Consider the following 72,089-nt stretch of genomic DNA (forward strand, 5'->3'; position numbering starts at 1 on the left):
GACATCAAGCCTTAAGTTTCATACACATGTCAAGCCTTTGGTCAAAACACATACTAACATTTAGCTTTAAACATAAACATATACTTATAACTCAATTTAAACCACATTCACAAAACAACTAACAACCAAAGACATCCTAGGTACATGCCATTACAAAATTAAACATCACTACACTTAAGATCGAGATTGTTGTTGGATGCTGAGTCGGCGATCAAAAGAGAGCACCTAACCTGCGCATGGAAAACAAAACCACACGTTGAGTAAAACTCAGTGATATTTCTATAATCCGAACTTTTTAAGACATGATATGATACAAGAATGCTCAAATTGAATTATATCATCATACTACTATCTAACATATAATTACAAGATATCACCATTTCAATTTCATGCATTTTATCACATTATTTCATGCTATACTCAATTTTCACAAGTATTCAAATTTAGTTGGTTTGAACATATATCTCAATTCACATCACTTGCTATATAAATAGTTTTTCATAGACCAATCAACAATTTACTTATATTATGGCACAAACCAATCCATAGTAAGTAACTTCACTTATTCGAATAACCACAAGTATATCTAAAGCATTTGAATTTATTTCACAACTTTAATAATCTAACTCAAGAATATATCATATCTTCTAATGAATAAATGTATATACATAAGTAAATATAATCTTCTTTAGTAATACCTATAACCATCCTTCTTAGATGATTCATAAAACTTTGTTGTATAGTCCAGTTGATACATAACACTTGGTGCTTAGCAGATAATTCGTAAAAGAGTTTGCACCCAGCGCTAGTCAGATAAACCGATAAATGTGTTCCCAGCACTAGTCAGATTGTAACACCCCTAACCCGTACCCATCACCGAAATAGGGTTAAAAAGCATTATTGGAGTTTTCTGAACATTCAAAGATAATTCATGTCAAATACTATACATTTTTTGAGATTATTCATAACCCTTAAAGCCCAGTACAAGTATCAAAATCGAATCGGGACTAAATCGGGAACTTAGAAAATTTTTCGTGAAATTTCAAAAATTTTCCCACATAGCCACACGGCTAAGTGACACACACATGTCCTAAGCCGTGTGGTATATGAAAAAAGTCACACGGCCGTCTTCCAAGCCCATGTAACTCTCTGACTTGCAAAACATTAAGGTGCAGTTTTCACACGGTCAAGACATACGCCCGTGTCTTAGGCCGTGTAGCACACACGGCTAAGACACACGCTCTTGTCTTAGGCCGTGTAGTACACACGGCTAAGACACACGCCTGTGTCTCTGCTAGTGTGCTCAATTCTGAGCATTCTATTTCCCAAATTTAAGATGTAGGGGACACACGGCCAGTCTACACGCCCATGTGCATGGCCGTGTGTCACACACGGCTAAGACACACGCCTGTGTCTCTGCCCACATGGATGAAAATAGGCCATTTAAAGGCCACTTGTCTAACCCTTTTTACAATCAACCTAGATACAACATTTTCATATACCAATACAACCCAATCAAGCAACCAATACAAGCCAAAAATCAAGTTTTAAACCTAATATGTTATCACACAAAACATTTGCATAAAATTACTACATTAACTCCATTCATTGATTATTATAAGCTATTACTAAGTGCATGCATACAAACATACATATATGTATATGTGTCACTATCAACTATATTACAAGTTTACTTCTTTTTAATTTAAACCTATACATGCTATGCAGTCCTTAAAATGCATAACAAAATCTACCAGAGTTATCTGGATAGTGTGAAGTGATGTGTTGATCCGATCCTATGAACTTCTTGAAAATCTGAACTAGTTTGTAAATTTTGTTGTAGCTCAAGAACTATTCGGATAATTTGTAACACCCCTTACTCGTGTCTGACGCCAGAACAGGGTACGAGGCATTACCGGACTTAATCGTTCATAAACATGCAAAAATCGGGCTACAAAATTTCTTTTAATTCAAAACTTTTCATACACATGCATAATGTCTCATACTCGGGCCTACAAAGCCCTAAACATGCATTGAAAGTAGTTAGGGACTAAACCAAGAACCTTAGCAAATTTTGGAAAAACTTAAAAAATTTCTTTCCATGAGACAGGGTTACACGCCCGTATGGACATAGGGACACGCCCGTGTACCTTCGACACGCCTGTGTCCTCAGGCCGTGCAACTCTCTGTCTATGACGTCAGCGAATAATTTGAACCATATGGCCAAGCCACACACCATGTGCTAAGGCCGTGTCCCCCACACGGTTGAGACACACGACCGTGTCTTGGCCAGTGTCAACACTTAGGCTATTTTCCAAGCGTTCATGTTACCTATAAACCCTTACAACCTTATACATATTTAAACCACAAATCATGGCATCATTTTAGTGATTAAACACTCTTTATTAAAACATAGTCATAAAATTAACATGTCCTCTTCTAAGCAATGCATCTACTCATTCAATTCCAAGTCTAGATTCCTTAATTCACATTCATAAGACTTGTTATTTTGATGATCACTTTTACCATTATATTAGGGTTACCAACTTATCCATCAAGCACTCATTTTCAATCATTATCATGTTGTTTTTATAACGTCCAATTACTACAGGGTTATGACCACCTCAATTGGTCATAGAGCATATATCCAACACACATGTCATGTTACCAACCATGCATCGCAAACAAACATAATCACATCATCAACATTAGACATGACATGAATAGCTAGGTTTACAAGCCATAATGAATATGAGCCACATCTCATAGCCATATACATATAAATCAATATAAGCCAATACATTTGGCCAAAGCATAATAACACATGTCAATAACCTAGATCCCTATACATGCCACTCACTTGAAATTTCTAATATATGCTTCATTATTCCAAAGGTAGTGACTTGATAGTGTGATGCTGCTTCCGACAATCTCCAACCCTGAGCTAACCTAACCTGTCAACACTAAAGAAAAGGAAAGAAAGGGATTAAGCTTTATAGCTTAGTAAGACCGTATGAAAATAATAACCAATTTATCAACTTGCTTCTCAAGGTAATACAACCCTATTTGCATTTTTACTTATGTTCCAGTCAAGTTGTTTTCTCGAGTCATGGTCTCTAAATCATTTATATCTGGAGCTACAGAACTCCAAATGAAGATCTACTAATTTTCCCTAAAACTAGACTCAAATATCTTCTTATCATAAAATTTTTAGAATTTTTGGCCTAGCCAATAAATACAGTTTATTCCTTAAATTTACCCCTTCATTGCTGTTAGATAGTTTCGACCATTCTTCACTAAAAATTAATTATATCATAATACAGGACTTGGAGATGTTCCTGTATATTTTTTTTTGAAAATATATTCTAAGCATATAAATTATTACCCATAACTATTTTTTTACAATTTCCAATGATTTTCTCAAATCAGAACATGGGATTTTGAAATCATTCTGACTCTATCTCACATTAATTTAAATATTTCATAGTATGAAATGCCTTTGCTTACACCTTTTCTTCTATGTGAAACTAGACTCATTAAGATTTAATTTCATATTTTATTTAGCCTTTAACTCAATTTCCATAATTTTTGGTGGATTTTCAAAGTCGGACTGCTGCTGCTGTCCAAAACTATTTTAGTGTAAATTTATGATACTAAGTTTATCACCCTTACTAATTCATTCTCACCACATTGGTAAAAATACATGTTTATACATCTTAAGTATAGACCTATAATCACAAGGTCATCACAAAATCATTCTCATAGGCATGACTTACCTATTTATATCCTTACTAAATGTACATCATAAACCAAAATCATTACTCATGAGTTTGGCATACATACCTGAGTTACTCAACATGCTCTTATACTGACTCATATTCATTCCTTATTAATCATACAACATGAATTGAGTTCACATCTCATCAATTTCATGTAAGTACCTGTACCACTCACAACATGGTCATAAGTTCTCTTATTTCGATATATACCATAAATCTCCCGTTGAACCATTTGGAATACTATAGGATATTCAATAGCCCTAAACATGGGATAAGATGCCGACGCCATATCCCAAAAATGGTCTTATACTGACTAGCACATCAAATTCTATGTCATGTCCCAGACAGGTCTTACACTGACTTTCATATATCGAGGCCGATGCCGTGTCCCAGACAGGTCTTACACTGGCTCTCATCTATCGGTGTCAATGCCATGTCCTAGACAGGTCTTACACTGACACACAACAAGCTGACGCCATGTCCCAGACAGGTCTTATACTAGCTCGTATAACTCGAGGCCGATGCATGTCCCAGACATGTCTTACACTAGCTCTCGTCTCAATGCCGATGCATGTCCCAGACATGTCCTACACTGGCTCTCATAATGTGGCCGATGCATGTCCCAGACATGTCTTACACTAGCACACATATCACCCAATGTCATGGCATGAATATCCAAATCTATTCCTAATGTTCAACCGGGAGTCTTTATTACATTAATTTCTCATCATGCGTACTCATATTCACATTCAAAACAATTTATGTAATATCAATTCAATCACACATCATAACAATATGGTTGCATTATTAACATACAACTTACTTGTTTCAATGGAATGTCATACTCCATCAATATATAATTAAATACAATCATAGCAAAATAGATTTCAAGTATATTAACAATAATATGGATAACATGCTTATTTAGGCTTCATTTGGGGCGGCGGTGCGGTGCGTTTAGCTTACTTTTTGTCTCACGCTATAGTATCTAATCTCACCGCCACCGCTATTTTTACACTAACCGCAGGTAAACGCACCGTCCATCCAAACTCACCCTTAGTCACACAGACTTACCTCGGTAGTACAATCGGTGAAAAGGACTTATTCGTCATACTCTTTGTTTTTCCCCCATTCTAAGTATGAATCTCGTCTTCCTTGATCTATAACAACACATTTAATTTATTTACTCATCATGCTACTCAAATTAGCCCAATTTCACATTTTGGTAAAATTATATTTTTACCCCTAAACTTTGTCATATTTATGCTTTTTCCCCTAGGCTCATAAAATGAAATTCATTCAATTTCCTTACTACCCATGCCTAGTCGAACCTTTTTCATGCTTATAGCAGCCCACATTTTCATTTATTTCACATTTCAACCACTAAATTTACACATTTCACAAATTAGCCCCTAATTTGCATTTTCATTAAAAATCATTTAACAAAACTTGTATATCTATCAAAAGCATTCATAATCTATCAAGAAACTTCACAATACATGCTTATTCATCAATGGAATATTTTAAAATCTTTAATAGTTTAGAAATTGAAGATACGGGCTAACTAGATTAAGCTACAACGGTCTCGAAAACGTAGAAATTATTAAAAACTGAGCAAAAATGACTCACCAATTAAAGCACAAAGCTTGGCCGAATGTAACTTTCTCCATGGCTGCCCACTTTCTTTTCACATTCGGTTCAAGAAGAAAAGAGAAAAAGATGATGCCTTTTTACTATTTTTGTCTTATTATACTTATTAACTTAATTATCAAAATACCCTTTTATCAAAACATAAAAAACAAAATTCACTATTTCATGTTTTGCCTAACCGTCCACTCATAATATCAATAGGCTAATTGCCATGCAAGTATTCCACACTTCCTTTTAATAGCCATTGAACACTTTTAACAAATAGGATGCAACTTTTATATTTTACGCGATTTAGTCCTTTTATCAAATTAAGCACTCAAACAGTAAAATTACTTTTCGAAATTTTCACATAATAATTCCATCATGCTGCAAACCTTAATAAATTAATAAAATAAATTTTTTGACTTTGGGTTTGTGGTCCCGAAACCACTATTCTGACTAGACCCAAAATCGGGTTGTTACATAATTTCTCTTTTCCTCGATCTTCTTTGGACTCTTGATATACAGTAAAATATGAAAACCAGCTTCTTAAGGTTTCTTCAATGGTGTTTTTGGCTGAAGAAAAGTGAATATATCTCTAGAAATTCAATTTAATCCTACTTTAACTATTTAAATTTAGTTTATTTCCAATTTTTCCCCTTGTTCTCACTAATTCCTTTATTTTTTTCTGCTTATGCCGTCCAAACCTTTCACTTTAGGCTTATTTGCCCTGTTAATCCCTCCCATTTCTTATTTGAGCTATTTAGTCACTATTTCTTTAATTAAAAAGTTTTGCACATTTTTCAATTTAGTCTTTTTTAATTAATTAACTATCAAAACATTAAAATTTTCTAACGAAACTTTAATACTAATTCACTTCCACTCCGTAAATATTTATAAAAATATTTACAGCTTGGTTTATGAAATCGAGGTCTCAGTACCTTATTTTTGACCCAATTTACCTAATAAATTCTTTTAAATAACAAAATTCACTAATTCAAAAATAATTGTAACGCCCCAAATTTGTGTTTCGTCTTTTGCGATTTATTGACACAAATAACTATTTGCTTCAGTGGTTAAGTGTTTTGGGTGTGTGTGAGAGGTCCCAAGTTCAAGTCCTAGCTTTGGCAATTTTGGTACTTTTCTGAATTAAGCTTGATACTTGAGCAATGGGCTTATATTTAAGTATTTGTAATTTCATATCAGAATGGGCCAGTTGGTCTAGTGGTTAAGTGGAATGTGGGTTGGCTAGAAGTCCTGTGTTTGAAACTCCGTCTAACTGTAATGTTAATCTTTTTGTTTGGTTGTGGGTCAGAGTTTCAATTGTAGTTGGTTTCTGAGTAGTAGGTGGTTGAGGATGAGTGTTTAGTGGGGGTTAGGCAAAGTAGTTTTATCTTTTTGTTTCTCAAAAATCCTGTTTCCCTTTCCTGTCGAAATTCTGCTCAGAATTCTGACGTTCTTTTTGTTTTCTCCCATTTTCTTTTATCTTGTTGTTTTTCTTTCGATCGGCATCAACCCTTTGTTCTAAATTGTTGTTTTCTGCTCACGATTAGCGTACGTTGGTAAGTAGTATGCTTCGTTCGTATAAGTAGTTTTTTCTTTTAATCTATTGAAGCTGTGTGGATTGTTTGTTAACGTTAAACTTACGTCTGGCAGCGACGAATAGAGAAGATCACGTCCCTACTTTTGCAGAATCATAGACAATCGATCCGGGTGTTGGGGTAAATGTTAAACGCTCTTTATGGTCTTTTTTCGTTTTCGAGTTTTCATTCTAATCAAGAATTGTGACTGATGTTGGAGGGTTTTGATATCGATCTTAGGTGTCGGTCCTTGCGGGAGTGCCTTGGGCATCAAAACGAACCAAGTGTGTACCCAGAAACGTAGAAAACAAGGGTTTCGATGAAAGCTAAAAACCATTCTGTCGAAGCCACACCGCCGTGTGCCCTAACACAGGCATGTGATCGACGAGGCCAGGCCGTGTGCACTAGGCACGGCCATGTGATAGCCAGGAAGGCTGTATGCGAGACACGGGCTAGACTATTTTGGGTCGTGTGGGTCACAAGGGCATGTGGGCCCACACGGGTAAACCACACGGACGTGTGGAATTCTGGGCCAGGGCCAATTTGGGCCGTGTGGGCCACACGGGTAGGCCATATGGGCATGTAAGCCCATTGTTCTAAGAAATTCTGTAAGATTGCACGGATCTCCCAAATCGACTATGGACCTACTATAGGGTCGGTAAGCATTATTTAGACCCCTATCTATGTGATCTGATTGTATGATGTCTGACTGAAGTTGAATACAGAACTGATTGTATGATTTGATAAAATTGCATAACTGCATGACATTCTATTATTTGTTGCATTGCATTGAGGTGGGTTGACGATTTGTAGAGGAAATGTTTGAAAGGATCTTAAGCCTGTTATCTGGCAGCTCAGCTGCAAATTTCTATTTATGTGTCGTATTTCGATACAACATGGTGTGTAAAGATGGGTGGGTTGATTTAATCCTCACATGGTGTGTAGGGTTGGACGAAGATGGTGTGTAGAGGCTGGTGGGTAGGATTCTGATATTCTATTCTGTATATTGCATCTGAGATGAGCCAAGGCCTTAATATCTATCTAAAACTGTGATTGATTGGGCCAAAGCCCAAACTTACATTTGAGATTGGTTTTTATATATACTCTGATGTGTATCTATATATATGTTTTCTATGGGGATTACACACTGAGTTTGCGTAAACTCACCCTTTCTGTCTAATCTGTACAGGTAATCCCCAGACTTGACGGTTTGGTGCAGCGGAGGACTCGACGATGGCCACACCTATTTAGACAGTTTTAAACTCTGTTTCGGTATTAACCTCTCAACTATTTTTTTCTGGTTGTTTTGATGTAATTTTGGACTTTATGGACTGTTTTACTTTATTTGGATTTTTAAACTGTTTATGGGATTTTAGTCTAAACAAGGTTTTTAATCAAAATAATAGTTTTCTTAAATATGAACGGTTTTCCAAAGATGAACTTTATCAAAGCTTCTGTTAAAAAGACACGATTTTTTTTACATAACAAAGGACATGCCTTTTACTCCGAATTAAGACAAAGATTAATTAATTGGAACGGATTTAACTAAAAAATTTCATTTTTGAAATCCATTCCATGTGACACTATCAGATTCGGTCATAACGTCTAGGTTGGATTTGGGGTGTTACAATATTTCTAAAATCACACTTGACTCATAAATATTAATTTATTAAATTTTCGAACTTACTCGTCAGATTTAGTGACCTCGATCACTATTTTCGACACCACTAAAAATTAGGCTGTTACATAGATAAACTGGCAAAAGTTGTGGAGTGCTAGTAGGATAAATCGATTAATGTGTGCCCACCACTGTCAGATAAACTGACGAAAATTGCGACCACTGCTAGTCGGATAAACAGACGAAATAATTAGTAAACGCAGCTCTAGTTGGATAAACCAGCGATATTTGTGCTCAGTGCTAGTCGGATAAACCTATGATATTAAATGTGAGCCTAGCTCTAGTTGGTTTAACCAACAAATTGACACTATTTCATTCCACAATTTCCTCATTCATTAAATATCATCGTCATTCAAATATAGACAAAATATTGTATATCAAGTATTCAAATAACATTTAATAATAGTCAAATAAATAGACAATAGGTTAAGTTTAAGACTATGAACTTACCAAAATACGGCACATGCTATGAATCGAAGACGTCTACTCAGTGATCTTTTACTTTCCACGGTTGATGCCCAATCTATTCTTCTTTTGATCAAATTAGCAAATTAATTCCATTACTTAATTTGAATACCATACTTGCTTTTAATTAAATCAATTAACCTTAGATCATAATTTATACTTTTACCCTCAACAATTGACATTTACTCAACTAAATCATTAACATCAAAATTAGCTTGATTGCATCTTCATCTAATTTCCATAACTAACCACATATACATATAATTTATTAAAAATCCCTAAATTCTTGAATTTTATAACTTAACACAATGGTAGTTTAATTTATAGCATTTAACTCCTTGAAAGCTAATACTAATAAAACTCATAATACAAAATATTTTATTTGCTCACTAGACTTATTAATTCAACTCAAAATTTCTAGCCTAAAGAACAATCCACCAAAACAGTCCCTAGACTTCACAAAAATTAACAATTTAACCCCTAATTCTATCAAAACAACTTCAAACATTAGAGTTTTTCAACAATAGCAACTTCCACAAATATCATAATTTCTCTAAATTTCCACATAGGTAATCTACTGCATAATTTCAAGGTTCCAAAAATATAAAGTTTAATTGAAAATTATCAAATCATGCCAATAAAGTTAAACTTCAAAAATGAAAATTAAAGGCCGAATGGTGCTAACCTTTTTCTTCTCCAAATCGGCATGCAAAAGAGACGAAACTTTAATTTGTTCCTCTTTCCATTTTCTTTCCCCACTACTCTATTTGTTTCTTTTATTTTATTGATATTTTCATTTCATTTTCATTTTTATTATAACTTAACATAATTACTAATTTAAGCATTATTATACAATTAACATATATTACATATATATATATAATTCACTCATAATTATCCACTAACCATAACTCATCAAATTAATGGATTAATTATTTAAATAGTCCCTTATTCTAATCCCACTTTGAAATTTAATACTAATTACTAATTTATCACCCACTTATTTTAATTTAATAATTCAACCCCCAAGAATATTTATACTCAAACTTTTAACCCTTCAAACAAATTTCACATCTTTGCATTCAATATATATACCATTAAATCCTTAATCCAAAACCTCCAAATTTTAGTTTTCTTGAATCAATTCTCATGAAACCAATTTATACTATTGTCCAACATTCCCTTAATCACTACAAATCACGGTTTAAGCCATTCTATCATTTAATTACATTTTTACTTATTTGCACTCAACATTTACCCTCAATACAATTAAATCCTCAAGTATAAATCATATTATTTAATTAAAATCAAGGAAATCTCATTTCAACCAATTATTCCACAAGGTCCAAAACAACTCATACTTTCAATTAATTCACAGTTTAGTCCTTAAATTTACCATTTCCATAATTAAGCCCCTAAGCTTTAAAATCATCAAGAATTATTTAACAAAAATGTTTATTTAATTACCAAACTTAATATCCAATAAAATAACATCAAGAACTTAATTTCCCTACAATGGCAATACTTACAAACTTTACTAAATCTAAAAATTTGAACATGGGCACATTAACTCATGAGATTAAGACTTCAAAAACATAAATTTCATGTAAAAATAACAAAAATCTACTAACCAAATTAGTCATGCAACATTAGCTCTTGGCTGTGCATGACTTCTCTATAACACCCTTCACCCGTATCCATCGCCGGAACCGGGTTACAGAGCATTACCGGAGTTTACAAATCAAACAGATAGGAATTTCAAACATTTCATATCTTATAATATTTAGGTCAGAAACCAATCATACATATTGTCCCTTATTCAAGCCTTCAAGGCCCAAAATACGCATTAAAAACAAGTTAGGAAAAATTCAGAAACTTAGAAAATTTTTTGGAATACAATAAGAATTTTCAAAGCTGATGGGTTCATACGACCGTGTGGTCAGGCCGTGTGACTCACACAGTCAAGAGATATGTCCGTGTCTTAAGTCGTGTGGGCATTTGAAATAGGGACACATGGCCATGTCCTAGCTCGTGTTCATGCCCCTGTAACTATCTGACTTGGGTCACATGGCCAAGCCACACGCCCATGTGCTAGGTTATGTACCTTTTCGAAATGGCCTCGCACGCCCGTGTGCAAGCTGTGTGTTTCACATGGCCAAGTCACGCGCCCTTATGTCTGGCCGTGTAGACCTAAAATGTATCTTTAACAACAATTTTGTCATTTTCTACATACTTGGACATTAAACAACTCAAAAACCATTCATTTAACCATTTTAAAACACGATCAAACACATTCAAAACATGTCAAAACAATCATCCTAGGTGCCTAACCAATGTACCCTCATTGGTACCACATTTATATCATCAATTCATATCATCAAAGCATCATTCAAATCCAAATTATAAACAAACCAAATTCAATCCATTTTGCCTAGTTCATAAGCACTTAAACACCAATTTAAATTAACATGCACATATTTAGATTTGGTTCAATTTACCATGCCATAATATGGCTTCAAAAACAAACACATATATATATATATATCAAACCATTATTAAACTTTTAACCTCATTTACAATCAATCCACGAAATAACTATTATTTAAACACCCTAGGTACATGCCGACACAAAAGATAGACTTCACCACATTTGAGTCCGGGATCGTTGTTGGATGCTGAATCGGCGTTCAAAAGTTAAGTACCTATCTTGCGTATGAAAAACAAAACTGTATGCTGAGTAAAACTCAGTGGTATTTCTATAATCCGAATCTTTAAAGACAAGATAATATAATATGCACAACAGAATTTTAAGCACATATTAATGTCTAATATCATGACTATCATATGCTATCATATTTCATTTTTTGAGCAATGTCCCAATTCACACAATTGCTATATCAATAATTATTCATATATCAAACCATATTTATTTGTACAATGACATTAGCCATTCAATACTTAATTCATGAATACATCATTTCATACCATACTCAATTCTCATCACTTGTTAGACAATAGTTTTTCACAATTTGATTCACATATCATTTAAACAATAGCATTAGCCATTCCATATTCAATTCATGAGTATATAATCCATATATTCCATGTATTTACAACATATTTCACATTCTATTTTCAATTCACTATATCATTTCCATTTCTCACACCACGCCATTTCAATATCAATTATAAAATTTTATTATTTATTTACCCCTATTAACATGACTCGGACTCGAACGGATACATGGATCCAACCAACACACTAGTTTGGCACCCAGTGCCTCATCAGATAATTCGAAGTAATATGCACCTAGCGCTATATAAATTTGACACCCAATGTCTCATCGATTAAACCAAAGTAAATTGGCACCCAATGCCTCATCAACTCGAAGTCGAAGAAATCCCTGAACTCTTTCTATGCTATGGCATGCCATCTATATCCGACTCAGCCCGATATAGTTAATAGGGTTACATTTTACTTCTCAAATATAATCAATATTCAATATCAAATTTTCATATCATCACATATATACACATGAATTCAATTCAATTTATATAAATTCAATAAATTCATCACATATTGAAACAATCCATTTCAATTGTAAAACAAAATAGTTCTCACCTCTAATACTTACCATATGCAAGAAATCAAAATGCAATAATTTTACAACTTAATTCGGATTATAAAAATACAAACCAGGAATTCTGAACTATTCGATGTCCACTTTATCTTTCCCCATTTTAGTTAAGGATTCAAGTATGACGTTAGTTATGGAATTAAAACAATTAAAATTCATCAATATAACACAATTCAATTTCATATTGAATATTTAATTTTGACTCAATATTTGCTTAAATTTCAATTTAGTCCCTAAACCGAGACTAATTTTTATTCTTCACAATTAATTTTATATTTTTACACAAATTTCACTTTAAACTAATTCAACTTCCTATTTTAACTTAAACCCATAAATTTTAAATTTTTCACAATTTAGTTCCTATTTGATAAATGCCAAATTATACATATCTATACCCCAAATACTTAGCATATTTATGGATGTTTATTACTAGGTTTGTGGATTTTGGTGCTCTTAATTCGGTTATTTCATGTTTTGTACTCAGGAGAGCACCAAGAGTCGAAAGAAGTCAAAAACAAGCTAAAAAAAGACAAAACAAACCAAATCGAGAAGATGACACAGCCTAAGCCTTGCCACACGGGCATCTAACACGCCCGTGGCCTTCGAGGGTGTCGACCAAGGTTTTCACGATTCACACGGCCTGACCATTGAGTCCACACTGCCGTGTCCAATTCAACAGATCGAACACAGCCTGGTAATCACGTCACACGACCGTGGCACACAGGCGTGTCCCTTTTTCAAAGAGTTGTATTTTACACGGAAAAAGGGTACTCAGGGAGGAAGAAAGCCAATCCAAAGCCTATATAAACACCCTAAGTGTGACCTAGAAAGAGGCCGCTCTTTCCAGAACTTTTCTGGAATATAGAACCACACGCCAGGAATTACTTGACACCCAATGTCTCATCGATTAAACCAAAGTAAATTGGCACCCAATGCCTCATCAACTCAAAGTCGAAGAAATCCCTGAACTTTTTCTATGCTATGGCATGCCATCTATATCCGACTTAGCCCGATATAGTTAATAGGGTTACATTTTACTTCTCAAATATAATCAATATTCAATATCAAATTTTCATATCATCACATATATACACATGAATTCAATTCAATTTATATAAATTCAATAAATTCATCACATATCGAAACAATCCATTTCAATTGTAAAACACAATAGTTCTTACCTCTAATACTTACCATATGCAAGAAATCAAAATGCAATAATTTTACAACTTAATTCGGATTATAAAAATACAAACCAGGAATTCTGAACTATTCGATGTCCACTTTATCTTTCCCCATTTTAGTTAATGATTCAAGTATGACGTTAGTTATGGAATTAAAACAATTAATATTCATCAATATAACACAATTCAATTTCATATTGAATATTTAATTTTGACTCAATATTTGCTTAAATTTCAATTTAGTCCCTAAACCTAGACTAATTTTATTCTTCACAATTAATTTTATATTTTTACACAAATTTCACTTTAAACTAATTCAACTTCCTATTTTAACTTAAACCCATAAATTTTAAATTTTTCACAATTTAGTTCCTATTTGATAAATGCCAAATTATACATATCTATACCCCAAATACTTAGCATATTTATGGATGTTTATTACTAGATTTGTGGATTTTGGTGCTCTTAATCCGGTTATTTCATGTTTTGTACTCAGGAGAGCACCAAGAGTCGAAAGAAGTCAAAAACAAGCTAAAAAGAGACAAAACAAACCAAATCGAGAAGATGACATGGCCTAAGCCTTGCCACACGGGCATCTAACACGCCCGTGGCCTTCGAGGTTGTCGACCAAGGTTTTCACGATTCACACGGCCTGACCATTGAGCCCACACGGCCGTGTCTAATTCAACAGATCGAACATAGCCTGGTAATCACGTCACACGACCGTGGCACACAGGCGTGTCCCTTTTTCAAAGAGTTGTATTTTAAACGGAAAAAGGGTACTCAGGGAGGAAGAAAGCTAATCCAAAGCCTATATAAACACCCTAAGTGTGACCTAGAAAGAGGCCGCTCTTTCCAGAACTTTTCTGGAATATAGAACCACATGCCAAGAATTACTTGAAGAAAGCCAGACTATCCATCTCAAAAGCCGGAGCTACTCCAAGACTGAAGATCTCTATCAGAATTCCTTCAGGGGTTTTAGAGTTTTCTTTATGTTTTGTTATTTTCATACTCTTGAGATGTACTCTTCTTTTATTATGAACTAAACCCCTTAAATACCTAAGGGGGATAAAACCTCTGATGGATCTTGTTATTATTATCTGAACTGTATGATAAATACTAGATTTGTTCTTAATTATGTGTTCTTAATGCTTGAGTTAATATTCCGGGTATTAATTCATGATTTGATATGCTTATGCAGAGGAGGAATAGACCCTGCCTAAGAGTAGATTTGGCATAATTAAGTGGAGTTGATCGAAGGCCTTGAAATAGGGTTACGAGATTTTACCGGATTAGGGTGAAACTTAATATGGGAGTCCATAGAGTGATTTACTGCTTCCCTAGGGGTTTTAATTAAGAAAGAAATTTCGATTAATTCAACTGAGGGTTAGACGTTATTAGTCTCGAAAGGGATAATAACATAGGTTAGGGAGTCTCACGGATCAAGTCAAGTGAATAAATCATCCGGTTCAGAGTCAGATAACAAGTGAAATCTAGGTGGATTCCTCATTGGGTGTCGTCTTTATCAATTGCTTTTCTTCGAGTCTTTTTCCAAATTTTCTTTTTGCTTTAATTAAATCAGTTAATTAGTTTAAATAATTAGTTAATTAAAACAAACCCTTTTATTCTTAGGCTAGATAATAAAAAGATAGTTATTATTAGTACTTTTGGTTCCCTTGGGTACGATATCCCGGTCTTGTCATTACTATTCTATTGTTCGATAGGTGCACTTGCCTTTTCGTCGTGATAATAGTTAGTCTAAGTTTGATCTTCATTATAAATATTTATTACTTGTTACGAATCACGTGATCAAGTTTTTGGCGTCGTTGCCAGGGAACTGAAATATTAGGAACACTAAATTTTTATTACTTTAGCCATTTATTTTTCTTGCAATTTTGTTTTATTTTATTATTTATTAATTTACTTTTTCTCTCTCTTAGCAGGTTTTTATAGTTTATGACTAGAAGAAACCCGTCAGGACCATTACTCTTTGACAAAGAAATCGATCGTACAATTCGCAAAAATCAAAGAGAAATAAGGCGTAATTTACAATACACGGAGAACGAGCAAGAAGACAATACTCAACCCCCAACCGAAGAGATGGTTGAAAACCCAAGCGATCAGCTGCCTCCTGCAATTGCAACTAATCAAAATCCTTCTCCACGTACTATGCATGATTATGCTAAACCTTCTTTAACAGGAACTAAGTCTAGTATAGTTAGACCTGCTATTGTTGTGAATAATTTCAAACTAAAACCTAACATAATTCAGATGATATAGTGTTTGATGGTTTGCAGGATAAGGATCCCAACACGCACTTGGCAAATTTTCTTGAATTTTGCGATACATTCAAAATTAATGGCGTTTCTGATAATGCCATTTGTTTTCAGTTATTTCCCTTTTCACTAAGAAACAAAGCTAAATAGTGTTTGAACTCGTTACCACGAGGGTCTATCACTACTTGGGAACAAATGACCGAGAAATTTTTACTAAAATATTTTCCGCCGGCTAAAACGGCTAAATTGCGTAATGATATTTCTTCTTTTGTACAGATGGATTTAAAACACTTTACGATGCATGGGAGTGATACAAGGACTTACTGAGAAGGTGCCCTCACTATGGGTTACCGCTTTGGCTGCAAGTTCAAACGTTCTACAATGGTGTGAATCCCTTGACAAGACAAATGATTGACGCAGCTGCTGGCGGAACCATCAACAATAAAACACCGGAAGATACATATGAATTTATAGAGGAGATGTCACTGAATAACTATCAGTGGCAAGTTATGAGGACAAAGCCAACGAAAATAGCCGGCGTCTATAACATCGATTCAGTCACCATGCTCTCAAATCAGGTAGAACTTTTCAATAAAAAGATTGATAGTTTTCTTGGTTCTACGCAGGTACATCCAGTAATGAGGTGTGACTCAAGTGGAGGAGGTGTGCATACAGAATATCAATCCTTCAATCCCACAACCGAAGAGGATCAAGTCAACTATATAGGTAATAATAACTTTAGATCTCAAAATAACCCATATAGTAATACTTATAATGCATGTTGGAGGAACCACCCAAATTTTTCCTGAGGAGATCAAAGAAATCCAAAGCCACAAAATCCTCAGGGTTTTCAACAGCCACCTTATCAACAAGAGAAAAAACCAAACCTCGAAGGGATGCTTTCTAAATTCATCTTGGTGACAGAAACCCGTTTCCAAAATACCGAGACAGCACTTAAGAATCAACAAGCATCAATCTAAGGACTGGAAACTCAAATAGGCCAGCTGTCCAAACTAATCTTCGAACGACCATAAGGTAGCCTACCAAGTAATACTGAACCTAATCCGAGGGAACAACTCAATGCAATTAGCATTCAAGATACGGAAGGATTCATTACACCTAATCCAGAAATACAGCAAGACAACGCGATGAACAAAGAACGAGAAGAGGTAAACAATAATGATCCCAAACAGGTAAGTACAAATCATGAACCTCGTGTGCCATATCCTAAAGCGATGACTAAAGACAGAACAGAAGAACAATTCAGTAAGTTTGTCAAACTCTTAAAGAAATTACATATTAACTTACCCTTTATTGAAGTTCTTTCGTAGATGCCCAACTCAGCAAAATTCTTAAAAGAACTTCTGAGCAATAAAAGGAAATTAGACGCTACATTGCATGTGGAACTCAATGCAGTCTGCTCAGCTATTCTAAAGAATGAGGTACCTAACAAATTGAAAGATCTAGGGATTTTTACAATTCCTTGCTTAATTGGTAGTCTATCTGTGAATAATGCTTTAGTTGATCTAGGGGCAGGTATAAATGTTATGCCATATAAAATGTTTAAAAGACTAGGTCTCGGTAAACCCAAACAGACTAGGATGAGCATACAATTGGCTTACAAAACAGTTAAATTTCCTAAGTGTATTATTGAAGACGTTCTCATTAAAATTGATAAATTTATTTACCCAGTAGACTTCGTTGTCTTAGATATGGATGAGGATAACGAGGTACCTCTAATTTTAGGACGACTATTTTTAGCAACTGTCAGAACCATTATTAATGTAGGCACAGGAGAGCTAACAATTCGTGTAGGTGACGACACAGTAACACTCCAAGCACGCGACTCAGTCAAAACCTCTAAGACTCAAGATAATGCTATAAAAACTGTCGATAATAAAACTAATATTCAATCGTCCTTGCAGGAACTTCCTTGAACAAAGACAACAGAGATAGTGCGCTACTATCATGAAGAGAACAAAGCCGTCCATGAAGAACAAAGACTACAGATAGAGGAGCTAGACGAACAGCGAGAACACATGATAAACCAAAACTATATAAAAACAAGCCCGATACCTCTCCTAATCAACTTCAGGTCGGCGATACAGTCTTACTAGATGCCGTTGATCCTCAAATTGTCACTACCACGCCAAATAAGGAAATCTCTCTTACGGTACTTAGTATTTTTCCATTCGGTACAGTGGAGGTGAGTCATCCCAAGTTCGGCACTTTTAAGGTAAACAACAACTGTTTAAAACCTTATTTTAAAATTGACAACAGGAATGAGGAGTATAAACTCCTCGAACCACCATGATCATTCAACGGAGAGGTAAGTCGAGCTTAGACTATAAATAAGCGCTTCTCGGGAGGTAACCCGAGCACTAACATATTTTGATTTCTTTATTTTTATTTTTATTTTCTCACACTTCGAATCAATTAACTTAATCTTTGAATTGCAAAGTTTTCAGCACACACGGCTAGGCACACGGGCGTGCCTAAAGCAGTGGCCAAATAGGGGAAGAGACACGGCCGTGCGATAGGTCGTGTTGAAGTAGGATATGATTTCCCCAAAACACGGGGTACGATAAATCCGTGCAACATGGTCATGGGTGAACTTGATAGGAATACACGGGCATGGGAATGAAAACCCACGGGAGTTCTAGGGACAAGGCTCGATTCTATTTCTTCGACGCAGGTGTGCGACACGCTCGTGCCATTCAGCATGTACAACAATACTCGGGCATGCTACCATAACATACGGGCGTGGGAGAAGCGAACAAAGCTAGGCACGGCCGTGCACCATGGCCGTGTGCCACACACGCCTAAGATACATGGGCGTGGGACAGTAGCCGGGCACGACCTAAATTGAAAATTTCAAAAAATACGGGCTCACCCTCAAAGTACACGGGCGTGGCCCTAGGCCGTGTGACCCTCTCCTATATAAACAAACCATTGTTCATCTTCTTCCCCCTTTCAAAACCCTAGCCGAAAACTCCTCCTCCCCACTCCCTAATCCTTATTCTAGCCACCATTTCCAAGATTCTCACTTCCCCAACCCTCAAACCACCCTAAAATCCATTCCCCTTGCATTAATCTTCACTTTCCCCTATCTATATCCTCCATTTTTCCTCCACACGACTATACCCCCGCGTCACGCGCCCGTACTCGACATCAACAGGCCCGTGCGCCGCCATACAGCAGCCTTTGGTTCCCTTTCTCAACTTTGTTTTTCCAATTTGTATTGCTACATTAGTGTTCTACATGCTTTACATAGATATTGTAATATTTTGCTTTAGACAAGTAATATAATTTGCCTTAGAATTTTCTTTATTTGAATTATTTAAGCTACCAAATAGCATATACTAGTTTTGGGCCACTTGTTTAACTACTGATGTATCTTGGATTCTATCAATGCTCATATATTTTCAGGTACATTATGTCGTCATCAAGAGGAAAGAAGGCTACGGTCCCATCCTCAAAGAGACGTAGAGGACCGAGTTCTTCCTCGGTGCGTGCTACAGCTGAAGTTCAGCACCCGTTCCCTAAATTTCCACAAGGTTCGTAAAAGGAGCTATTTCTGATACTATGCGTACGACCCATCACCATAGGTCGCTGCATCGACTGGGCTGCCGTAGAGCAAGCCCAGCTCGCTGACGCCATCCGCACCCTCCTGTCCACAGACCCATGGAAACGGTTCTTCACTATTACCGAGCCCACTTATTTAGAGCTAGCTTTAGAATTATGCTCTACTTTTTATTTACAGGTGGTGATGACGACCAATGACGACTCAGACACCATTCACTTTCGATTAGACGGTCGAAAGAACTTTTATTTACAGGTGGTGATGACGAACAATGATGACTCAGACACCATTCACTTTCGATTAGGCGGTCTAGTTCTTTCGATGATTGTCCCAGAGTTTGGAGTTGCTCTGGGACTTTACACCGATAAGTTTATGGAGGAGGAGGACATGAATGCACTACCACATAATATCCACATCTCCTCCTCCTTGTGCTGGAAGGCTTTGGCACCACTCTCTTTCACCTACGACCCCAGCCGCTCGAAGGCTTCAGCTCTCCCCCCTTCCCTACGATATCTTCATGTTATATTGGCATACACCTTGACCGAAAGGAGAGAGAGCACTGGCGTCGTCACCACCCACGACGCCTACTATTTATGGTGTATGGTGAATGCACACGTGACCAACTTAGCATACTTTATTACTTTTGCCATTCACCATCAGACCGAACGGCATAGGAAGGGAGTGATCTCTATCGGCCTTGCCAGATACTTCGGCCTCCTCAGCACACGGCCCAGTCATCAACGCTTACCCTGATAGGTCAGATGTCCCCACAGGACATCACGACTATGTTACACATGAGGATGATCGAGCGTCAACGTGGGACCGATCCTCCTCATTACCGTCTCTCGCATGCCATTGAAAAGGATGATCTTGAGGACATCCCTGATGATATTCCCCCACAACATGAGGAGCCTTCTACCGTGCCACTTAGGGAACAACTAGCTCATGCGGCTACTTCATTGGCACACCTTTCCGACCGACTCGCCCATTTCGAGCAGTATTTCTTTACACAGTTCGAGATGATCCACGAGCGAGATCGGCGACGGGACCGACAGATGGACGATATGCAGGCCATGATACAGTAGCTGTGCCAACACTTCCGCATCGCCACTCCAGCACCACCACCTGAGGGCTCCACCGACGAGGATCATTGACTCCTCCTATTTTTTTATTTATTTTTATTTTTATTTTATTTTATTTTTATTTTTCTTTTGATTTTTATTTTCATTTCAATTTTATTATTTTATTTTGAAAGACATATCTATATTAGTAAATATTACTTTTCTATTTTTTGGTATTTCTAACAAGTAATTCCACTACGCTCTCTTCCACACTAACTCTTAATAAACTCTTCATGATTCTACAGACTTCCAAGCAAAGCTGCTAGGAATATTTTACGGAATGAGGAAACAAAAGGGAAACAATACCTCACGAGTGCCATGTTCAACGACCTAATTTCTTCATCTAGCCAAGAACAATAGCAGCCACCACTTTCCCCGAACACTTCATCCTTAGAATCAAGCTCCACATCCATATAACAGGGAGTTTCACCTTCTTTCCTCTTATGATTTTCTTTATTTTGAATAATATATCTTTGTACATTGAGGGCAATGTACATCTTAAGTGTGGAAGGGGTAAACATGAAACCTAACTTTTTGCATTATTCTCAAATCCCTGAATTTGGTCTTGTGCTTAAGTGATTTTCTCATAATATTGATAGAATAAATTCTGATTGATCTACAATTATTGTTGATATGTTGTGAATTAGACCAAGGGAATTATGCATGATTATTTGATTATAGGACCTTAAAGAATCGAGCATGATAAGTTGATATTTTGAGAACTAAAATTTTTTAGATTATTTTCCTAAATTGAGGTATTATCTTGAAATCTTAAGTATACATTAATGACATCAAAAACCCAAATTTTTTGTGAGATTTTTTAGCCTTTTGAGCATATAGCTTTCTTTCTTGCTCACTTCTTTTGTGGTTTGAGTGTGTCAACATTGAACTGTTATTCTAGAACTTGTTTCGATTATACATATCGAAATCACACGTATGATTTGATATGCTGAGATGATAAAGGCACTTAGGATTTAACCCATTTACTCCATAAAAAGCCTTCTCACATAATTAAACCCTTAGTGAAACCCCTTGAGCCTACTAACCCTTTTTCATTGATTAACCCTCATCATTAACCCATTATTGTTGAAATCCTCCTACTGAATTTGACCCTTTTTATTGAGATTGAATTTAATATTGTTACCTCGCTATGTTCACCATTTTTTGTTACTGGATCATGAAGTATGATTTCTATATTGTATCGATTTGATTTGTTCTTAAAAAAAATGTAATTCTCAGTAAGCTAAAGTTGTCATGAACTCATGTAAAATAGTTCTAGATATTTGTTTGTGGTTCAGTAATTAAGTTTTTGATAGTGGGGTAATATATTAAAATTATCTCGATTCTAACCTTTGTCTCTTCAGCTTGTATCCATACCTGTAACCTAAACCCCGTTACAACCATGCAAAGACCTTTTTGATTAGTGTATCATATCAATTACAAGTGGTGGAGATTTGATTTTCATGCAAGCCTATGGTAATAACTTTTCATGTTAGACAATCGAGTGCTTAATCTTGAACCTTAAACACTTTGAGTGATTTGAGTGAATCTTTAGTAAGGATGTCATCTCTTGTATATTTAAGACTGAATTAATTACTTAGAGGAAGGAGATTACCTATGATTTTATTATCAAAATATTCGATTTAGATTGTTTGAGGCTTTTAATGCCCTTATAGTTGAATTCTCACTGTATGATTTTCTGTGGAATAACTTGTAACATTATCAGTAACGATTATGTGATTGAGAAGAATGAATTCTAGCAGTAAATGAGAATTTTGCTTGAGGACAAGCAAATGCTTAAGTGTGGGGTATTTGATAAACGCCAAATTATACATATCTATACCCTAAATACTTAGCATATTTATGGATATTTATTACTAGATTTGTGGATTTTAGTGCTCTTAATCTGGTTATTTCATGTTTTGTACTCAGGAGAGCACCAAGAGTCGAAAGGAGCCAAAAACGAGCTAAAAAGGGACAAAACAGGCCAAATCGAGAAGATGACACGGCCTAAGCCTTGCCACACGGGCATCTCACACGCCCGTGGCCTTCGGGGGTGCCGACCAAGGTTTTCACGATTCACACGACTTGACCATTGAGCCCACACGGCCGTGTGCAATTCAACGGATCGAACACGGCCTGGTAATCACGTTACACAGTCGTGGCACACGGGCGTGTCCCTTTTTCAAAGAGTTGTATTTTACATGGAAAATGGTACTTATTGAGGAAGAAAGCCAATCCAAAGCCTATATAAACACCCTAAGTGTGACCTAGAAAGAGGCCGCTCTTGCCAAAACTTTTCTGGAATACAGAACCACACGCCAGGAATTACTTGAAGAAAGCTAGACGATCCATCTCAAAAGCCAGAGCTACTCCAAGACTGAAGATCTCTCTCAGAATTCCTTCAGGGGTTTTAGAGTTTTCTTTATGTTTTGTTATTTTCATACTTTTGAGATATACTCTTATTTTATTATGAACTAAACCCCTTAGATACCTAAGGGGGATAAAACCTATGATGGATCTTGTTATTATTATCTGAACTGTATGATAAATGCTTGATTTGTTCTTAATTATGTGTTCTTAATGCTTGAGTTAATATTCCGGGTATTAATTTTGATGTGCTTATGCAGAGGAGGAATAGACCCTGCCTAAGAGTAGATTGGCATAATTAAGCGAAGTTGATCGCCTAGAAATAGGGTTACGAGATTTTGCCGAATTAGGGTGAAACCTAATATGGGAGTCCATAGAGTGATTTACTGCTTCCCTAGGGGTTTTAATTAAGAAAGAAATTTCGATTAATTCAACTGAGGGTTAGACGTTATTAGTCTTGAAAGGGATAATAACATAGGTTAGGGAGTCTCACGGATCAAGTCAAGTGAATAAATCGTTCGGTTCAGAGTCAGATAACAAGTGAAATCTAGGTGGATTCCTCTTTGGGTGTCATCTTTATCAATTGCTTTTCTTTAAGTCTTTTTCCAAATTTTCTTTTTGCTTTAATTAAATCAGTTAATTAGTTTAAATAATTAGTTAATTAAAACAAACCTTTTTATTCTTAGGCTAGATAATAAAAAGATAGTTATTACTAGTACTTTTGGTTCCCTTGGGTATGATATCCCGGTCTTGCCATTACTATACTATTGTTCGATAGGTGCGCTTGCCTTTTCGTCGTGATAATAGTTAGTCTAGGTGTGATCTTCATTATAAATATTTATTACTTGTTACGAATCACCCGACCACTATTACTCAAAATTTATAATTTATTCTATAATTTAATCATTTTTTCATTTCTAGCTTAAAAATCTATCAATTTAATCCCTAATAATAAGATTATTTAACATTAACAACCTTTAAAAACTCAATCAATGCTAAAATTTTGACATGGTTTGGGTAATACTTAACACCAGGATTCCAGAAACATAAAAATTACAAAAAAAAGAAACTAAATTAACTAACCAATTAAATTTTGAACGCTAGAAATCCCTAAACAGTGCGTTGACCCTTCTTTCTTCCTTTCTTCTTTCTCTTTTTTTTCTTTTTTTTCTTTTTTTTTTCTTTCTTTTCTATCTGTTTCGTAAGGCTTTCTTTCTTTTAATACTTTTTTGTTTTATTATTATTATTATATAATATATATACTTAATAATTAAGCAAACATATTATAATATATATTTTAACTTTGATATTATAATATATATAAAATAAATTTACACATGTAAGTTACTAATACCTTCCACTTAATGGAATAAGGTATAATTGCTTCTTTAGTCTCTTTAATTATTCTTTAATCTATAATTCAACTTTCACTCTATATGCAATTTAGTCCTTAAACTTAATTACTTTTAATTCAAGTAAATTTACTTAATCGAAACCTAATTAATTACACAACTAGCTTAAATATTTACGAGTCCGATTTACGGGAACAGAGTCCTGGGAATGCACTTTTTTTTTAATTTGGTCATTTTTAATTCATTAACTATCAAAACGTTAATTTTTTTCAACAAAACTTTAATACCACCTTAATGACACTCCGTAAATATTTATAAAAATATTTACGGCTCGGTTTATAAAAACAAGATCCCAATACCTCATTTTCTAAAACCACTTGAACTTAATAAAACACGTATATAACATAAATTATCAAATCAAAAACCTTTTGTAAAAATCACACCTGTCTCGTAAATATTAAATAATAATATTTACAAACTTACTCGTCAAATTTAATAGCTTCAAAACCACTATTTTCAACACCACTAAAAAATTTTTATTAGATTCTCCCCTTTCCATTTGTTTCGGAAAGAAGAAAATTAAAAGAAAAATATGCTTGGCTTCCTTCTCTCCACTCACTAACATCTAACATTATTATTAACATTATAATTTTTTATAATACAATTATAATTTAAGTATTATAATAACTTAGCATATAATACTTATAATATTACCATAACCGTCCACTATCACATGCCTATATAAATAATGGTTCATTTACTTAATAAGTCATTTAACCTAAATCCACCTTTTAATTTCGTATTAAATCCTACTTTTATCACTAGTTTGATTTAGTCATTGTACTCAAATTACACACTAATTCAATGAAATTATTTAATTGAAATTCAGTTTGTTTCTAAAATAATTTCGTAAATATTTTTATTAAATATTTACGAGTCTAGTTTACGAAAACGAGATCCCGATACTTTAATTTTTTTAAGCCATCGACATTAGGACCGAGATACTCGTACCCTATCTAACTTCCAAATAACCAAAATTATTAGACCAAACTTCAATATAATACTGTAATATCCTCGTAAATATTAATAAATAATATGCATTGATCCTATCCTTGGAAAATAGTATTCTGAAACCATCATTTCTGACTCCATTGACTTTCAAGTCGTTACAAATCCCTAAACTCAAAACTAATCAATTTCACTTTATAAACTAGTCCTTAATAGTATCTAAGCTTTCAATAAAATCATTTAACACTAAAAGCTTCAAAAATCATCAATAGAAATATTTTAAAAACTTTAACAGTTTTATGATTTATTATTAGGGTTAACTTATTTAAATTACAATAATCTCAAAAACATAAAATTTACGAAAAACAATTTTGAAAATCTTACCATGCAATGGCCGAAGAAATTGAAGCACACAATCATGGCTTCTCTTTTTTTGTTTTAAGCATTCGGTGAAGATAAATGCGAAAGTGAAGATGCCCACTTTCATTTTCTTATGTTTTATTATATTTTATCAAAATTTTAATTTAATTAAAGCATATATTTTGCTTAAATAAAGACACTAATCGCCCATTAATATTAAAAAGTGGTAAATTGGCACTTAAAACCTTAAATAGTTACTAGTTATGCATTTTAGCTAATAAAATTCAATAGTGATTAACTTTTATGATTTTTACAATTTAGTCCTTATACCTTAATTAATCACTAATTTGACAAAATTATCTAACCAAAATTCAATTCACTTATACAATAACTCTTTAAATATTTACTAAAAATATTTATTGGTTCGATTTACAGCAATGAGGTCTCGATTTCTTATTTTCTAAAACCACTGACTTTAGGATCAATACACTTGTACCTAAGATAACTGTCCACTTAACAAATTCATCATACCAAAATTCATTATAATAATATAATTAACTCGTAAATATTAATAAATTATATTTACTAACTCGATCATAGGAATACGAGGTTCTAAAACCGTCATTTCCAACACCACTGAAAACTGGGCAATGACACTTTTGATATTTTGTTGTAAAATTAACTATATTACGATTTGACATGACTCATACATATTTAATTGTATATTTTTAAGCTTCAGTTTACGCACACCGAGACGCGATCAATTGGCATGTGATTAGCTATGACATTATTTGCCAAGGATAACCAAATTTTATACCAAAATGATTAGTAGTTAGCATCTTTTAAGTGATCAAGGTAAGCATAGTATTTACATTTGAATTTACTATGCATTTGTATGCTTACTCTAGTTGCCTCTCTACTTGTAGATCATCACCTTGAGGAACTCACCAAGTCGGATTAGCGTGAAGCACACACTATCAAAAGACGATAGAATTATGTTCATTTTGAGTCCAAATGTTGTGGCATGTATATAAGGGCACCTTAGTGTGCATATAGTCATTTTGAGTTGATAGTTATGTGATAAATGAGGTAATGGTTGATATTGTATATTAAGTATTGCATGTGACTTAATTGATGCATGGTTTGGCAAAGTTTGATTCTATTAAAAATGATGATCTTGAACTTACTTAAGCTTAGTATGTTTAAGGTTGCAAATTGAAATGGTTAAAATACATAAGTTGGTGAATGAATTGAAAATGGTAAGCTTGAATGTTAAGCATGATATATATATAGCTTAGTATGTCCATTGTTAGATTCATGTAAAGACCATTTAGGTGCTTGGTTTCCATATAGCACAAGTTTGATATTTTTGAATTAAAAGATGAAGTTAGTTGGTATACTTAGTTTAATAAATGAGTTGGTTATACTTAAATGATCAATACTTGTTTGTATTATATGGATTTTTGATTTTAAATGATCATAAGAATGAATTGGTTTAAATTGTTATGAAATGATGGTATTGGATTGTGGAAATATGTATGAAAGCATTTAGGTGATTGTTTGAAAGCTTGGAATATGTACCAAAGTGTTAAGTTGCTAAAGCAAGGGCAACATTAAGACCTCGAGTCCTCAATGTCGTGACATGAGCCAACAATGAGTAACGTCGCGATGTGACTTATTGATTGACGATGTCGCGACATAGAAGTCATGATATTGCGATGTTGATTCGAAACTTTGAAAACTTTACATTTTGGTCCTAGTTTAATCTCGGGTTAGTAAAAGAGCTTTTGTAAGCTTGTATGAGACTCGAAAATGTTTATATATTATAGAATGAATGTGAAATAATTAAATTGCATGTGTGATTGGTTGTATGATGTATATATGACTATAATTACTCCGACAACGATAGTAACAATCCGTAACTCAGACCCGGCGACCAAATCGTGTATGGGGTGTTACATAACCATTTTGATAAGGCAATCATCACATCACCATTAATACATTTTCACCTCTCTCCTAGCTCCAATAATATCATCCCCTTTCTCACCCAACCTCCATCACCTAAATCACACGGCTCTTCGCTTGTACAAGGTGGAGTTTCACTCATTTTGATATCAAGAATATGAAAAACTGATTTGATTAAAAACAAGAACATATTTACAAGTAACTTAAATAGCTCATTTATTTAGACTGTAACTCTTAACTACAAAACAGGAGGTTTTAAGCCAGTCTATGTAGCGATTATGGCCTTGTAGGGGAATACATGAAAATGTAAAAAGTCAGCGGCTGTTGTGGTGGAGCTCTTTGCATCCCCCACTCCACTGAAATCATTTCAACCTATGCTTTAAATGGTTTGCCTAGGCATTAATTTCACGTTTGGCATCATTATTCATTGGAATAGCATGTCCTTCCACTGGAAATCATGGCGTTCGATTCCGCTGGCCGTATCGTATTTCTGACTTCCTCCCTGGTTTCTTGAATTCATAACCTAATAATTTTATTACATTACATTTTAATTTTAATACCACCGTATTTTAGTGCAAATATATATTTTTTTCAAAATTTTACATCATCTGGAGAAATGAAAAATAGAACAGCTTTTCTCTACAAGAGAGTTGAATTACTCGTATTAAAAGAAAAATTAGAACAAAATGATGCCTACTGCATCAAATTTCCGCATAGCAGCCTGATTGGACAAACCCAGAGAAACTCATCAGGGACAGTGAGTTTCTCCAATTTACTATTTTGCCCTTCCTTCATTTCCACCATGTAATACCCATGAGGTCCACCTTGATACCCCGACCCCGTAACCAAAACCCGCCCTCCAAGCGAGATCCCACATGCTCCGACCCGAACCGCTGGGTTCAACTCTGCCCAATTCACCAATTTCCCATCTTTCCCCATCCCCACGCACGACCTCGGGCACCGACCAGGTTCCCAAACCCCTTCGACCCGCCTCCACTGTCCCGATTTTAACCCGTAGACGTTGGCACTCCCATCAAATTGACCTTGGCTCTCCGTTCTGTACCCACTCACGACCCAGAACTCGTCTTCCTCAATCACCACTCCTTCACACTCGTCTCGCTCTTCACTCATCTCCCCCAGCTGACTCCACTCGTCCTTTCTCAAATCATAAACCCACGCGCTTCTTAACGCGTTCTTGTTCTCGTCGTGGCCGCCCGCTATAAAAACCCGACCTAAACATGCTCCGATTGCAAAGAAGGATCTTTTTGACGGCATATCCTTCCCTTGTCTCCATTGCTGAGTCATGAAGTCGTAGATAAAAACGTCAGTAACCGGATCGTAACTCACCGGGTCCCACCCGCCCATCACCACAAGCTTCCCCTCACAGCTTGCTAATTGACAAAACAAAGGCAAGCCATTTGGGTACCTGTAAACCGGGGCGAGTCTATCCCATCTCTGATTCACCGAGTCAAACACAGCAATCCCGTAACTCGGTGATACACCCGGTTTTTTAGGTCCATTCACGGTTCCACCATTAAAATTTAAAACCAAGCAAGCGACTTTTTGGGTGTAGCCTAGTTTCTTGCGATGGTAATAAAAATCAGGGCTTTGAAGCAAATCCCGCCATCGATGACAAACTCGGGAGACAAGTCTGTGAGATGTGTGAGGTAGCCGAGATAAGCACTCAAGACCGAGTTCTTCAGGCAAACCCGGAAGCAATTCGGTTGAAAACTCAAAAATTTCCATTTCTTGAAACTTTCTCGAAGGTTTTGGTTATATATAACAGACGATGGCCGAAAAGGGCATTACTCTATGGATGAGTGACACATGTACGTTTCGCTAAATTAAATTCATACTGAAGGAGATATTTTGACTGGTTGTTGTGGCAGAGAGGATGAGTGCAAATTATGGGACCACATGTGACAGTTGTCTGCTTATGATTAGTATTAGCGGGACCCATTTTCATCAGATCTACCGGTTCTAATTTGATCAGGTAAATGAGAAAAGGAAACCTTGTTGATGATGGTCTCTCGCCTCTACTGACGTGATTCCAATTTGCTCATCGTGATCACAACACTTTTTTTTTAAATATATTTTATAATATATCATTATTAGTTGCAAATAAATTTTATAGGAATATCAAATCAAATAATTCACAAAATAATACAAAAAATTCAACAAAATCGTAACCTTTTTGTTTTTTTCCCTACATTTGTTAAATTTTCTCTAAAATTTGATACTTTTTCCTTTTCCTTTTCAATCCATTCTCAATTATTGACAAAAATGATAATTGAGAACAAAACGATTAGATGCCGACCATACGTAAAATCTTCTAGAATACCAGTTAGGGATATCAAAGAAACGACAATTTGCCAGACTTGATGGGCAATGACACTGATTGGACCAATTTAATTTCTCTTTTACTTGTTTACTTTTTTTAAAATATGTGCATTTATCACATATTTAAATAAATATGCTTTTCTAATAGTATGTTGATGTCAACAATACTAGAAATAAAAATATTAGTCAAATTTCTCTACTTCATTAAAATTTTATTTAAATCATAATATTTTATTAATTTATTAATAATTTAGATAAAATATATTATCTATGACCTCACTCGATCCACAATTAAATTATTAAATATAATTTATTATTATATTTAATTTCAATTAATTTAAAATAATATATATTAGTTACTTAAAAATATTTAAAAATTTTATTTTAGAATTATCATAATAAATTAGTTACATGTTATTATCAAATTTTATTTTCAGTATTATATATAAAATAATTTTAATTTGGATAAGAGTAATTATACAACCTTGTGAATCACTAATATTTTTGAAGTTTCAGGATTCTAGTTTGTAGATAAGTTCTATGCAACTGTTTTTTGTTGTCAAATCAATCAATTTAACAGTTGCTCACAGGAAGCAAAGTAACACTCCAACTTTGAATCTGACGCGTTTGTATTTTATTCACCGTTTATCATGCTTCCTACCTATTTTCTATCAAACATTTTAAGAGGCTTCTTTATGATTGTAGTTTCTTTTCTAGGGTTGACGAAGTACAATGCATTTAAATACATGCTCTAACACTTACTGACGGCGAATGCTAATTTTTAATATTATTTTTTCAAAATATGATACATTTACCATTTTGCTACTTTAGCTATTTCTTTTTTCATTTTAACCCTCAAGTTGTCAAATAATTGGAAATTTAAAATTTTAGTGACATTGACATAGTAATTTACATGACAATTTATGTATATTTTATTACTGATGTGAATAATTTTTTTTTAAAATAATGTACATTTTGATTTTTTGTTAAAATATTTTATATTCTTAATAATTTTGTTTAATTTTTATAAAATACAGATACACAATTATACGAGCTGTTAATTGTTATTGAAATTTTAACAGGTCAATTAACTTTTTCAACCAAAAAATAATAATTTGACTAAATTTAAGAGAATGAGGGTCAAATTGATTATAAAAAATTAAAACCAAAGTGACAAAAGAGGTAAATATTAAAAGTTAAATTTATCTTTATATTTTTTGGCTCGATGGTGTAAAAAACCCTTAAACTTTTTTAAAAAAAGCAATTAAGTCCTTTTTTTTGCACTAACTGGGGTACCTGAATTTTCATAATGCATAAAAAAAACCCTTAAATTTTTTTCAAAAAAAGCAATTAAGCCCATGCTTCTTTTTTTTTTTTACATTCAATTGGATACTTGAACTTTCAAAATGCACTAAAAAGGCCCTCAAACTTTTTCAAAAAGCAATTAAGCCTCTTTTTTTCACTCAATTGGGTACTTGAACCAACTTAATTTTTTCAGTTAAAGCTATCACGTGTCACAACCACAGCATGGCATGTGACAAATAATTATAAAAATAAAAATAAAATTTATAAAATGATTAAATTTTAATAAAAAATATTTAAAAATTTAAATTTTATAAAATTATAAATATATAGAAATATAGAAAAAAATTATAAAATTTTATAAAGTTGTAAGAAAATTATACAAAATATAAATAAATATAAAATATGTAAAAAATTATAAAAATGATTGTACTAAAAGAAGCATTTTATAATTTTTCTATAATTTTTATTTTTTTTATCATTTTTTACCACAAGTCACACTGTGTTGTGACATATAAAGGCTTTAACTGGAAAAAATTGGGGGTCGTTAATTTTAATGGTCAATGGTTAAAGGGTTTTTTCGATGCATTTTATAATTTTTATAAAATTTTATATTTTTAAATTTTTTATATTTCAATTAAAATTTAATAATTTTATAACTTTTATTGTTTTTTATTTTTATATTTTTTTGCCATATGTTGCGCCTTGGTTGTGACACGAGATGGCTTTAACTGAGTTAAAATTAGGGCAATTAATGTTAACGGTCAACTGTTAAAGTTAATAGTCAAAAAGCCTTTTCAATTTTTAGTAAGTTTCAATGTGGGCTTGGGTGAGTGGAAAAGTGGAAGGATGAGAGGAGTGAGTAAAAAAAGTAGAAAGAAATAAATTTTAAGTGTGCTTAGTAGGAAAGAAAAATAAAATAAATGAAAATAGAAAAAATAAGAGAAGAGAAAATGAAAAAGATGTGTATCAAAATTATGCATTTTTTAAATATTTTATTTTTTTCCTTTCATTTTTCAGCTCTATAAAGCAAAAGAGGGAAAGAAAATTACTTTTTTCTTTCAATTTCTTCATCTTTCCTACCAAGCATGCTTATAAAGAGAAAAGTTATATTTTTCATTCTTCTAGTTTTGTACCCCTTCAACTTTTTATCTTTCCAATTTTATTTCTACTCTATCAAACAAAACCATAGTGCTTAACTCTTTTTAGTCTCTTGTTTACTTACTTTAAGTATTTTACGCTTAATGAATATATATTTTTAGCTCAAAGTATCTATTGAGATAGGTAGAGACATTAATATGGGTATTTTTTGTGTGAAAGATGATAAAGCATTTTTTTTCTATTTTTTCCTTTGTAAATGTTCTTATTTTATCCTTTTTTTTATGTATCTTTATTCAAATGAAACATGAAAAAGAAAAGTGAAAGTACTTATATTATTGAAATTTTACTTTAGTTGATTCTTTTTGTATATCCTACTTTATTTTGAGGGATAGAGAGATAAAGAGGTATCAAAACATAGTGAAGTCGAAAATGAGTTGAGTGCTTAATTTAAGGAAGTTAAGGAATGATACTTTTAGCTAATATTTGATCCATAAATAACTAGTGCGTGGGGTTTGGGCCTAAATTGACTTTTTATCCATACTTTAGCCTTAGCCAACGTTACAAACCGAATAAAGTCCTATTGAACTTTGACAAAATTTTGTCTTGCATTAGTGAGGAAATAGATTAAAAGGCAAACGTACGAGGCCTTTTCGATAATGTTTACCTCAAAGTAATTTTATTTAACTCGATTGCTAAGATTTCAAATATTCCATGGGGTATCAGTTGTAGGATGAAAATAAAAATTTTAAGTTTGTTTAACTTGATTTTGATTTCAGATGCTGAGGCGATTTTTTAGAATATTTATTAAAGTTATTATTTTTTTTCTTTTTGATAAGGACTAGCAAAACTCTAAACTTGGGGTGTGGTAACTTTAATAACTTACAGTTATTTGTCTTCTATTTATTAGGATTTTAAAATTTTTTTCCCAAGTTTTTAGGTTGTTTTAGTAGATTATATGAATTTTCTTTTCTTTATATTTAATTTTTATTTTCGATTAATTATATATTATTAGTGTTAGTTTGAACTTATTTTTCAATGTCTTGATGTAGGTTCGATGAAGCATGAAGAAGGAAAGCATAATGCAAGAAAGACATTAGTTTCGCTTTAGCGAATGCTACCTCCATTAAAGTGTGCGCATCACCTAAATAGTTGTAGACAGTTTTCCACTACAGAGAAAGATTGATCTGCTAGAGCAGTGAGACTAAAAGATAATTTTTTAAGGCTACGAATTTTTAAAGACTTTAAAAGAGAAAAAAAAAAGACATAACCTCAAGAAGTGTGTGTAGTAAAATAAAAAAAGTCACCCAAACCTTCAAGCATCAAGAATTGACGGAAACTAATAAGAAGACTAAATTTCTTCATAACTTTTCTTCTTTATTTCTTTTTCCATGATTAATTTTTGTTTGTCCTTAGAGATGCTTCTCAATAAATTTATTTTCTAGGATTGCAATGGATTTCATGTTTAGTTAATTGAATATATTCTATTCTCATCACTTTTTATTTTGGATAGAGATTCGATTATTTATTCGTTCTTGTTTTTTATTAATAATAGTCTAAACAACTATTAATCTGACAAAACCTAAAGAAATTGGAAAAGGCCTTTTCATTTTAGGTCTAGAATGAATAACTCTTAGTCTAAATTAGATGGGTCAAATATTTATTCATAGTTAGGATAGGAATAAACTTGATTACCTTGGATACCCATAATTGAGTTTGTTCTTTATCAATTCAGTCTAAATTATTGGCATAAGAATATAACACAATAATTAGTTTAAGTTAGTTCTTTGATTGCTTGGAAGATAATTAAGGGAAATTTACTATCCCATGTTAGTAATCATGTAACGACCCGAAAGTTAGTGGTGCCGAAAAATACGATTTTGGAATCCTATTACCAATGATTGACTCCGCAGATATTATTAATTAATATTTACAAGTCTAGTATTATATCATATTGAATTTTAATTTAGAAATTCTATCGAAAGAATAATTAATTAAGGTATAAGGACCAAGTCATAAAAGTGGTAAAAGTTAATCACTATAGATTTTTAGTTGCTAAAGGGCTTAATTAATAATTGAAAAGGGCTTAAAATGGAAAATAAGACATTTTGGTTAGTGATGAATGGTTGGAGGGGTTTTATTAAGTAAATAATGATAAAAACTATATTATAAAAAATATTAAACAAAAGTTAAAACATAAAAACTAAAGAGAAAGAAAAGAAACAAAGAAACAAAGAAAGTATCATCTTCTCCTACCTTTCTTTATCATTTCTCCATAGCCTAAAAAAATTGACACAACCAGAACCGGGAAAAGAGTTTGTGGTTTATAGCAACGCCTCTTACACAAGGCTTGGATGCGTACTAATTCAATAAGGGAAAGTGATAGCTTATGTTTCCAGACAATTGAAGGTTCACGAGCATAACTACCAAACCCATGACTTGGAGCTGGTAGCAGTGGTGTTCACACTAAAGATTTGTCGACACTACCTATATGGTGAAAAGTGTACCATATACACTGATCACAAAAGTCTCAAGTATTTACTTTCACAGAAAGAATTGAATCTATGAAAAAAAGGTGGATTGAGCTGCTAAAGGACTACGATTGTGTGATTGAGTATCACCTTGGTAAGGTAAATCTTGTAGCTGATGCTTTGAACAGGAAGTCCGTGAGTGAGCTGCGAGCTATGTTCGCACAGCTAAGTATGATGAGTGATGGGGGACTGCTCGTGAAATTGTAAATAAGACCAACACTGTCATAGTAGATTAAGGTGAAGCAAGTTATTGATAAGAAATTGGTGAAGAGAGTTCGCCAAGTGGAACAAGGAGTGCAAGGCGATTTGCACTTAATAATGAAGGAGTGCTTTGTTTCTATGGAAGGCTTTACGTGCCCAGTGATGAAGAGCTTCAACATATGATACTTAAAGAGGCACATAATAGTCTTTATGCGATGCACCTAGGCAGTAATAACATGTATCATAACCTCTGCGAACTGTATTGGTGGCCTAGTTTGAAACGAGCTATTACAAAATTTGTAGTGAAATGCTTAACTTGTCAGAAGGACAAAGCCGAGCACTAATTTTCTTCAGGAATGTTACAGCCATTCAAAACACCTGAGTGGAAATGTGAAAGAATTGTCATGGATTTTGTGACTAGGTCGCCAGTGACTGCAACCAAGAAGGATGTAATTTGGGTAATTATGGATCATTTAACGAAGTGTTCGCACTTTTTAGCTATTTGTACGAGCTATTCTTTGCAATGGCTCATTGAGATTTTGTTACTAAAATAGTTTGTTTGCATGGTGTGCTAGTTTCTATAACTTCATATTGAGATCTAAGATTCACATTGCAATTTTGGAAACTTTGTAAGGAGTTTTAGGTTCGAAGCTTCAGTTCAGTACTGCTTATTATCCTCAAACAGATGGCCAATCTGAGAGAGTGGTATAAGTGTTGGAAGACATGCTACAAAGCTGTGTTTTGGATTTCATAGAAAGTTAGGAACGATATTTACCGTTGGTTGAGTTCGCTTATAACAATAGTTATCAGGCAAACATTCAAATGACACCCTTTGAAATACTGTCTGGAAGGAGGTGTCGAACATCTTTATGTTGGGTTGAGTTACATAAGAAGAAAATCATTGGACCTGAATTGGTTCGCAAAATAGATGACAAGGTGAAACTAATTTGTGAAAGGTTTAAGGCTACTTCAGATGGAAATAAGTCATATGCTGATTTGAAATGGTAAGACATAGAGTACCAAGTGGGCGAGCACGTGTTTCTGAAGGTATTACCATAAAAGAAGGTCTTAAGATTTAGACGTAAAGGCAACCTAAGCCTAAAGTTTATTAGTCCTTTTGAAGTAGTGGAGAGAGTTAGTCCTGTAGCCTATTGACTCAAGTTACCTTGCAAACTCGACAAGATACATGATGTTTTCCATGTGTCTATGTTAAGGAGGTATCGCATAGACCCATCTCACATAGTAGCAGCAAATGAAGTTAAAGTACGACCTGATTTAACTTACGAGGAAAAGCTAGTGAAGGTTATGGATAGCGAGGTGAAACTTTTTTGAAACAAATGGATCCCTTTGGTCAAAGTTTTATAACGAGACCACAAGACTAGTGAAGCTACCTAGGAAAAAGATAAGGTAATGAAGAAATAGTATTCGCATTTATTTGAAGATGAACATTTCGAGGACGAAATGCCTTAAGTAGGGGAGATTATAACATCTTGCAAATGGGCCTAGGAGTTTTTTCCTCACAAGTGAAGGTTCGCCAGTGTTCTGGTGAATTGGGTGTTTGCTAAGGGTTAGGCGAGCTGGGTGATTGCTAAAAGAATATCAACAACGGGGTTCACCAGCTAGTAGTGTATACCTAAAGGTGTAGTAAAGGGTTCGCTAAATCCATTACCAATTTGAGTTGCCAATTTCTCAGTGAGGTAGGTTGGCTAAATGTGTTGGTGAGCTGGTGTTCACCAGTTTATTGGCGAGTTGGGGTTCGCCAGTCTTATTGTGACCTGGGGTTTGCCAGTCAAGGATACAATCATAATCAAATTAGGAAGAAAGATTTAGTGAATCTAGGAATACTTTACATACAAGTAACAACTTTCCTAAGTCATGTAGAGTATCCAAAGATTATAAGTACTCTTAGGTCTATAAATATGACTATTAATTCTATGAGTTCTTCATTGAATATTCTATCGTCAAAGTCTCTATTCTAAGTTCAGTTTGTAGCCATCAGGGTAAGCCTCTGTCTTGTTGGGTGTGATTATCTAGGTTCGCATTGCATGAATTATGTATGTGTTATTTTACTTAAGTAATATGTGTGTATGTTTGTTGCAAACCAACCATATCATTTACCAGTAAGGATAAAGGCAAAGGTAAACTTGTTTAAGTTTCTTCATTTTTCGGTGAGTGGTTTGGAATTATTTGGAGTATGTTAACATCCATGTTGCTCAGTTTTTACTGATATGTTTCTTTAAGAATTATGTTTTCAAAACAAGTTTCAAAAGTTAGTTTTCTAAAAAGATATGTTTTAAAGCTACGAACCTCTATTTTCAAATACGGTTTGAAAATATGATTTTCAAAGTACGGTTTTGTACGAGCTTCTATGTGAGCTAAGGTTTTAAGGAATGTTTTCACAAATGATTTTACAAGCTATGTATCAGCAAAGCTCCCCTCGTAAGCTTATGGATAAGTTGTGTATCAGCGAAGCTCCCCCATGAGCTTATGTGATAAGTTGTGTGATCAGCAAAGCTCCCTTGTGAGATTATAGATAAGCTGTGTATCAACGAAGCTCCCTACGTAAGCTTAAGTGACAAATTGTGTATCAGTAAAGCACAAGCCAGTCTTGTGACCTAAGGCAGACTCTACTTATAAGTTTGAACCGATCATGCGAGCTAAAGCAGACCTTGTTCAAAGAAAAGGTTTTTCCTAAAAATTACAAGCTGGCTTCATGATTTTAGGGCAATTCTAAACTCAATTTTTAAAGGTTTTTGATAAACGAAATAGGCATTACGATTTTAAGGTGGGCCCTATCAAGAATGTTTAAAGAAAAGGCTAATGAGTTTTTAAACACTGTTTTTAAGCATAACCTAATGGTTTCTGATTAGTCATTGCGTTCTTAATGAACTCACCCACTTTTCTCTTACTTTTTCTTAAATAAGTAGGTCGCAGATTAATATTGGCGAGGTCAATTATTGGGGAAGGACATTCCTGAGCCGATATTGGTGAACCTAGGTTAAAGGCAATGGGATTATTATTATGGGTTTAGAATAAAATGTTATATTTCTGACCCTATGAATATGACAATATTATTTGAAGTTTAGATTATTAATTTATAGTGTATTGGTTTATGAACCCTATTTAAAGTACTTGTTATTTCATAAATAAAATTGATGTTATCCATGCATGAGTTCATTGTGATTTATTTTGCGTGCCATATTTACATGCGTACCCCTGTAGTGGTTATTTTATTACATGTGAACCATTAATAAGATATGCAAACCTATATATGCACACGAACCCATGATTACATGCAAACCCTATTGAAATATAAAAATTCTTATGAGATTTCATGTGAAGTCTGATAAGCATATGAACCTATGCTTTAAACTGAATTGTGAACTCATATGCTTTCTTGTCATACGAACTAAGTTGTAGTTCGAAAAGTCTAAGTTGTGCTACGAACTCTTATGTATGTTGTTAAGTATGCAAACCTGATTATGTTTGTTTTAAAGCTCCCATGTTTACATTTTTATTTGCTGCTAAGTTTTGAGTTAGCATAATTAATGTTAAAGAATTATGTGTTGTGTTGGAGTTTAGGTTGGGAGTCAATGGAGAGACCTTTCGGTGGCTAATGTAGCTCACCAAATTCGGGTCAAAACTTCTAGGTCGAGTTTAAGGTGTGACAATGTACATTTATAGGCGTTGTATTTGTGGAAATTTTTGATTGTGGAATGGTTAAATTGTGGCTTTTAGTATGTTTTGAATTGGTTGTATGTAAGTTGGAAGTCTGCTCAAAGCACCAATAGTTTCTTCTTGATTTGAGCATGAAAGGTACTAAAATGTGAAATTATTTAAACTACTAGAAGAAAATTATCGATACTACATGTAAAGGTATTAGTACTTTACCAAATTACCATGATTTATAAACAGTAGAATGCTAATTTGGTATCGACAACAGTTGTAACAACCTATTATTAGTGGTGTCAGAAATAGTGCTTTTGAGACCAAAATTTTGACATGTGAGTCTATAAATATTATTTATTCAATATTTTCGAGGTCATTATAATGTCATATTGAAAGTTGGTCAGGTAATTTTTTTGTTTAGTTAGTTAATTAAGGAAAAAATGATTAAGTCGTAAAAGATGTAAAACTTAATCTTTATTGATTTCTATTAGCTAAAAGGCATGATTAATGTTTGTTTAAGGATCTAAATGGCAATTATACCCTGTTTAAGGTTATTGGATAGTTAGTGGAGCAAATTGAATTAAAAATATGTGTTTTATAATATTGATTTTAAATTAAGCAAAAGCTAAAATAGTAAAACAATGTCTTCATCTTCTTTATTTGCTCTTCCACCGAAAAACCAAACATAAAACACCATGAATAAGGCTTGAGGTTCGACCAAGTTAATATCCATGCATGTAAGTGAATTTCTAACCCGTTTTTTGTAAATTTTCTGATTTTGAGATCGTTGTAGCTTAGTTTAGCTAGCCTAGGGAATATTTTGAAATACTTTCAAAGTTTTGAAAATGTACCATTGATTATCATGAAGATTTTTAGATGTTAATGCTTGAGTTTAAAGCTTTATGATGAAATATGACTGTTTTGTAAAGTGTTTTTAATTAGTTTTTAAGTTTAGAGATTCAATTGAAAGTATGTTAGATTTGGCATAGACTTCTTATAAAATTTCAATACTTGAGAGTTGTTTAGGGATGATAATAAATTTGAAAATATGGTTTTATTCTTAATTATGAAAAATAAGTTTATTTCGGTTTTAGGGACTAAATTGAATAAAATATAAAACTTTATGGAAATTTTGAAAATGTTAATAGGAAGTCATATTCATCAAATTGGATGTTGTAATGAAATTGAGACTGATAAATTGAAATAAAATTGTTAATAGGAAGTCATATGCATCAAATTGGATGTTGTAATGAAATTGAGACTAATAAATCAAAATAAAATTACTGCATAGATTAAGAACCGGTAGGTAATCTTAGAAAAGAGAAAATTGCAAATTAGTCCCTGATATTTTGGTAATGTATTTATTGAATTCTGTATTTTGTTGATATTGAATGTAAACTTAAATGTTACGATTGATACAATGAGAAAATGGATTGAAATGGAAAGTGTTATACGATTATATGTATCAAGCTCAAATGAACATAAGATAAGATACAATTCGTATGCCAATAGGTTATTTTGCACACTATAGGGGATTGATATGTGATGAGATGATGATATATGACATGATACAATGAATATACCTCTTGATTTTGTATTTAATGATCTTGTATAGCTTGAATGGTTATATGACTTGTATATACTGAATCCACCTGTTGAAATGGTTGTGATGACAGTATTAAATGTAGTTATTTGTTCTATTATTTTAAACCTTGATTATAAGGTATGTTACATTTGTTTCGACCTATGAACTTACTAAGCTCAATTGAAGCTTACTCTATCTCATTTCCCTATTTTCTTGTAGATATCATTTTACGGAACTCGAAGATTGGATCAACTTAAAGATCACACTACCTAGCCATCTATTGGTAGACTTTGAAATCACTATAGTTTTGTTTTGTGGCATGTAATAGGTGTACTTGGTATATGTTCTTATGTGTTCATTATATATTTTTGATAGCCAAATGGTAAGGTTGTTCAAGGCTTATTATGGAAATCTTGAATGTGGATTATGGATGGTATATGATTGAATGAGATGAAATGTTGATAAATTGTAACTTGTATGGAAAGAATGATTGGGTGATAGCTTGATTGGATGTTGTGGTAATATGATTGGATATGGGATTTGGATGTCATGAAATGATATGTGCATTGGTTTTTTTTTCTATAGTAATGGAAGTTAATTGATGAACGAAACTATGGCATTTTGACACTTTACATGACATTGTTTAGTTAAGCTTGAATTTGATAGACAATAAAATTGAATTTTAAGTTTGAATGTTGTTTATGATTATGCCCTATGACATATTGGTTAGAACTAGGCAAATGACATGTATATTGGTACGTTTTTGGTGCGTTTTGAATAGGTTGAATGAATGGTTAATGGCATGCTTGTAGCCTAAAGAAGCACATACATGTATGACTTGCAATTTAAGGTTTAATTTAGCATACACGAGTTGTCACACAGTTGTATGTCAAACATGGGCAAATGACACGATCGTGTGCTCTGTTTGTTTAGGATGGTTATGGTTCCACACAGACACAATTAGTTACACGGTCGTGTGACTCAGACATACACGTCATCAGCCTGTTACACAATTTGGGGACACAACTGTATGGTATTGCACCACACGGCCTCAGCCTGCCACACGACCGTGTGACCCCTATTTAACCTTTTTACCTATTATTTTGTAAAATTTTAAAATTAGTCCTGAATTATTTTCGGATTGGTTTAAGAGCTTCATAAGCTCGATTATGGCTCGATTTTGATTGTGAATCATAATAAACCTATGATATTGAAGCTTGTTTTTTAATTGCATAATTAAGATGTATTTTTACATATTAAATGTTGTTAATGGTCGTAGCATTTTATCGCTCGGGTTTGATGACCAAACCTTGTGTAGGGTGTTATATTTAATGGTATCAGAGCTATGATTTAATCTACTCTTAGACTGAACGTAACATGTTTGGAGTCTAGAAATTACATGCTACATAAACCCATGATAATGTGATGTTATTTGATCATATATGACCTTGTTTTTTTATATAGATTCATAGAATATTGGCAGAATTCAATCATTTTATCATAGATAAAGTAGACAATAATGTCCCAACTTTCAAATAGGAAGTGAGTCATAGTCTGTTTGATCCAAAAATGTCTGAAAATAAAGTTAAAAATACCTTTTTCGGCATGATAAGTTGATGGTTCTTGGAATTTCTGCGAGCCAATCTTGCATCTCAGCAACCTCTACTCTTTATTATGCCTCCTATGGCATCCCCGTGTCCTCAAACTACTAAAACAGTTCGAAGACCCCCGATTGATAAAATCAGAGAGTGTGGTGCCGAAGAATTTAAAGGCAAGATAGATGATGAACTAGCTAAGGTTAAGTATTGGCTTTAGAATATTCAAATAGTTTTCGATGAGATGGCCTTTTCACTTGATGATTATCTCAGATGTGTTGTATCTTTTCTTAAATACGAAGCTTATAACTGATGGACAACATTAACAACTGTGGTATCGAGAGACAAGGTTAACTAGCATTTCTTCATATCCAAGTTTAGAAAGAAGTATGTTAGTAAATTATACCTGGACAGGAAGAAGAAAGAATTTCTTGAATTGAAACAGGGAAATAAATTTTTAGCTGAATACGAACAAGAGTTCGTGAAACTTAGTAAATATGCTCGTGAAATTGTGCCAGTTGAAGAAAAAATGTGTATCCATTTTAGAGACGGGTTAAATGATGAAATTAAAATGCTAGTAGGCACGATGGAATTGCGAGAACTTGAAGTGTTATTTGACCGAGCGTAAAAGATGGAAGAAATTTGCAACAATAAGAAACAAGATGAAAGAAAAGCTTGGGATTTTGGTAAACAAAGTTCATCTAGATCGTTTTCTACTTCTTTTTTAAAGAAATTAAGGGAAGCTTTCAGTCAATTTAATTCACCATCTGGGTTCTTGGGAAGAAGTAAATTGAGGCAGAAAGATTCGAGATTTCAGTTTGTGCCTACAGATAGTTTCAGAAATGTCTGTAATGCCCCTAGACCTATCTGTGAACATTGTGGGAAATTACATGGTAGTGAATGCATGACCAAATTGAGTGCATGTTTCATATATGGTTCAACTGAGCATTTCATGAGAAGTTGCATGAGAAAAGCGTGAGACATTGATGATCGGAGTGTAAAACCAATACCTATGCCTCAGAAAGGTAGACGTCCTGGTCAGAATAGTAATACTAGAGTTAATCGCAGTGGGACCAAAGATACAAGTTTCAAATTTGAAGCTAGATCACCTACTCGAGCATATGCCATACGAGCTACGGAGGAAGCTATCGCACGCGCTGTTATTGTTGGTACATTCTATCTCTTTGATGTTATTGTGTATGCACTGATTAACCCTGGGTCAACTTATTCATATATTTGCACTGCATTAGTAACGGATAAGAATATACCTATTGAGTCAACCATGTTTGATGTTCGAGTTACAAATCCATTAGGTTATAGTGTGATAGTTAACTTAATATGTCAAAAATGTCCGTTGAGAATTCAGGGCTATGACTTTCCTGCTGATCTGATGTTGTTACCATTTCACGAATTTGATATCATTCTGGGAATGGACTGGTTGATGTTACACGATATTGTGGTGAATTGTAGACTGGAACGAATTGATCTGAGATGTTAAATTGGTGAAATAATTATAGTTGAGTCTAATAGATCAGATTGTGCTACTAAATTTATTTTAGTAATATCCATTTGGAAATTTATTTGTAAAGGTTGCGAGGCATTTCTGGCATATATACTTGATACTCGAGAACCAGGAATGAATATTGATCAGGTACCGATTGTAGTTTATTGATGTGATTCTTGAAGAGTTGTCAGGATTACTGCCTGAGCATGAAGTTGAGTTTTTGATTGACTTAATGCATGACACTATTCTGATATCAATAGTACCACATCGAATGGCACTTGCTAAAGTAAAAAAACTTAAAGCATAGTTGCAAGAGTTGTCAAGTAGAGGTTTTATTCGACCGAGTGTATCTCCCTGGGTGGCACCTGTGTTGTTTGTGAAAAAGAAAGATGGGTCAATAAGACTGTGTATCGATTATAGGCAATTGAATAAAGTTACTAAAATGAATAAATATCCCTTACCCTGTATCGATGATTTGTTTGACAAGTAGAAAGGCACTACAATATTTTCGAAAATAAACCTTACATCTGGTTTTTATCAGTTGTGAGGTAAAGATATCGAAGTGCTGAAAACTACTTTCCGAACTCGTTACAGCCACTATGAATTTCTGGTAATGTCATTTGGATTAACTAATGCCCTTACTGCGTTTATGGATTTGACGAATCAGGTTTTTCAACCTCACCTAGATAGGTTTGTTGTGGTGTTTATCGATGATATACTAATCTATTCCAAAACTGAATCCGAACATGCTCAGCATTTGAAAATTGTGCTACAGACTTTGCGCAAGAAACAATTGTACGCAAAATTCTATAAACGTGAGTTTTAAAGCTTAGAGAGGTTGGATTTCTTGGCCATGTGATTTATGCAAGCAATATTTCTGCTATTTTGAATTGAAAAGCTCCAAAGAATTTTTCAAAGGTATGTATTTTTCTGGTCTTAGTTGGTTATTACAGATTTGTTAAGAATTTCTCGATAATTGATTTACTAATAAAAAATCTATTATAGAAAAATGTTGATTTTGTTTGGTCGGATAAGTGTTAACAGAGTTTTGACCAGCTAAAAGCATTAATTACAGAAGCTCTTGTACTGAATTAGCCTAAATACAGAAAATAATATGTTGTATACAGTGATGCATCACTTAGTAGGTTAGGTTGTGTATTGTTGTAGGATGGAAATGTTATAGCTTATGCTTTCCGACAGCTAAAACCACATGAGAGAAATTACCCGACTCACGATTTAGAACTAGCCGCGATTGTTTTTGCTTTGAAAATTTAGCGACATTACTTGTATGGTGAGAAATGTCACATTTATACCGATCATAAAAGCCTAAAATATTTGATGACTCAAAAAGAACTAAATTTGGGACAACGAAGATGAGTCGAGTTTATAAAAGATTATGATCTAGTAATTGACTATAACCCGGGAAAAGCTAACGTTGTAGCTGATACTTTAAGCCAAAAATCTCTGTTTGCGTTGAGAGTGTTAAACGCTTAGTAGACCTTAAATCGTGACAGCTATGTTTTAGCCAAATTGAAAGCTAGAGCGTTGTTTGTTTAGAAAATTTGGGAGTTGCAAGATGATGACCCGAAATTGCTAGCTGAACGACAACATATTCAAAATAGAATTTAGTTTCAGTAGTGATGATACCTTATATTTCCCTAATTGAATGTGCATTCCGAATGATCTCGAATTAAAATGAGACATACTGTCTGAGGCCCATAGTAGTACGCATTCAATCTATCCAAGTAGTACTAAAATGTTTTACAACTTGAAATAGATGTATTGGTGGCTGGGAATGAAATAAGAAATTTCCAAATTCGTAGCTAAATGTTTGGTATGTCAATAGGTGAAAGCTGAACATCATGCTCCGTCTAGGTTATTATAGCCTGTTATGATTCTTGAATGAAAATGGGAGCGAGTCACGATGGATTGCCTATCTGGACTACCTTTGGTGCTAAGAAAGAAAGACTCGATATGGATTATTATTGACAGACTGACAAAATTGTCTTATTTTATTTCGGTTAAAACAGATTATTTGCTTGAAAATTTGGTTGAGTTATATGTATCTTAGATTATCAGACTGCACAGAGTGCCATTACTTATCATTTATGATCGAGATTTCTGATCGAGACCTGAGATTCACCTCTTGATTTAGGGGTAAACTTCACGAGGCTTTGGATACTAAACTTAATTTCAATAAAATGTTTCATCCGTAGACAAACAGTCGGAGTGGGTAATACAAATTATGGAAGATATGTTACAATGTTGTATCATCGAGTTTGAAGGTAGCTAAGAAAAAATATTTATTGTTGATCGAATTTGCTTATAATAACAACTATCAGTCCAGTATTAAAATGACACTGTTTGAAGCTCTATATAAAAGGAAGTGAAGAACTCAATTATATTGGTCAAAATTGAGCGAAAACAAGTTAGTTGAGACAAGCTTGATTCGAGAAACTGAAGAAAAAGTTTATGTTGTTCGAGATTATTTGAAAGCTGCCTCTGACCATTTGAAATCATTTGCAGACTTGGAAAGAAAGGATATAGAGTTTTCTTTTGGCAACAAAGTGTTTTTGAAAGTTTCTATGTGGAGAAAAGTGTTAAGGTTCGGTAAAAAGGAAAGTTAGCTCGAGGTTTATTGGGCAGTATGAGGTTGTTGAAAGAATCAACCAGGTCGCTTATAAATTAGATTTACATCTTGAACTCAAAAATATTCACAACATTTTTCATGTTGTGATGATGAGATAGTATAGTTCAAATCCTTCACATGTGATTTGTCCCAACGAGATTGAATTATAGCCTAATCTGTCATAATCAGAGGTGCCAGTGGAGATTTTAGCTTGTGAAGTAAAAGAAATTTTTAATAAAAGGGTACCGCTAGAAAAAGTTATGTGGCATCGACAAGGTATCGAGGAAGCTATATGGGAAACCGAGGAATCGATGAAGTTGCAATACCTGAACCTATTCTCAGGTAAAAATTTTGATGACGAAATTTTTCAATGGGAGAGAGTTCTAACAACCCATTTTCATTGATGTAAAAAATAGTGGTTTTGAGACCACAATTCGACATGTGAGTCTAAAAATATTATTTATGTAATATCCTGATTTTGGGCCTAGTCGGAATAGCGGTTTCGTGACCAAAAAATCCGAGACAGAAATAATTATTTTATGATTATTTTAAGGTCTATGATATGATTTCATGATTGTGTGAAAATTTCGTGAAGAAATTTTATGCATAAAGTGCTTAAATTGAAATTAGGGACTAAATCAAATAATTTGTAAAACTTGCATTCTAGAAGTTTCTAGTATGAAATTGTTTTGAAATATTAATTAGGAGGTCTTAAATAGAAATTTTACCAATTTCTAAGTCTATGGACAAAAATTGGATATGGATGGAATTTTTGGAAAGTTTAGTAGTAAGGGCACTTTGGTCATTTAGGGGTAAAATGAATTAAAATACAAAATTAAAAGCCAATTTTGCTCATCTTCAACCCCATGGCCGAATATAGCAAGGAGAAACCATGTCTAGGGTTTTTCAAGCTTCCAAGCTCGATTGTAAGTCCGTTCTAGCCTCGTTTTTAATGATTTTTACGTTTTTGGAGTCTTGGTAGCTTGATTAAGCTTATGCTAGCAATAATTCAACCTAGGGTTCATATTTGGAAAAATAACCATAGGTGAAATTTGTGTATTTTGGTGTTTATGATAAAATGTGAGGTTTTACATTATGTTAGACAACTTGTACTACTCGGTTTTAAGTGAAAACGAGCAAAAGGGCTTAATCGGTAAAAATACCTAATAGTCATAAGTACATGTTAGAGTGAGAATTTGATGTTACCATAGAAGGGAAAAATGATCAGCATGTCATAAAACATAAGAAAATAGGCTGAAGTTTAATTTACGAGCTTTGGGGCAAAAGTGTAAATATGCGAAAGTTTAGGGGCAAAACTGTAATTTTTCCAAAATATGATTTTGGGTCAATTTGAATAATGTGAGTCCTAATTAGACTATATTTTAAATGATAGAGCAAGGAAAACTAAAATTCGGGCTAAAATGGGGAAAATACCAAGTTGTGGACGAAATGGTAAAAGTAGCCATTTTCGCATACGAGGTAAGTTCATATGTAAATGTTGGTAACATAGTTATTAATTTAAATATTTTAATGTTTTTTAAATGATATGATAATTATTATGAAATATTATACTTGTGATAATTGTTTGATAATATGTCAAATTATGTGATATACTTGGAAAATGTGAAATACTACCGAGTATCGGTATCGGCATTCCGTAGAAGATGGTTGAGACACATGATTGGGAAAAAGGTCCCGTTGAACCTTAAGAATGGATTAGGATACAAGTGACATGTCACTAGGATATTTGGGCATCCGAACTCGTTGAGTTGAGTCCGAGTTCACTTATGGATGCGAGCGTCCGAACTCGTTGAGTTGAGTCCGAGTTCGTGAGATGTAACTAGGCATCCGAGCTCATTGAGTTGAGTTCGAGTTCACTTATGGATACGAACGCCCGAGCTCATTGAGTTGAGTCCGAGTTCGCTTATGGGCGGGTTACATGGTAGCTTGGTTACATATGTGGCACTTATGTGCAAACTTTCCATGTATCCGAATTATATTCCGATGTGTTCAACGGGTAAAATTCTACTCAAATGGAGGAATACTCAAGATGAAAGAGACGTATTGGTAAGTGTTGTGAAATGAATACTTTGAACAGGTATGTACTTAACCCTCGGGTTGAAAAATCGATATAACAACAATATGGTAAGATGATAAATGAATATGTGATATGAATGTCTCGGTGATGATTATGCAAATGATGTTTTATGTTTGCGTATATAGTTGTGTTACTTGCTATTTGCATGTGAGCTTACTAAGCATTTATGCTTACTCCCTCCTTTTCATTCCTTGTAGTGTTGACAAGCCAGCTCGAAAATCGGGAACGGTCGGAGGCACACTCACACTATCCGTATACCATCTATCCGTATACCATCTTGGCATAATGGCTTGTATATTTTGAGTATGGCATGTATAGCATTATAATCATTTTGTATATATGGTCTTATAATATGGTTATTGAGCGGTATGGAAATGCTTGGTAATGATTAGCCATTGGAATGACTAATCATGATCATATTTGGTGTTATGTATGCTAAATTGCTAGCTAATCCATGGAAACCATGAAATAGGTAAAATTTACCATAAAATAGATTCAGACAGCAACAGTGATGTGAGTTTATAAAATCATTAAAAATAGTAGAGATACAATTAGATGATGAATAAAATATGAAATTGAAGAATTATGAGTCTATTTTCATATGGATGGAACAAAACAAGTATATGAGTTATATTTTATGAGATGTTTAAATTTTTGTGAAACAGGTCCAGAGCGATTTCTGGATACCCTGTTCTGACTTTGGAAATTCACCATAAATTTTTCAAAGATAATTATAAGTCATGATTTATATGTACAGATTCCTTATTGAGTCTAGTTTTGTTAGAAACAAACAGATTAGTCATTGAAACTCTGTACAAGGAGATATCTAATATGTAATACATAGAGGTCAGAGCAGTCAAACCCTGAAACAGGGGAGACTTTAACTAATAAACTGTACTAATTTGCTAGACCAAAAATTCTAGAAAAAAATTAGTAAATAGATATATGAGTGTAGTTTTAGGGAAAATTTACGGAATTGGATTTCGATTTTGGAACTCGAGATATGAATTTTTAAGCGACTGTGACGCAGATTGCTAGCTTGACTGAAAATTTTAAAAATAAATTATTTGAGCTGTTTAAGTAATGAATTAAGTCTGTTAACACCTTGTTTTTGACTCCGGCGACGATCTCGGGTACGGGGCGTTACTTTTAGTGGTATCAGAGCAGGTTTAGTCGGTTCTCGGACTAACTTAGCATGTGTAAAAGTTTAGCTATACATGCCACTAATCTGTGATAGTGTGATGTCTTCCGACGCGTATGAGTACCGTCTTATTTAGACAGGGTACTCTCCAACCGAGCTACGCTGACCATGTTCAATGTTATGTGAAGGTATTTGAGTAAAATTATGATTATGATAAGTCTCGGTTCAGAAAAGTATGAATAAAATTTTATGATACATATGTGATAAATATCCATATTTGCTTAATGCTTATATGATGTAGTGTATATGGCTTACTTGATAAGATGAACGGAATAAATAGAAAGTAGTAGAGGTATGAATAAAAGTCATAATATTATGATACGAATGAAAATGTCCTCGTCTTGATTTGGACGTCGAATGTTGATGAATGCTAATGATATATAATTTTTATAAGATAAAGGATTATAATGAGATGAACTTATCTATGTTAAATTGTTGGACTGAATTATATGATTGTAATGATATGTACATGATGATGCACGAAATGAATGTTGTGATTGTGATGCAAATATCTATGTTTGTTTGACCTTATATGATGTCATGAGCATGAATTAATTTAATTAAATGAATGGATAAGTAAAGCTATCTAGAAAACATAGAATGTATGCATAAGTATATTGTCTAAATGGGACAATAGGAAAATTTGTGTAAGCCAACATGAATGTTGCATTGCCTGAATGAATGACATGATTTTGATAATGTTGCTATGATGATAGAAGTTGTGTCATATGTGTATGTATAAGAAAGTCGAGTCAGAGGTCCTACAACCCCTCCCCTTTACCGAAGTGGTACTTATAATGGAATTTCATGAGATTTGTATTGAATAAGTTTCCGGTTGAGAACCCAAAGAGTTCAGTGATAGAATAATTATAAGTATGATCAGAGATTGAAAATGAGCTAATAAGTAAAGTCAGAGTCAGTAAAGTATCGGATTGATATAAAGATTATTGGAATTATGCACTGTCCCAGTTAGAGAAGGAAATTCTCTTTGGTAAATCGAATTACTCAGGTGCAAGGTCGAGAAAAGTGTAAATCAAAATTTATTCAGAACTGACCTTCTTTAGTGAATGGTTTAATATGAAATTTGTGATGGCAAAACTAGTTGGGGAAATGATATTTGAAATGTGAACTATCTGAGTGTGACAGTTATGACTGGACAGATTTAGCAGTCTCTTTTGAGATGTTCTATGTGTTTACCCGTTGTCAGAAATATTTCTATGGCTATTGATCTTTTGAAGAAATTCTTGTTATATGGGAATGTCTTCTAATTCTAGTGTTGGATGAAAGCATTGGTAGTCTGACTGGTTTATAATTTATATTGCTCTATTTCATCGGGTATTCTATTCCATTTCGTCTGATAAGAATTGATGAGAGAATACATATGATATTATGATTTTGTTTCTTCTACTTGATGCTTCATCTGATATATATGTATGGGAAGATATATTGTTCTTGTTATATTTGATTCCAGTGGGATTAAATGATGTTTTCTTTTGGACTTTCTTTCTTTGAAGAATTATCGGGGTATTCTGTATTTTCTCTATGAGTTTGGTTTTCGATTCTCCGGCATAGTATCGTATCTTGGATTTCTTTATTCGGTTTTCTTGTTATCTTTGTTCTATAATTTGTCAATTATGACTCATGTTTGAAGTACGTTCTTCAGCTCGTGATAATCATGTCAAATATGACTATACTTCTAATTTGATCTTGGTAATATGGTGATTTTAGTATTGGGATTTTTTTTCTAATTTCTGTGTAAGGATTTGACATCAGTAAAGACATAGGTGATAAAAGCGTGAGTTTCAGTCGGTATGGTGAATTATTTATTTGAAAGATTTCATGTGACAATTATGTCAGGATTATTTTTCTCAAGTCTGATAATATAATTTCATTTTTGTACTGATAAAAGAGTAAATAGTCTGAACGAGAAGTGTATATTTATTAGAAAGAGTTGGATATTAGTTAAAGTCACTACGAATGATATGGTTTTCGTCTTGTGAAAGCTGAAAAGTTTATTACATGTTGACATAGTTTGGATAGATGAGAATATTGGTAACCGAAGCGTCTGAACTAGACTAGTCTACATTGAGTAAAGACTTCCTGACTTTCAGTAATGTACCGTTGTATGAATTGTGATGTGTTTCAAGACAGTAAGGTAATGTGATAGTTTAGAGCATTCGATGTTACATAAAATCGGAGTTGTTAAAGGGGTTAAAGCCGAACATTGGGATCTATCAAAATTATCCTTGTCAGTGTTGATATTGGGATGGAAATGAGAAGGATTATTCTTGGGGCCATATCAGAAATATTTCCATGGCGGAAAGAGGAAAATGTGATGTATCCTATTGTTAAATGTTTGGCGAGATCTATAAATCATATATGTATTGAATGAATTCCTACTCATCAGATTCATGGAGTTTTAGGTCTCTTTGATTGTTGGATTTCTTGGAATTCCGGTCTCCATTAAATCAAGTTGAGATTTGGGTTTTATGTCATGATATCATGGGAAACTGAGAAGGGTTGAAAATTTAAGAACAGTTGAGAGTTGAGACTGTAAGCTTTCAGATCATATGAGAAATTGAAGAGATGTATTGGAGGTACAGTCTAAGTGCAAGTTCTTCAGCACCAAATATGAGATTAAAAGTGAAGACCACTTTTCTGGTAAGATTTTCGGGGACGAAAATCCCTGAAGGGGGGAGAGTTGTAATATCCTGATTTTGGGCCTAGTCGGAATAGCGATTTCGTGACCACAAAATCCGAGATAGAAATAATTATTTTATGATTATTTTAAGGTCTATGATATGATTTCATAAATGTGTCAAAATTTCGTGAAGAAATTTTATGCATAAAGTGCTTAAATTGAAATTAGGGACTAAATCGAATAATTTGTAAAACTTGCATTCTAGAAGTTTCTAGTATGAAATTGTTTTGAAATATTAATTAGGAGGTCTTAAATAGAAATTTTACCAATTTCTAAGTCTATGGACAAAAATTGGATATGGATGGAATTTTTGGAAAGTTTAGTAGTAAGGGCATTTTGGTCATTTAGGGGTAAAATGAATTAAAATACAAAATTAAAAGCCAATTTTGCTCATCTTCAACCCCATGGCCGAATATAGCAAGGAGAAACCATGTCTAGGGTTTTTCAAGCTTCCAAGCTCGATTGTAAGTCCGTTCTAGCCTCGTTTTAATGATTTTTACGTTTTTGGAGTCCCGGTAGCTCGATTAAGCTTATGCTAGCAATAATTCAACCTAGGGTTCATATTTGGAAAAATACCCATAGGTGAAATTTGTGTATTTTGGTGTTTTATGATAGAATATGAGGTTTTAAATTATGTTAGACAACTTGTACTACTCGGTTTTAAGTGAAAACGAGCAAAATGGCTTAATCGGTAAAATTACCTAATAGTCATAAGTACATGTTAGAGTGAGAATTTGATGTTACCATAGAAGGGAAAAATGATCAGCATGTCATAAAACATAAGAAAATAGGCTGAAGTTTAATTTACGAGCTTTGGGGCAAAAGTGTAAATATGCAAAAGTTTAGGGGCAAAACTATAATTTTTCCAAAATATGATTTTGGGTCAATTTGAATAATGTGAGTCCTAATTAGACTATATTTTAAATTATAGAGCAAGGAAAACTAAAATTCGGGCTAAAATGGGGAAAATATCAAGTTGTGGACGAAATGGTAAAAGTAGCCATTTTCGCATACAAGGTAAGTTCATATGTAAATGTTGGTAACATAGTTATTAATTTAAATGTTTTAATGTTTTCTAAATGATATGATAATTATTATGAAATATTATACTTGTGATAATTGTTTGATAATATGTCAAATTATGTGATATACTTGGAAAATGTGAAATACTACCGAGTATCGGTATCGGCATTCCGTAGAAGATGGTTGAGACACATGATTGGGAAAAAGGTCCCGTTGAACCTTAGGAATGGATTAGGATACAAGTGACATGTCACTGGGATATTTGGGCATCCGAACTCGTTGAGTTGAGTCCGAGTTCACTTATGGATGCGAGCGTCCGAACTCGTTGAGTTGAGTCCGAGTTCGTGAGATGTAACTAGGCATCCGAGCTCGTTGAGTTGATTCCGAGTTCACTTATAGATGCGAACTCCCGAGCTCGTTGAGTTGAGTCCGAGTTCGCTTATGGGCGGGTTACATGGTAGCTTGGTTACATATGTGGCACTTATGTGCAAACTTTCCATGTATCCGAATTATATTCCGATGTGTTCAACGGGTAAAATTCTACTCAAATGGAGGAATACTCAAGATGAAAGAGACGTATTGGTAAGTGTTGTGAAATGAATACTTTGAACAGGTATGTACTTAACCCTCGGGTTGAAAAATCGATATAACAACAATATGGTAAGATGATAAATGAATATGTGATATGAATGTCTCGGTGATGATTATGCAAATGATGTTTTATGTTTGCGTATATAGTTGTGTTACTTGCTATTTGCATGTGAGCTTACTAAGCATTTATGCTTACTCCCTCCTTTTCATTCCTTGTAGTGTTGACAAGCCAGCTCGAAAATCGGGAACGGTCGGAGGCACACTCACACTATCCGTATACCATCTATCCGTATACCATCTTGGCATAATGGCTTGTATATTTTGAGTATGGCATGTATAGCATTATAATCATTTTGTATATATGGTCTTATAATATGGTTATTGAGCGGTATGGAAATGCTTGGTAATGATTAGCCATTGGAATGACTAATCATGATCATATTTGGTGTTATGTATGCTAAATTGCTAGCTAATCCATGGAAACCATGAAATAGGTAAAATTTACCATAAAATAGATTCAGACAGCAACAGTGATGTGAGTTTATAAAATCATTAAAAATAGTAGAGATACAATTAGATGATGAATAAAATATGAAATTGAAGAATTATGAGTCTATTTTCATATGGATGGAACAAAACAAGTATATGAGTTATATTTTATGAGATGTTTAAATTTTTGTGAAACAGGTCCAGAGCGATTTCTGGATACCCTGTTCTGACTTTGGAAATTCACCATAAATTTTTCAAAGATAATTATAAGTCATGATTTATATGTACAGATTCCTTATTGAGTCTAGTTTTGTTAGAAACAAACAGATTAGTCATTGAAACTCTGTACAAGGAGATATCTAATATGTAATACATAGAGGTCAGAGCAGTCAAACCCTGAAACAGGGGAGATTTTAACTAATAAACTGTACTAATTTGCTGGACCAAAAATTCTAGAAAAAAATTAGTAAATAGATATATGAGTGTAGTTTTAGGGAAAATTTACGGAATTGGATTTCGATTTTGGAACTCGAGATATGAATTTTTAAACGACTGTGACGCAGATTGCTAGCTTGACTGAAAATTTTAAAAATAAATTATTTGAGCTGTTTAAGTAATGAATTAAGTCTGTTAACACCTCGTTTTCGACTCCGGCGACGATCTCGGGTACGGGGCGTTACAATTTATTTAATATTCCTGTTCGTTATAGCGTCATATACAAAGTTGGTCTAATAATTTTGTTGTTTAGTTAGTTAATTGAAGATCATGCATGATTAATCTTTATTGATTTCTATTAGCTAAAATGCATGATTAATGTTTGTTTAAGGATCTAAATGGTAACTATACCTTTTTTAAGGTTATTGGATGGTTAGTGGAAGAAATTGAATAACAAATATGTGTTTTATAATTTTAATTTTAAATTAAACAAAAGTTAAAAAAGTAAAACAATGTCTTCATTTTCATTTGTTCTTCCACCAAAAAACCAAACATAAAACACCATGGATAAGGCTTAAGATTTGGCCAAGCCAATATTCATGCATTTAAGTGAATTTCTAACCCGTTTTTCGTAAATTTTATGTTTTTCAGATCATTGTAAATTAGTCTACCTAGCCTAAGGACTATTTTGAAATACTTTCGAAGTTTGAAAACCTAACATTGATTTATTTAAGATTTTTAGATGTTAATGCTTGATTTTGAAGCTTGATTATGAAATAGGACTATTTTGTAAAGTGATTTTTATTAGTTTTTAAGTTTAGGGATTAAATTGAAAGTATGTTAAATTTGGCATGGACTTCTTGTAAAATTTCAATACTTGTGTGTTGTTTAAGGATGATAATGAATTCGACAATATGGTTTTGGGCTTAGTTATGAAAAATAAGCTTGTTTTGGTTTTAGGGACTAAATTGAAAAATGTAAAATTTTGAAAATGTTTATAGGAAGTCATATGCATCAAGTTGGATGTTATAATGAAATTGAGATTGATAAATATAAATAAAATTACTACATAGATCAAGAACCAGTAGGTAATCGTGGAAAAGAGAAAATTACAAATTAGTCCCTGATACTGTTATCATTTTTGTTTGGCCCTGCTAAAATGATATGTGATTAGATGATGATATATGAAATTATATTATACACTAAATGTACCGAAATCCAACATTTATTTTAGATTTCTGAGTTATATTTACAGTGATCTTGGCTTGTTTCTAGGGGAGGATGTGAAGCCTACAGGCTTGGCACTTGGTGCCCAGGCATGTTTTTGCATGTTTGTTAGCCTTTGGGCTAGGCACTTAGTGTCCAGGCGTGTTCTTGGTTGGATTTGTAACAACCCGGTTTAAACCCTATTTGGAACTATGGTTTCAGGACAACAAATCCAAGTAAAAAAATATATAAGTATTATTTTCCGTGCTTATTATATGTGAATTAGCATGTGTGAAAGTTTTGTATGAAAATTTTATCATTTGTGTGCTTAATTTGATAAAATGACCTAATCGAGTAAAATGTAAAAGTTGCTTGTTGTTTGTTAAAAGTGCTTATTTGCTATGTCTTTCTAAATGAGAGGTTCTTATGTTGTAATTAGACCATTGATAAGGTTAATGGACATTTATGGACATCCATTATAAGTTTTTAAAGGTTATTTATTAAGGGTAAAATTGGAAATTTAGTAATATGTTATTATTAATTAAAATAAAACAAAATATGGCCATTAGTTCATCTTTTCTAACCGATTGAAAGAAAGAAAACAAGGGTTTTGAAGTTTTGAATATTTGGCCACGGTCCAAGCTTGATTTAAGTTTCGTTTTTACTTGGTTTTTGATAATTTTTACGTTTTTGAGATCATCGCTTCGTGTTTTATCAAGCCCATACCTCAATTTCAGAATTTGATGATGATTTTGAGTTATGCCATTTTTTATTTTGTGAGTTTTGAATTGTTAATTGATGAAATATGGAAGCTTGATAATAGATAAATATGTTTTGTATTTGAATTTTTGATGAATTGGAACAATTTGTGCTAAATTGTGAATTTTGTAAATTGAGGGGTCAAAATGTGAAATAAATGAAAGAAATGACCTGCTAGGGACCTTAGTGAAATTCAACTAAGCATGGGTGTGGTTAAATTTTGAATATTTTGTGTTTTGTAAAAAAATGACTAAATTGCGAAAAATGTGAAATGTCATGGGCAAAAGTGTAATTAGCCCATTTATGTGTTTTTGGATGAATTTGATTGAGTATATGATTAAATAAGTTGAATTTGTATTGAATTAGATTAAAAATGAGGAAATCGGATCTGGATCGAGGAAAGTAAAAAATTATCGAATAGTTGTTCCGGTCTGTTCGTGTTAGTACGAGGTAAGTTCATAACTAAATAAATGTTGTTAAATTTAAATGTATGTGCATTATAGTGCCGAATTGAATTATTAATTGTGTATATGTATATGTCGTATTGAATTAAGCATGGGAGCAACATTTACGAGTTTGAATCGATCGAGTTACGACGTCCAAAAGCCCCATACGAACCTTAGGAATAGTTAGGATACATATATCATGATATAGGATTCCAATATTTGTTATCGTGTAAGACCACGTTTAGGACGTTGGCATTGATTTGTGACTTACGTGTAAGACCAAGTCTGGGACATTGGCATCGTATATGATTTCGTGTAAAATCCTGTCTGGGATAGTGGCACCGAAATTTGATTACATGTAAGACCACGTCTGGGACATTGGCATTGTACAAGCTTATGTGCTATCTGAGTATCCTTATTGATTCCAAACGGTTCAACGGGCATTCCAAGAAATAAATGAGTATATGAATGTGCATCCGAATCAGGTATGTTGTAAGATATATGAAATTAAGCAATGAAAGTGAGTATGATTATGATTAGTTGATATATGAACTATGTGAAAATGAGATGTGGATACTAGCAAGTGAACTATGACCAAATGAAATTCTAATATGAAATGTGAAATATATGACAATGAACGATGTGTTATATATGCTTGTTATATGAAATTGTGGTCCTTTGTTTCGAACATGAGAATTATGAAAAATGGAACATGGTTTGGATGTGTGATTTGTTATGATTATTCGGGTTTTGAAATGCATAAAAATAAATTGATATATTTCTATGCATGAAATGTAATAAATGACCATGTTTTAGTTGGTTATGTAATGAAACTGTGCAAGCTTAATTTATATGAATGATCTAATGGTCGTTATTCGAAATTGAAAGCATGGTTTAAATGTTCACTGATAAATAAGCCTAATGAATTTACTTAATATGGTAATGTTTAATTATATGAGATAAGTGATTGAATATGTGTATGAAGTTAACTAAATTTGGCTCATTCAAGTTGAATTATATACATGATATTGTGAAGATTTATTTGCTTATGGCTTACTAAGCTCTTGAAGCTTATTCTCTGTGTGTGTTTTCCTATATTTATAGATTTTCAGAGATCTGCTCGGGTTGGAAGTCGATGGAGACGTCATCACACTATCCGGTTATCATTTCGGTAAATAATGTTTTGAGATTTGGTTATGTGGCATGTATAGACTAGATGTATATGAATACGTCTGGAGATGTAAATATATGTTATGCCAAGTGATATGGCTTGATAATGGATGTGAATATGGTTTGGTTTTGTTATGGTTTATGTGATGAGAAAGTGGTATGATATGATGCATATGAATGAATAAATGAAATGGTCAATTTGGTATGTGCTTAATTGTGAAATTTGGTATAAGTTTGGCATGAAGATGGTTAAGAAATTGAGATGTTGGTAATGTATGATTGAATGAATTTGGCTTATGATTTTGGTATGTTTTGGTATAGAGAGTAAACATGAAATTGGTTGATGATATTTTAGATTAATAAATATATGTTTGGAGTTGGATTTGGCTGAAAATGCTCCATTTAAGATACTTGACTTTGGACTTGTAGGGAAGACCCCAATGGGTGGCATATTGGCCTTGTAAATGGCCTATTTTTGCCCACACGGGTAGGGACTCGGGCATCTGTCTCTGCTGTGTTGCTCGAGGGCCATTTCGAAATGAGCCTGGGCAGACCACATGGTCGCGCACACACAGGCGTGTGCCAGACCATGTGGCCAAGTCAGTTTTAACCACCGGCTAGACACACGGTCGTGTCTTTTGGCCGTGTGGATAAGTCAGTATGTATGCCCTGTTTCGCCACGGCCTAGACACATAAGCGTGTCTAATGTCGTTTGAGGCACACAGCCTATTCACACAGGCGTGTGACCTTTGTAATTTAGAAAAAATTGTTAAGTTTCAAAAAATTTTGTATGAACTCGATTTAGTCTCGACCACTTTCTAAAGCATGTTTACAGTCTCGTAGACCTATATAAGGGACAATTGTGAATGATTATTGTATGTTTGATCATGTTTTGCCTAAGTATATGTGAATGTTTCAATATGTCTGGTAATGCCTCTTAACTCTAGTCCAGCGATGGATACGGGTTAGGAATGTTACAGGATTAGCTCGGTTGAGCATTCTGGCGTGCCTTGGATGGATAATCGCATACCTGTATCTGTTAATATTAGTTTATCGGGCGAAATCATGAATGTTATACGACCTAATGAATTTTATTGATTCTTGGTAATAATGTCTTGGTAAATGACTTGAAAATATGTGCTCATGCTTATGGATATTACCTCTTGATTTTGTATTTAATGATCTTGTATAGCTTGAATGGTTATATGACTTGTATATACTGAACCCACCTGTTGAAATGGTTGTTATGACAGTATTAAATGTAGTAATTTGTTTTGTTATTTTAAACCTTGATTATAAGGTATGTTACATTGTTTTGACCTATAAACTTACTAAGCTCAATTGAAGCTTACTCTGTGTCGTTTCCCTATTTTCTTGTAGATATCGTTTTGTGAAACTCGGCAGTTGGATCAACTTAAAGATCAAATTATCTAACCTTGTATTGGTAGACATTGAAATCGTTATAATTGAGTTTTTTGGCATGTAATAGGTGTATTTGGTATATGTACTTATGTGTTCATGAAATTATAAATGTTTGATAGCAAAATGGTAAAGTTGTTCATGGCTTATTATGGAAATCTTGAATGTGGATTATGGATGGTATATGATTAAATGAGATGAAATGTTGATAAGTTGTAATTTCTATGGAAAGTATGATTAAGTGATAGCTTGATCGAATGTTGTGGTAATATGATTGGATATGGGATTTGGATGTCATGAAATGATATATGTGCATTTGGTTCTTTTGATGGTAAATGTATTAATGATTATGATTTGGTAAATGGTAGTTAGTTGATGCAAGAAACTATGGCATTTTGACACTTTACATGACATTGTTTAGTTAAGCTTGAATTTGGTAGACAATGAAGTTGAATTTTAGGTTTGAATGTTGTTTATGATGGTGCCTTATGACATGTTGGTTAGAACTAGTCAAATGACATGTATTGGTATATTTTTTGTGTGTGTTTTGAATAGGTTGAATGAATGATTAATGGCATGCTTGTAGCCTAAGTAAGGAAATAGATGTATCACTTGCAATTAAGGTTCAATTTAGCACACAAAGGTTGTCACACAGTCGTGTGTCACACATGGGCAAGTGACACAGCCATGTGCTCTATTTGTTTAGGATGGTTATGGTTCCACACAGCCACATTTAGTTAGACGATTGTGTGACTCAAGCATAAATGGCATCAACTTGTTAAACGGTTTGGGGACACGGCTTTGTGATATTGCACTACACGGCCTTAGCTTGTCACAGGTCGTGTGACACCTGCTTTTCGTTTTTACCTATTATTTTGTAAAAGTTTCATATTAGTCTTGGATTGTTTCTGGGTTGGTTTATAAGCTTCATAAGCTCAATTAAGCCTCGGTTTTGATTGTGAATCATAATAAACCTATGATATTGAATGCGTATTGTTTAATTGTATATTTAAGATGAAATTTTGCATGTTAAATATTGTTAACGGTCATTGCATCTTATAGCTCAGGTCTGGCGACTGGACCGAGTATAGGGTGTTACACCAGTATGAAGTGTCAATACTTATTCCTAGGGATCGATACTTTATAACGGCATCGATAAAAAAAATTGACTTGTGATCAGATTTTTAAAAATGATAGAATGCTAAAATGGTATCGATACTGAAGTTGGTATCGATACTTCTTAATAAGGGTATCGATACCTTATTCTAAATATTGATACTTGTGCATTTTACCTTGATTTTGAAACATCGAAGTTGAAAACAGTATCAGGTCCTTAATAAGGGTAGTGATACATATTCCTAAAACATTCAAAAGTTTTTAGAATCGTCCTTCTTCATGCTAGGATCAACTTAAGAGTTTTCATAAAGTCGATTGAGATTTTGGTTTTGTATAACATTGTGTATGCTCTTATCATATGAATCTGTTGGAAAAAACCAATTTGAAAATAGTTTTCTTGCAAGGCAGAAAATTAAAATTTTGAAAATCAACCCGGTTTGTGATATTAATAGAAATAAACCCTAACCAAATCCATACCAGTGTTTTGGGCTTAGAGAACATTCATTTTTCCCAGCTTTCAACTAAGTGATCTTCTCTACTATTCTCGTACCACGAACTACTCTGAGTGTGGGCTCAAACCAATTGAATCGAAATACAGAACTAGAAAAAGTTTTCTCTCATTTTTAGGGTAAAAACGAAAATTCTCTTTTCTTTAATAAAAATTGGTAGAATTGTTATTCTAAAAACATATACTTAACAGTTGAGAATAAATTCTCTCTATTTTTTGAGAGAGTAACAATCTCTCAATTTTGTGTCTAATGCCCTACCGGTGCTATCTATTTATAAGAAGAGAAGGTAGAACTCTTATTAATTGTAGAGGTTTATTTCAAATAGAAAAAAAACTTCCTAGTCCAACTAGCAGAGGGAGAAGGGATAATAGGGTGTGCTTCCCCTCATATGTATTATTATGGGGATTCAGGCCACTTATTGTATTAGGCCTAATTATATGTGCTTTCTGGACTTTTAACCAACACTTTATAATTTAATCCAACCCAATATATATTTTTCTATTTTCCAAAATAAATATTAATTTTGCAATTAAATAATTTTCTCATCCCAACTTCTTGCTCTGTATCTTCAATTTGTATCTTCCAAAAATTGTAATCAAGTCACTCATCACAAAGACAAACAACCCATGACCACATTTACTTTTCATCAATCATGTAATTCCAATGAGAGGATATCATTTACCCATGTCTTGGGCTATGAATTCCACTATTTTTAATGACGTTACATACTGCAAAATTCGTACATCTAATGCACCAAATTTTGGTTCCTTATTTATTCCAATTCAAGCTTTTACTTACATCAAAGTGTACGAGTCACACATACATAGTTCGTCATAAACCCGGGATTTAGGTATGCCACACTATAAACAGCACAAGTGAATAAATTCATAAATGGATTTAGGGTCTATTTTGCTTGGGTCCTATCCGATGTACTGTCAGTCACATCTAGTCTCTATAGTCTTGGAGTTATCCCCTCCGATGTCCAAGACAAAGCATCTCCCCAATTGGACTTGATAGACAACATATTAGTCTTTCAATCGGTTTGCTCATTTTCGATTAGACTAAGGACATGTTTAGGTTTGGCTACTAATACAAGCTTTCTTTTCGTATTATGATACAACCATGTAATATCGCTCTGTATTAGTTAAACATTAGACAACCAGTGAGCAACATTTGTTTCCATTTTACTTTGTATGCAAATGACAATACAAAGTATATAATTCATGAATAATTTTATTAATCAATCTGTTCGAAAAATTACAAGTGTACTTAGACTAAAATACTACACTTAGGGCATTAGATCCAACAGAATTGTGGTTAAGTAAATTAATTGTTAAAAATTACTTTGGATTATTTCGGTAACAATAGTAGCATTCGTAGCTCGGGTCGACAATCGGGTCAGGAAATAGGTGTTACAAATCAACTCTATTAGGGTAAATTGGTGGAGATATAATAGTCAGCTAATACATTAGATGAAATTGTAATCCTATGCTTTTACTATTGATTGATTATTTTGTTTAAATTGGCATTGTTAAATTTTACTAACTAGATTTAGTTGAAAAACTGTACTATCAATTTATTTGGATAGGTTACATAGTAATAATTGGTTATTAAAATTATGATTAGTAATAGCTCTTCATGGGAACAATCTTTTATACTACTTCTCGTGATATTTATACTTGCATGTGCGATATCCAATCAACAACTAAAATGGTCCAAATACTTGTAGGGTTGGAAGTTATTGCTAGATCATTGAGAATTGTACTCAAATGTGATATGGAACTATGTAATTTCATTTATTGAATCAAAATAGGTGATACTTATTTCAGCTTTGATTTTCAAGACATGCACTCAATTTGAATATTTCATTTTATACAATAAAGCATAGAAAATGACGCACTACTATATGGCAATTGAGATAAATCATATAACGATCTACTTATGTGTTTGGTTGCACTCCAAGAATTTGCTTGCAGTACTATTTTTGAAGTAGAAAGTCTTCCTTATTGAAATCATTTAGGTGAGGGGAAACACATATTCCATTACCTTTTCTAAACATTCACTTCTTGTATTGAAGGGTTTTCGTCCTGTAAGCATATTATTAAGGTAGAAAGCACCTTCTTATACATAATATAACAAGAAAAATTGTTATTGACTATTTTAAATATTGAAACCAAAACATATTGCCTATAACATTCACCATTTCTAAGGGTGAGATGATGGCGGCTTGGTCTTTTCTTAAGAAATTTGTGAAGTTGTGTTGTTAGGGAAATCGGGATATGTTTGGTATCTGATTGAGATGAGGAAATAAAGTTTCATTAATAAATATAAAAGTTGATGAACTCCAAAACATGCATATTTTATTTACTGTATTCAGCATATAGCAGTAAATTTTATGAGGAAGTCTAACAATAAGGAACTACAACGACAAGTTGTAAACATGGGTACAAAATGTTATTTTTCAAAACTTATATGCAAACATGTATGTATTTTAGTCCATTTTTAAATGTTTTGCATTGAACAGGGTACAAACTTAGAATACTTCTGATCCATGAAAGTCTGAAATTGGTAAGTATAGAAAACAAAGTTACTAGTAGATGCCTTAAGAACATCTCAAAGGAGAAGTGGTTCATTAATGGTTCAGTTATGGCATTGGTTCAAATGATGCATTGTAACTTTTTCAAAGTTTTGTAAAAATGAGGAAGAAACAAGTTGCAATGATGGATGTCGAACACATTTTTCGTGAAATAATAATACATGCCATGTAAGAGAATATTGTGAAAATGTAAGAGAATATTGTGAAAACTAACTCCCATTGTTTTCAAACTTTCGACAATTCAAATCAAACATTTAAGAGTCAAAAGTTAGTAAGCCCACAATAAATAGTGCCACCAGGTTCACATAAAGTCTATCTTAACTAGAGTTACGATTATAAGAAGTTTCAAATGTTATGGTGCACACATTTACATGTAGTTGCTACACATTTCCATGCTCATGTCGATTCCATGCAATAAGTTGACAACGCCTACAAACTTGAACTATATTAAGTGTTGATCAACATGAGTTTGAACCACAATGAGGACTATCAGAGCAAACAAAAATGTTTCAAATTGTTTCCAAATCCAAAATTAAATAGAGATTCAAAAGGTTAATCACAATCAACTCAAAGATACAATTAAAAGAACCTTGAGAGGGAAGGACAAAACAACCAAAACGTTGTGGGATATATAGAAATGAAAGCCACATCAAATAGTAATGTCCTTAAAGGCTAGGAACATTGGGTGGGGTGCTCAATAATTAAACTCAAATTTATTTTTTGTAATTAATTTTGTTAAGTTACCAATGAATTAATCGGTAATTGACTGCTTCAAATATTTTTATTTTTGTTTAGTAATTAATAAATTAAACATATAACATTTAAAAAATTCAAATTACATAACGTAAAAAAAACATATGTCCCATATAATTAAGTTCATAATTTTATTTTTGTTTAAGAAATATAATGAAAAAAATGAATAGCTCTTTTAAATCAATTAAACTTTCTAATAGCTCTGATTCATTTCTATACCCATATATTATAAAAATGGCTTTAGGGTTGAAATGAAGCTGCTAGAGTTGTAATTGTTTTAAGGGTTAGGTGTTAGGGTTGAAATTTAAGGTTTGAGATATTTAGATTGTTATATAAGACTTCTAACAAAAAAATTACATTTAACCCCAAAATTCATTACAACTCTAATAGTTTTTATAACAGCCCGTTTTCAGTTAAATCAGAACAGTAGTTTCGGGACCCCAAATTTGATGAGTAAATTATTATTTTATTATTATTTTAATATCTATGGAATGTTATCAAGGTCGTATAAAAATTTTATTAAGAAATTTTGACATTTTCATGCTTAATTAAGTGAAAAGGATTAAATCGTAAAAAGTACAAAAGTAGAGTTCTATTAGTTAAAGGTGTCAATTAGCTATAAAATTTTAAAGTGGGGGGATTTAGATGGTAATTAGACCATTTTAGTGGTTAGTGGATATTCATGGCAGGGTTTATGTGAAATTTTGAATGTTTTAAAGGTTAAAAGGGTAAATGAATAAATAAGGTTAAAATTTAATAAAACAAAAATTCCATTCATTTTCATTCATCTTTTTCCACCTAAATTAAAAGAGGAAAAACCATGGAAGCTTTCTAGGGTATTCGGGCAACCTATTTTGATTGCATGGTAAGTATTTCAATCCCAATTTTAATGATTTTTATGTTTTCAGGATCGTTATAACTAAATCTAGCTATCACGGGGAGAGATTTGTAAAACTGTTAAAGATTTATGATTGTGCCATGAATGCTATTGCTTTATTCTTGATGTTTAATGAAGGATTATGAGTCCTTATTATTAAATGAGCAAGTTTTGTAAAGTGGTTTTTGATGAAAATGTCATTCAGGGGCTTATTCGTAAAAGTAGTAAAAGTTCATGTTAAATTTATGAAATGAAGGTTTTTATGGATTGAATTAGGTCCTTAGAGAAACCGGCTATCATGAGAAGAAGATTAAAATGTTAAAACTTCAATTTATGAGCTTAAGGACTAAATTGTGAAAAGTTAAAATATTAGTGGCAAAATTGTAATTTTTCAAAAATATGAAATGTTGACTGAATTGAATAATATAGATATTAAATGGATTGAATTTTTCTATTTAGATTAAGACAGATTGCATACGGATTTAGATCGAGGAAAAGCTAAAGCCTCGGATTAGTTTGACTTTGTTTTACGCCCTAGTAGGCGAGGTAAGTTCGTAGTGTTTTAACATGTAAATAAATTTCTATTGGTGTACTTATATTATGATGATTAAATTATTATATATTTAGAAGAATATTGTTGAATTGCACATACATCCCTCTGTTTGTACTTTGGTACCCCTGAATTGCACCTACGTGCCTCTGTTTGTACTTCGGTACCCTTGAATTGCATACATGCCCTATTTGTACTTTGGTACCCCTTAATAACTCATATGTGCCCTTGTTTGTACTTCGGTACCCTTGAATTGTACGTACATGACCCTATTTGTACTTCAGTACCCCTGAATTGCACATATGTGCCCCTGTTTGGACTTCGGTGCCCTTGAAAGCACTTGTGTACTCTGTCTAGACTTCAGTAATTCTGAATCGTATTCAATTCATTGCTAGATTAAATGATATACTATGTTCTTACTAAGCTCTATAAGCTTATTTGTTCTTATGGATTTTTTGTAAATCGTTGTTGCTGACATTTTTGGATGGATCAAACCTTGAACTCACACTATCCATCGATATTGTTAGTTTTTTTGTATCTCCTAGGGTAGTGGCATGTATAAACTTATGTGGTTGAATTGTGGTTGAAATGTATTTAGTATGTTTTATAGTGGTGTTTGATGAATATGTAAATAATAACTAAATGTGTATGTGTTTTGGTGTCATGTATGTATAATAGGTTGAAATATTAGAAAGTACCTTTGGTAAATTTTGATAATGAATGAGAATGGTTTATTGCTAGCATCTGATGGTTTGTGTCATTAAGCTACCTTATGTTGTATGTTTAGTAAGTTCTTGGAATTAGTAGATGATGAATGGTAAGTGGTAAAATTTGCATATTTAAGTAGGTTTTGGTGATTGAAATTGAGGTGCCTTGAATGGCATTTTGGCTAGTTGACATAGGACTTTTGAATTGGTATTTTATGTATGTTTTGATAGGGTCTAGTTGCCTTGAATAGGTGCACAATTGACCTAAAGATTCATGCATGTGTTAGTGATGGAAATGGCTTGGTTTTGGGCAAAATCATGTCCACACGACCTGAGACACGGGCGTGTGACTCAGCCATGTGTCTGGCAACACGGTCATGTGCCCCATGTAGATTTTATTGCATGCAATTCAGGTAGTTATACAGCCTAACACATGGCCTGACACATGGGAGTGTGGGGCTATTTTGAGAGTTACACGGCCTGGCACATGAGCGTCTGACTTGGCCGTGTGACCCTAGTCAGAGAGTTACACGGGTGAAGACACAGGCTAGGACATGGCCGTGTGTCCCTAATTTGATTGTTACACAACTTGATACAAGGGTGGGCGTCTCAGCCGTGTGAGGCACACTACCATATGACCCCTGCAGTAAAATTTTTCTTGAATTTTCCAAATGTTTACAATTTAGTCTCGAATTGTTTCTGATGTATTTCTAAGGCCTTGAGGGCTCGGTTTAAGGATGATATGTACAATAATGAATGTATTATGATATGTTTTCAATAATGTATGAAATGTATGTTAATGTTTTCCGTTTGTACGATAAAGATTTGTAACCCTAATACGGCAACGGATACAGGTTAGGGGTGTTACAGTTTTAATATTCAACTATATGAAAATGAAGCATTTAAGCATTGTAATTGATTTTAGGTTTAAGGGTTAGAATCAAGGGTTTTTGAGTGAGAAAAAATGAAATAAAAAGCCTACTTATAAATAGAGGAGATGGAATAGAGGATTAAGGGATTGGTTGGTCGATTTAGGGTAATTACCCGAAATTCACCTCCTATAGATAGTGAGATCAAGCAAGCTTCTACCATTTAATTTTGGTAATTGATAGGTTCAAAAATTAATGAAACAATCTATTTAACTTAACCTCGCCACCCATGAATGGTGAGGAAAAGTTAATGACATTGATTCTAGTGGCTTGGAAGGTTCATAAATAAAAATAATGGTTGAACAAGACTCGTCATCTGTGAGCATCGAGGTTAGACTGAATTGTCCATGTGGATCTTGATGCCAACTAATGATGAGATCAAATAATTTTAAAAAGCATGTTTTGAATTTTTCTTTTAAAAATTTTATTTTAAGGAAAAAAACTATAGATAAAAAAAATCAAAGTAGGGTGCATCTAGTAATTAAAATGTCTCTATGATTAAAACCCAAATATTCATAACAAAAAAAAGAAATTAGTTGATGTTAGATTCCTAAAAATTTTGGCGTACGCTTCTTAATATACACTTCTCATAAACTTCCATATAAAACAAAGCTTTAATCTTTTATTCCCATAAGCTTCCAAAATTTCTAACAAAATGCCAAAATTTCTAACAAAATGCCAAGTTCTCTGTGCAACTCTAAAGTTTTTAACAAATACCAAAATTTCTAACCAATACCGAAATTTTCATGAGAAGTCAACAACTTACCCATTCTTATTCTTCAAGGAAAAAAGAAAATCCATTGTTTCAACTTGGGGGAAAAAGCATTTTTCTTTGATTTCTTTCTTCATTCTTGTTAAGCCCGAAAATACCAAGAGGGGTTAATTGGTATTTTAAAAATCTTTGTAAACTTTTCTAAATGATGAGAAAATGAAAGAAAAGCTTGGACAATTCGATTTATAGTGGTTCAGACTCAATTGCCTACCTCTACTACCTTGGTATACCTCAACCAAGGATTTCTCAATTCACTATAAGAATTGATACCATTCAAGGAGAAGGTATAACCTTTACAACACTCTTTTTCTTAAGGCTTAGATGGAACCTTTCCCCAATCTTTTATGGCTAAACTATAACCCTTAGTGTTTTTGGTTCAACTAAACCCTCTTAATTCATAATTGGTGATATGAAAGAGAGTAAACAAGAGACCTCTACAAGGTATGTGATTACAAAAATAAAGCTCTCAAAGAAATGAAATGAGTGATAAAAGATCTAACAATAAGCTCTTAGAGAATATTTACAAGAGAAATGAAAGAATAAATATTTGAATACCTTTCTCTTGATCTTGATGCTTGGATATCTTTCTCATGAGTCTTGAAGTGATTTTGAATGGTATTTATATCAAGGAGCAAGTTTGTGGTCATTTATGGTCATCAGGGATAAATTCTAGCCATTGGAAGCATGAATTTTGGGCTTAAAAATTGTCCCTACAATGTATGCCTCGAGACTTAGTCTCAAGGCAAGGCTAAAAAATAATCGTTATATAGTTGTTGGCAGGCTAAGTCTTGAGACAATCTGTCAATTGTCTCTAGACATACCATACAATGTCTCAAGATAGGCAAATCTTAAAGTAGATTTTTCCTTCGAAGTTTTCATGTCTCGAGACATATTGTCATATAGTTCGAAACTTGTATGCCAAAGTCCCTTAATATATTTTAAACACCTTATAAAATTTTGGTATTAACCCAAAAACATTTAGATAAATTAAATCATATTTTTGAATATTTTGCAAGTCTTTGAAAATATTTTATAAAATTTTCAATCATATTTTCACCAAATGATTAAAGACATATAATACATATAAAACTTGTCTTAAGTTTTGTTATATCAAAAGCTTGGGATATCAAAGCTAGCAATTATAATCAAAACTCATCCCTGTTCTTAACTCAAGAACCAAAATGATTCAGAGAAATTTGTTTGCATAGAGGGTTTTTTCATCTCCATTTTTTCTTTGCATGGAGAGATTTCGGTGTTAAAAAAAATTCTTTTTGGTGTTGGTTTTGATTCAAGAAAAGAAGAAAATGAGAGTAGTTTTGAAAACTATTTTTTGGATTTAGGCTCCAGATTTTAGGAGAAAAGAAAGAGATGAGTCTTAAAGGAAAACCAAAAGTATTTGAACAAAATTGTTCTATAAAAATTTCCAAATTTTGGGAGAAAAGAAAAAGATAAAGATTAAGTCTTGAAAGAAAACCAGAATATTTGAAAAAAAATTATTCATAAAAGAATTCCAAATTCTGATTACCAGATTTTGGAAATTCTAAGTTTTGCAATTAAAATTTGAATTTGCCAAACCGTGTTCTAAAGAGTGAAGAACATGAAAATTTTGATATCATGTTACTTATATTGAGGACCAATTGATTGTAACAAAATTTCTAACAGATATAAAAATTTGTAACCAAATACCATAATTTCTAACCAAATACCAAAATCTCTATAACAACTCGATTTTCAATAGTGTTGAAAAAGGTGGTTTTGAGACCCCATATTTATAAACCAAGCCCATAAATATTACATTAAAATATTGAAGGAGTTGGTATAATATTTTATTAAAGTTTGGTCTTTTAATTTTACTTATGAATTGCTTAATTAAGGTATAGAGACTAAATTGTAAAAGTCTTATTGCTATAGATTTTTAAATAGTTAAAGGATAAAAATGGCAATTAGACCATTTTAATTCTTCAAACGGTGGTGGGTGGGATTAAAAATCCACTAACTTGGTTAATTATAATTAATTTTTAATTAAATAAATTATGATTAATTAAGTTTTAATTAAAAGTATATAAGTTAAATTAAAAGAGAAAAGAATCCATTTTTCATCCATAGTCATCTCTTAGCCGTAAGAAAGAAAGAAAGAAAACGTCTCTAGGGTTTCAAGCTTTTGACTACTAATTGATATGTTGAATTAAGTCATTTTCTTGTAATTTTTATGTTTTTGAGGTCATGAGAGCTTGATTTAGCTAGCCCATGTACCAATTTGTAAAATTTTTAAAGTTTTTAAAGTTAAAATTGTTGGTTTATTGAAGAAATTGATGTTAAATTGATAGGTTTCAAACTTCAGTGTGAAAGAGGACTAGATTGTAAAGTTTAATTGTTACTTTTATTCAAAAGGACTAAAGTATATAAATTGTAAACTTTACATGAAATTTTTGTACTATTAGATAGTATAGGGTCCTAAAAGAATGTATTGAGATTGGTTTTGATATTGAAGCTCAAATTTGAAAGTTATGATTATTTCAGGTTTACGGGCTAAAATTGAATAAAATGCACTATTTTAGGGGAATTTAGAAAATGAAATTAAATTGGTACATGCATATCATGGAATGATTTAAAATTTTTGTTATTGATAAATTGTAACACCCCGAACCCATATCTGTCGCCGAAACAAGGTTACGGAGTATTACCAGAATTTACAGATTAAATACAAATATTTCATACCATTTAACATTCATATCAGAAACTAACCATAATTAATCATATTGTCCCTTGAATGAGCCCTTGAGGCCCAAAATATGCATTAGAAACAAGTCAGGACTAAACCGGGTATTCAGAAAATTTTTCACAAAACTTCAAAAAATTTTCCTAAGTGCAGGGGACACACACCCGTGTGGCCAAGCCGTGTGGCTCACATGGTCAAGAGACACACTTGCGTCTCATACCGTGTGGGCATTCAAATTAGGGGCACATGGTCATGTCTCAGCCCATATCCAAATTAGGGCACTCACTGGCTTGGGTCACACGGCCAAGCCATACGCCTGTGTGCTAGGCCATTTGAGCATACTGACTTGCATTAAATAGGTTCAGGGGTCACACGGCCAAGCCACACGCCCATGTGCTAGGCCGTGTGAAAATACTTGAACAATCTATTTTGTAATTTTTAAGATGTAGAGGACACACGGCCAAACCACACGCCCATGTGCTAGGCCGTGTGTCACACACAGCTGAGACACACGCCCGTGTCTCTGCCCATGTGGGCGAATAAGGCCATTTTCCAGGCCTCTTTTCTCACCCAATTTTTTT

The 72,089-nt window shown here is 33.3% G+C and overlaps 1 non-coding gene and 1 pseudogene across 1 annotated transcript; both read right to left on the bottom strand.

Moving 5' to 3' along the window:
• Positions 1-16,472: 16,472 nt before the first annotated feature.
• LOC121227672 (small nucleolar RNA R71) lies at positions 16,473-16,578 on the bottom strand. The gene has a single exon (XR_005925224.1). It is a non-coding gene; the product is annotated as a small nucleolar RNA R71 (small nucleolar RNA).
• Positions 16,579-28,511: 11,933 nt separating this feature from the next.
• Positions 28,512-30,160, bottom strand: LOC107887354 (F-box/kelch-repeat protein At2g44130-like; annotated as a pseudogene).
• Positions 30,161-72,089: the final 41,929 nt, after the last annotated feature.

The sequence above is a fragment of the Gossypium hirsutum genome, chromosome A03, assembly GCF_007990345.1.
Source record: "Gossypium hirsutum isolate 1008001.06 chromosome A03, Gossypium_hirsutum_v2.1, whole genome shotgun sequence".
NCBI lineage: Eukaryota > Viridiplantae > Streptophyta > Magnoliopsida > Malvales > Malvaceae > Gossypium > Gossypium hirsutum.